At 43.9% G+C, this 72089-nt stretch overlaps 1 protein-coding gene across 1 annotated transcript; it reads right to left on the minus strand.

Annotated features, from left to right (window-relative positions):
- Positions 1–8533: 8533 nt before the first annotated feature.
- On the minus strand, positions 8534–58052 carry NUAK1 (NUAK family kinase 1). Its single transcript, XM_075075464.1, has 7 exons — positions 57640–58052; positions 33571–33691; positions 22602–22753; positions 21233–21298; positions 14128–14247; positions 13693–13825; positions 8534–12628 (listed from the first exon to the last, which is right to left on the minus strand). Exons 1-7 carry the CDS (start codon positions 57949–57951, stop codon positions 11475–11477), a joined length of 2058 nt encoding a protein of 685 aa, XP_074931565.1. The 5' UTR covers positions 57952–58052; the 3' UTR covers positions 8534–11474.
- Positions 58053–72089: the final 14037 nt, after the last annotated feature.

Here is a 72089-nt window from a genome sequence, read left to right on the forward strand (position 1 = left end):
GCCCAGCTAAGAATCGGTCTCTGCTGTTGCCTGTGCAAACCCACAAATCAAATTAGCCAGGAAAAAATGGAGGAAAACACATTGTCCTGGTGCCCTCGCCCTCGATTAGCAATGAGCAGCAGTGGGCCAAGCTGCAAGAAAAGAAAACCAAAACAAACAATAGTGGAAGTGGGATACGAAAACCCCCAAAGGGATCCCTGAAGTCATTCAGCTCAAGGGGTGTGTGGAGCAGAGCATATTCAGGAGGGATGATGCAGCAGAGATCTGGGAGGTTTCCTGGGCGTGATGGCACTTTTGGAGCAAGAAGGTCTGGGCTTGTGGTGGAGGCTGCTGCTGACATGCCTGGCATGTGCCTGTGCTGGGATGTGCTACGTGGCCTATGGGGTGACAAGGAAAGTCAGGATGGAAAGAGCTGAAGAGAGACTCCCTGCAATATCCATTTGCTTTGAGCTCTGCCTTTGTCCCTTTTCTTTCCTTCAAAGACTGTTTACTTTACTTATGCACTTAAAAAGAAATCAAGCAAGTTAAAGGCAAGCTTTATCGTTTCTATTGGGTTTTTTAAGCAGTTTAAACCACAGCCTAAGGAGACTATTTATGCTATCTGGGAAAGAAAAATCTGCATATAAGACCAGTCATTTTACACATAGGTAAGGATGACCTGTCCACTACAGCAGGGAAGATTTTATGGCCTACAAAATTAAAAAATGACAGGGTGCACTAGATGTACTAGATGTACTAGATGTACTGAACAACCTCTTCAGCTTTTCTCTCCATCACTAAGCTTGCTGATTGAATCCTTCTGAATCCATAGTTATATAAAAGAAGATCAGGGCTGTCATTATAATCTTGCCAAAGGGTTCATTCTTTATGCAGTAACTCCTATAATGATCCTACCAGAAATGGGAAAATTTTCTTCTGGGGCAAAGGCATAGGATAGGCTTTTGAGGGGCTATCTGCAGAAAAAGGAAAAAAAAATCACTGGGGTTTTTGCCAGTAACTTGAACAAGAGCAGAGCTAGGCTTATGCTGAATGTTTTGAAAATCTCAGCTTTGATTTGCTAATGACCATTTGTATGATGGACTACTGCAAGCCATTTATCTGCAGAAATAAATACTCAAAATAGAAGAAAACAGGACATAGCCAGGCAAGCTGTGGTTTGTACCAAAGCTTCAGATTTGCTGAAAGACAGATATATAATATTCCTAAGGTTTTTTCTAGAAAACCACTACTGAAGAGTTTTTGCCAGCCTCTTCGCGTTCATGTCAAAAAATAATACTGAAAACTGACCTTTGGGGATTTTCCTGGATAACATTTCACTGTCAGATAGAAAGCCATACCCCTGAGTCAGCAAGGAACAAGCAGGCCTACCTTTAAACATGTGAAAGTTATTTATAGGAGTAGTTCAGTGAATCAGGCCTCATAAGAGAGAGATAAGGGGGAAGATTTAATAAAAAGACTAAACTACAGGAAATCCTGGCAGAGTTATATTGGAAAAGCCACATGTGTCCCCTCCCTGCCTTCCCTTTAAAATGAATGTGTTAGCTGTAGCAAAACTCTTTATAAAAGTGGTGGTGGCTTGCTGGAAGATGGACTTAATGTGGTTGCTGCCAAGCTGGGGGTAGACTTACGTTAAGGTGGAGTATGAAATCCAAGCAAAGTCTCCGAATATCAATACAGAACAGATTACTGGAAGTCTTTCCTGTTCTAAGGGCAAGCTGGACTCACAATTTCCTGAATGCTGGCAAGCACCAGTCAAAGAAGCAACCACCAAGATCTGCCAGGCAGATTGAGTGCCTACATTTGCTGTTTCCTTATAGGAACCACTCATTCTCTACAAAGCAAACCCTGCTAGGGTGTTTCAAGTGGGACACGCAGGAACCATGGTACCTAAAGCTACTAGACATTTTATAAAACCCTAGCCTGAACCTACAATGAACTAGTCCAACACAAGAATAGTTATCTCTAACAAAAACTTGCCTGTTCCACTGAAAGACAATATCTGTAATCACTGGTAAGAAGACCACATTTGGTTAGTTTTTGTAATTCTTCCCCACCCCTCCAAGCAAGCTGAAATGACCTTCCAACAATAGTTTATTTCTTCTTGGCTTGATCTGAACAAAGGCTTTCTATTCACATGCATGTGAAAGAGAGTGGGGGTATTTTTGTGGTGAAAGATCAAATCTCTCTTTTGAACTTTGCAGTGCATAGGCTGATTGTAGCATCCCTGAGGCTTTCACTGTCCGTTCAGAAAACAGCAAACTAAATGTTTATTTGGAGTGTTTACCAGGACTGAGAAGTATATGTAGCAGGGCAGAGGACTAAATTAATCCAGAGTCTTCTGACGCTTCCAACACATTTTCTACCAGTGAGCAGTTAGTCGGTATGGCCTCACAGTATTTCTGGGAATTTGTCACTAGATATGCAATGTTCAAACCAGGCTGTGGGGACAAGCTGTGGCTGGTCATAAGTCACAGAAATTTTGTTTCATTTCTCAGACTGACTTGGGCGTTGTTTTTGTAACTGGAGGACCTTGCTTCAAGGCTTCTTCAGAAGAAATGATGTAAATGAGGCAGACATATAAACTAGATGTGGAAATTCCTGTCTCAGCTGTACCAGCTTTGCCAGAAGAAAAGCCAGGTAACTTTATGGTGGAAAGGCTACAGTTTTAATTAAGGCTTAGTGAGTGTGTCTTCTCAAAAATGGATTTTCTGCTGCATGAAGCAATCAGGTTCTCTCACAACACGTGCAATTTTTTTTAAGTATTTTTAGAGGTTGCCTCTGTGGCAAGGGTGATTTTGCAGGTGTTGGGGGACATGCTTACGTCAGAGGTGAAAATATGCAAATCTTCCTTTCTCTGCATGGCAGAACTTTAACAGAAGCTGTCCCTGATGGCCCCATTCAAGTACATTATAGGCTCTGTCTTTGTACCAGGGATCCCTGGAGGAGCTCTAAGAGCTCTCCCTCTGACTGTTATTAGGCAGGAGTCTATCTTCCATGCAATATTGCACTTCTGCTGCAAACGATGACAAGGTGCAAACTTGAAACTCTTGCAAGCAAACCTAACTGATTGTACTTGCCATGGGAAGAGTATGAGGGAGGCTCCAGTAAATCTACTCCAGTTTTAGAATGGAACACCAGGAGGAAATGGATTTATCCACTTATCTCCAGTGCAAGAAAAGACTATCCCTCTGCTCTTTCACTGAGATGAAATGTAACCCCTACTCTGCCTCATTTTCTGTAAACATAATAGTTTTGTTTCTCCCAGAGTTACCTACCTAATTCTTTGCCAGATCAGGGCCTTAATTTGGAACTCTTAAAAAAATAGTATTTTGGCCCTGGTAAAAAGGAACTCTGATGGCCACTGCAATTATTGCTTCATAGACTAGGTGACTGTTCATGTACTACCTATATGGGCTGTTTGTGCCTTCTCTATTAATGTCAAAGGATGGCAATTTCCATGCTCATCCAGACATGGATTGATCTGCACGCTATTGCCACTGGGCAATATCTGGTGGGATACACTGGGTTAAGACCACTTTAGGAACCTGACCAACAGTACCACTTCACTTCCCTTAGGAGATGGCAGATTTCTCGAACTATAACACAAGCTCTGTGCTGTTCGGAGCTTTGCAAGTGTCTTGTTTGGAAGGGGCTGAGACTCCCTGTCCTGTAAGCAGTACTCCAAGCCACCCAATCCCAAGAAATTAAAAACACTTTGATTTCCTAAAAAAACTCACTACTGATGGTAAATCCTGTTTCAGCTGAAGAATTGTGCATTTTCCCCAAAATCTTCGAAGCAGGCACATACTTACACAACACCCTGGTGTGTCAATGATTTGAAAGACCCCTGCCAGCTAAGGCAATGCTAAAGACTTCAAAGTTACTCGCTTGGAGTATCTCCATTTTGAAATGTCCAGCCTGAGGTCTAGTAAGCCTTATCCTTCTAAGCACCAAGTGACCACGGCTCAGGCTGAGGTCACAGGGAACAGAAGATGGCTATCACTTTCAAAAATTCAGGTGTAGGCAGCTCAAACTGGCGTCTCAGAAACAGATATTTCTGAAACCACTTTCAAAAATTCAGAATTCTTCATAAGGAGAAATCAAATGGTGAGCAAGTGGGACCTGAAGCTATCCCCACTGAATCCAACCAGAATTTCACAGTTATATGAATTTATTTTTTAAGGCTGGATGCTTGTTGGGGTTGGGTCAACATCAGTTTGCACTATTTGGGGATCTAGTACTCAACCATTACCCATTGCCTCGTTCCACTCTGACACAAATTTTTCCTGGGAGCACAAGGGGATTAACTACCTTGGGGTTTCTAAGGGCCAGAGCGGACAGAACATTCCTTGTGGCATTGAGCTGTATGGGAATTTAGCAAACCTCTCTTCTCAGGCAGCAGATCCCTTGTCTCAGGAAATCTTCTGATTAAACTGTCAAGCTCTGGGATGTGCAGCTAAAGAGAACAACAGAGTTTGAAGGAACATTTAAATAAATACTTTTGATAATTCCCAGTGCAGCTGGGATGATGACACACACACTGGTCCTAGCAAGCTCGCCTGACAGGCAGCTAGGGCTTTATGTGTAAATATAAACATATATTTACATATTTCCTAACATCTGTTATGCATTTGTTTTCGCTTCGGTTCTATTTAAAGTATGTCTTGTCCTATTATCTTTGAGGCTGAAATTTGGAGGGGTCTGTTAATAAACTCTCTATTCTGCAGAGCCCAAGACAAACTCTCCTTCTTCCCTAGCTTTTCAGCCTGTTCTTCTACAGCTGTTCCTTGCTTGTATTTCTAAGTGCAATAGTATCTCTCCAGCCTATGAAAGGAGCACAGTTTTCTAAGTGGATTCCTGCTGGGTAGGGTATAATCTCACCACCATCTTCCAGGGATTTATATTCGGTTGGTCTAACCCATTTGTCCTGGCAGCCCAGCCTTTTAATTGTTCCTCAGCATGGTGTCTCTTTCAGAGTACACCCTGCTATTAGCTCAAGGTCCCATCTGCCGTTTCTGCATCCACTGAAGAAAAGTTACCTGACGCAAAGCACCAGAGCTGGAGCCGCTGCTGCAGAACGGGACTGTGCCTTTGGCCGGCGATCCAAACTGCCTCCAAAGCAGAGGCGATGCCAAGGCCAGGGTTAGTGCTGCAAAAGCACCTCATGAGCAAAGTTCAACCCACTGTCCTGACAGGGTATTACGCAGTCTATGAAGCAAAACTGAACAGGACAGCAAATGAGATTTGGACTACACAAGAGAGTGAGGGACATTATTTGTGTTAAATAAATAGGATAAAGTGAAAGGGGAAAGGGCAAAAAGGAAAACGTCAAGGTGGGTCGACGCCAACATTTTCACATGGTCTCTGACAGCAAAGGCTTCAGTGGTGGGTGTGCATTGTGAGACAGCTCAGGCCTGAGTTTTCAGAGATGCTCAGTGTCAAAAAACCCTGAGCTTGCACCAGCAGTAGAGGTGTTTTGCTGAATGAGGAAGTAGGGTGACGTCCTGACCTGCAAGTGCACCCATGGCCACCACCCACAGCTGATTTCCTTATTTTGGTGGCAGTCACCTATCTAACCCCTTCATGGCCCTGGGCTTGGTGCCCTTCTCTGTGTGAGCTCTAAGCCCAGCACGAGTTGGGACGAGGAGCCTTCTGGTGGTGCATAAAACTGTCTTGTAAAATGCTTTTCCAAGTAACAATTAATCATCGGTGCAAATATATGTAATGTCCTTAAAAGTGCAGTGTTCTGTATGGCCAGATGATATGCAAACCAAAGGTTTTTCTGCACTGATGAAATTCCAGGAAATATGGGATGGGGGATAAGGGCTAGAGAGAGACAGCCAGAAACAAAATGCTCAGATCATCTATCCAAAAACGTTGCTTCTCCAGCCAAATTACTCAGTCTTTTATGAGAAAGATGTCTTGGTTTGGCAAGGAGGAAAAGACAGCTCCACCAGACAAGAATGAAAAAAAAAAAAAAAAGCCCTAGTTGAATACTAAATACCATTAATCCAGGGGAAACATGACTTGTTCTCTTCTGTGGTAAAACTTTCAGTTGAAACCCTGAAACCAGTAACCCTGGGACAGGTACTGGGGAGCCTGGGCTGATGCTAGCAAACACTGGAGTTTCTATTGGCTCAATAAAAGCATTCCTGTAGGTTTGCCTCCAGAAGCATCTCATTAAAATGAGATGTGAAACATCAAGATAAATGTTTAACTAAACTGATAAGCTTCTCATGTACACCAAATTTACATGACTATTGGACTTACCCCTTCATTGGACTCGTTATGACTTACCCTGTAGCTATAACTGAGGCTCTGGTGTTGCAAAGTTTATTACACATGCTTATGGATTCCTTAGCAAATTTATCTGTGTATACATTTGTCTGCAATAACTAAAAATGCCATCTATTCACCTCAGTTTAGTGCCTTACTTTCACAGTCCCTGAAGTCTCTAATGGAGACCAGCCTCTTCTGCGAGAAGAGACACAGCTACAAATCAAATGCAAACTTCTACGGCTAGAAACTGTGCTTTGTCACTTTGCTCTGAATTTTGCTTCTTTTGCCAGCACTACGGGATGGCTGTGGGCACCACCGCAGAGGCTGTGACAACACTGGAAGAGAGCTGCTGTGTCGGCACAAGTCCTTTCTCTCTGCACCAGTGATTTGGGGCTGGTGAGCTCTGAGGAGCGGAGTCAGGCTGTCCTGCAAGTTTTTGTGCTGGCTTCCAAGTGCTCTTCTGATACCTGGAAGCATCACTCAGCATCAGGCAGTGCCGCTCATGTGAGCTGGCCCCTGGACAAGCCTACCACTGAAGTGAGAGGGATCCCCAACATTATCATGTGACTCACATCCACAGGCTTCGCAGGATCAGAAACAGAGATTATCGATGAAGTAAAGAAAGGGTTATAATGGACAAGACTATTTGTGGCTGTATAAAAAAAACACTACAGCTTTTGTCTCTCAGTTGTGTAGCTCCCAAGGCTCCTGTCCTGCTTCCTTGCTCCTGTCCTGCCCAATCCATAAAAATTTCAACGAAACCCAAGAAACACTGGAATCCCCATGGAGCAAGCATAAAGAAGATCAGGTCTGGCTATAGACTTACTATGTAACTTCAACTAAGGCATATCACTGTACACTTATCTCCTTTAATAAATAGGAAAAATAGACACCCACCTCCCACCCCACCCCAGAAGTGCATGCTCTCAGAGCTGTACAAACATGTACATAATTACTTCTCAGTGCTTGCCACATACACACACCACATCCAGCCATCCAGAACTTACTTTCTAAAAGTCGTTTTTAAAACAAAACTAATGGTTTGCCCTCAACTTCATTTTCCTAGTGTGTTAGAAAAAATTCATAATTGCTATTACAGAAGAGACTTGCATTACATTTTCCACCACCCAGCACCCACACATTTAGACCTTATTCACCTCAGATACAAGAACAAGTGTGCTGACTTTGAATATATACCTTACAATTTCTGACTCAATTAGCACAGAGCAGCTAACCATTCCCTTTGTTATGTATTAATGGCTGTTTGCCCTTCTGCATTGTTGGCTTTTTCCCTTTTTTCCCACTGGTTGTTAAGTGGTGATATGAATAAATCCAGCACCTACAGCCATGGCTTCTTGCTTTAAAAAGCTCAAGAGAGAAAATGCGTTAGAAAAATGAAAGCATTTTTTGCATGATATCCAAACACTGGATCTTAATCCAAACCGCCTGTAATTTAAAAAGCAGAATATACACCACAGGTATCTTGGCTGGCTGCATCAAGGGTGAAGTTTAATGGTGTCTTGCTCAGAGCCAACGTTAGGACATCGCCAACCATTTTCTTTATTTCAACAAGTCCCCAGCACACACAGCATACCTAACACCCAGTTTCCCTTATGATGCCCACCCGCTTTCCAAGAAAAACAATCTAAAACCTTCTGGTTATCAAGGGGACTCCAAAAAATGAACACTGACTCCCTTTTTCCCCTCTCACCAGCTGATTATACTGACTGCTCAAAGACATCTGACTGAAACTATCCCATATTTGACAGCAGCGGACGGCCACCAGTCTTTTTTGCCCAAACAACCCCTAGATTATACAAACAGGAACATTAAAATTGTTAATAAACTGTCCTTCTCCCTGTCAGAGAAGGGAATGGGCCGTGACCATCTGTGGGCTACAAAGGAGTTGTGCCATGTTTGGTCAGCCAGCCTGCTCCATCTCACCTGCAGCACACCCGGTCCACAAACCTCATTCACCTCCAGTAGGGAAACCCCAGTCAGCTCTTCTTCTCCATCGAACATTTCTGTAGCTAAAAGCTCTGGGTATTTTGCAGTGCCAAACGCTTCGTAGCACAGGAGTCTCTGTGGCCACCCACATTATATTCAAACGCACAAACAAGCCAAGAAGCTTTGCGTAAACAACTTGGTACAATGTGCTGAGACGCTGCTGTATTTCCGCATGACAAGTTCATTACCATTTGGCCTTGGCTTATGCTGATGTACAGTGAAAAAGAAAAGGGAGAGAGAGAGACTCTTCACAGTTACATTAATTTCATTTTATTTAATAAAAAACAGTATCAGATTAAAAATACAAACACTTTGGGTGATTATCCAGCGTTTTCCCCTGTGTGCCTCATAGAGCTCAAACCAACCAAGGATTGGGAGAAAAAAAAAAACAAAAAATAACCCAAAAATAACACCAAACAATTTTGGCTGGAGCTGTAAAATAATGTTGCACCAATTAAATTACACCAAATATATTATTATACCTTTGAAATGGCTTTCAGACCAATAAATAAAAAAAAGACAAATTCAAATAAAAAAAGTCAACTTTGTATTACAAAAAAATTAAATAAAAATCACAACACTAATAATAACAATGTGCAGTCAAGTTTTTTTTTTTTCTTCTCTTCTAGGAATGATAACATGCCAGTAAACATGTAACATGCCAGTAACATGCCAGTAAATCCCTACATAACATTTCCAGTTTGGCAGCAAGCAGTCACTCACTCATTCACATTTGCACACAAGGAGGCAGGCCTGGGCAAAAGCCTCAGGAGACACGAGCGTTCAGGGTGCTCCTCACTTCCCTGCCATGGCCAGCTGAGTTCCCTTCCCTTTGGCCTGAAACCTCTATAAAGCCATTCAAGGTTTAGCACCAGGTCTGCAGGGAAGGTGTCAATCAGTGTAACCCCACTGGCATGATGCTCTGTCATGTCAATGGGACAGCGCTGATTCACACCAGCTGAGGATCTGGCTCATGCTCCCGGGCATGAGTTAAAAGCCGCGGCTGCAAAGCACATCCTTGTTTCTGAAGGGCCATGGAGATTATGTCGAGTTGTTTTAAAATGCGCCACAGCAAACTTTTTAACTAAATACACTGCAAAGTGGGGGTGTTGATTTCAGATGGGCTAAAAGAGCACATGCAGGGCCTGTGAGAAGATGGGACATCTGAATATCATAGAGAGAGGAACATATCTGTCGAGAAATGACCTGCAATTGCCCTTCCTGAGCGAATGGACAGTGAGCCAAATTGCACTTGACCACCTGAGAGCACACCTCTCATAGATTTCATGGTATTGATGCCATTTATTTCAGGGCCAAATTTGGTCCAGTGTTTCACAATAAGTAAAGGTTCTCCATAGAAACAGATTAACTGATTTAGGAAATTCAAGCCATTCATTTTTATGCTAGGCAGCTGATTTTTAGGAGGAACCGGCAGACTCTTAAGTACCATGATACACCGAATAAGGAATCTGCAAGTGAAAAAGCTCCCTGCCCCAGACACCAGCGATTTATGGGGTTATCTCTGATTCCCAGGGCATCCCCAGAGGAACTCTGTTCTGTTTCTTGCACTATCTCTAGGATGTTGGACACAGTGGGCCAAATTCTGCTTTCAGTTCCAGTTACAGGGTAGGAGTGAGAACGGAGCTTGCCCCATGCTCCTCTGCTCTGGATATGAGGGTAGATGTAAGTTTTGCAGCTGTGGATCATTTGACATCATAGGTTGAAACCTGCCACTTACTCGCAACACTGCACCTGCAAGAAAGCCAGGGGTTATGTGCTCACGGAAATGAGACTGAAATGGGCCTTAAGATTCCAGTTTGCCCAGGCCTGACAAACACACAGTGCCTTTCTGACATAGGCTTACATTCAGGTAATCCAGTAGACCCATGTGGTACCTTTACGGGAGTTGAAGCCTTCAGTCTGGGTATTTAGATATGTCTGAGAACACAAACACACACATATCCTTCTTGGTTTTTTCAAATTGGTGTCATTGCACACACAGTACCAGTGACACTATAGAGGCCCACATTTTTATGCTAACTCTGTTATCAAATCTACCATTACAATTTCATCATTCAATTCTTTCTGCTCCATTACTACCTACTTAGAAACATTTTCATTTGGAGAAAGGCAACTTCCCACTAACTTTCTGACCTCTATCCATTTCCTACATGCTACAACCTTTTCCTTACCTAACATTCTGGTCGCAAACTACCTGTTCCCCTCAAATACTACAAGCTAACAGCGAGGTGGCACCATTTGCTGACAGCAACTGAACTCTGGATTGGAGGGTCAGTTAACCTTTGAGACCCTTTGTTAGATCTGTCTTTGTCTGGGCATTCATCTGGCTGGCCATTTTGAAAGAGTCACAAATTGAACACTTGGGTTGAAATGCCTTAAAAGGTCATTTAGCTGTTGATAACGTCTATTGCTTCCAGTTCCCACTACTGTTTCTGTGACTGGCTTTGCTGGTAGGAGTGGTAGTTGGAAATGATTTTAGGGCCTCCTGCTCACCGAAGAACAATGGCTGTGGGAGGGCCAGGTCTGAATGCCTGCTCACTGCTTGTCCACATACGCCTCGTGAGGTTATTCTGGGATGAGCCTCTCAAATTATCTGTCCCAGAACACGTTCAGAACCTCTCAGGTCACCCTGGTGGAAGGGACCATGGTGACCACCTAGCCTGACCTCCTGCATAATGCAAGCCAAAGATTTCCAATGTGCAATGACTGTATCCAGATGAATAACTTCAGGGGGAAATAAAGGCTCTCTTTCTAAAAGACATCCAAATTTGACTTGAAGAATTAAGCTCATCTCTTGATAAAGCTAATCCAATATTAATCACAAACCTCTCAAAATGTGTGACCCTCACTTCCAGTTTTAATTCTGTCTAGCTTTGACTTTGAGCCATCAAATCTTGATGCTTTTGCCTGCTAGATCCTGATGTGCTTTCATCACATATAAAAAGACCAAAGGTTTTTCTCTGGTCAGGTAGGTAATATTTTGAGGACACAAAATTAAAGCAGTGTGAGATTGCTTTGGGGCTACTTCACTAGGAGTTCAGCTAAGTAGGTACCAGTCAGGTCCTTTGAAGCAAAACCTACCATTGTCAGCAAATCAGTGACCTGGCTTACTCCATCATAAAGGTACACAGAAAAACTCCCTTCCCTCCTTTTCCATCTTCCCTCTGCTAGTTGAGCTTGTTGCAGATCTCTAGGGCTTTCTTGTAGACCTGAGTCACATCATCCATGTCTGTGAGAAGGGAAAAACTGCTGTCCCCCAGACGGTTGCGATAACGTTTTAGATACTGTGGCCGTGGGCGGTTCTGAAGTCCTTCGAAGTCTTGGATCTGGAGGAAATTTTCAGCAGAGACACAGCTCCGTATCCTCTGTCTGTTTGGCCTGTTCTCTTGCAAATCCAGCAAATCAAAGGAGTCACTGGACAAAATACTGTCATCACTAATCACGCTGGAAGGACGACTGTAACTTCGAGGTAATGCATCCCCAGGCAGGACCACTTCTTCCATGGCCTCCAGCGTTGGTGTGTCAGGGCTAATCAAAGCAGATTCAGTGCTGCTGGTAGAATACTTGCTGTTATGTTTCAAGATGCCCTTACGCCTGCAGGAATGGCTGTAAGACCCATTTCTGGATGGCTCTGACACCCCTGGAGAAGTGTCACTGTTTACTGTCTCATCATTATTGTCCAATAGTTCAGAAGATTCACTTCGTTCAGGAGAGGAGTAATAGCCGGACTCCCTCTGCTGAGTCTTCTTTAAGATTCCTTTTTTTGGCATTAGTGAAGACTGCTTAGTGCCATATTTGCCTGCTACCTCCCCCTCCACAACACTTTTAATGGCTACACCAGTCCTACACAATTCTTGCTCCAGCTTAAATGCAGAAGGTAACACTGGGCTGACCACGCCTTCAATGAAACCTGCACTGTGAGATCTATGTTCACTGTTGCTCCTTTTCTTCAGGATGCCTTTGGGTCTCTTGGAGGTGGGTTTGGATGCATTTTCAGCTCCTCCTTCCTGGATGGACTGTGCAATGTCATTTTCCTTTTTGGATTTTTTCAGAGACCTTTGTCTCTCTAGTGTGACTTCAGGACCTTTGGGCTTAGAAAGGCACTTCATTTTGGTATCAGTCTCTGGTTGGAGGCCAGTAGAACGGTGATGCCAATCAATGAACCTTGCCAGCAACGGGGACTCAGAGTCCCTCATGGCATCACAGTCACAAACACTACTCTTGTAGCCCCAGTTAACCCACCAGTGGTTGGCAATGTCTTCAATGGTTGCTCGGCGTTCAGGGTTCACCATCAGCATCCATCTGATAAGACCACGAGCATCTATGGACAACAAATGGAATACAAAATACTTAGAATATGGACACGCTTAGGTTTGTCAGTTTAAAATGGAAGTGTGAAGCCAATCAAATGAGCAAAAATAATGCTTCTTACAACAGAGGCGAAAGGGGGAAAGGCTTTGGCCATCAGTCAATGTTGGAAAATGCATTTGAGTACTACTTCTTATCAGAAGAATATGATTCACCCTGGGAAATGTACGCTGGGTTATCAAAGAAATTAATATTTGTACTGCGTAAGTCAGTGATTAGTTCCATATTATTGAAGGAAGTTACCAACCTATCAACTGTAATAATTACAAGACTTAGAGGAAAACAAAGGGGAATTTTGATATTTTAAATTATCTACATGATTTTTTATTTACTTTTTCCATGAACAGTGTAGTCTTCTGTATATTTTAAAGGTATGTTTTCATCAAGAGAGCAAAAAAGGCAGAAAATTGAAAGGGATGGCAAACAAGTGATACAAGATAAACATTCATTTAAATGTATGTTTAAGGCTAGAAGGAGTCATTATAATCAATGACCCGGACTTAGCTGATGCTTTTCTGTCAGGTGACTGCTTAATGTGTTACCCTCTGAGAAGAAGTAAATGTGAACATAGTGGCATTAATTCACATTTTGGCCTGCCTTCTTGGATAAGAGACTGAGTCGCTCTGACCATTCATCTTCTCTCTGCTTGTGATATACCACAGTGTAGCTAGAGGACTGATCTGTACCAGTATCTTGTATCAGTTTACACCTTGTCTGAACAATTCCACTTGCAATAGCTAACAGACCTTCCACTGTCATAGATCTAGTTAAGAGAGCCCATTACAGCTTCCCCAAGGCAATAAAATCTATCTGCTATAAAACTTTAATTTCAAAAGGGCTTTTGGTAAATGCTGTACCCAGATGGGAACCGATAGCCGATATAGTCAGTAGGGGAATGAGATATTTCTTTTCTTCAGCATTCTACTGTGACACCAAAACATGTTGGAAGGGGCTGGGCAAACCCTCCATTATGAAATCCTGTCAGCTCAATACATTGCCCTCACTCCTTTTTTATACCTGAGGTCTGCGTTGGCTCACGATATTCTCCACTGCTGATCTGCCTGATGAGATTTTTGTGATCAAAGCCATCAAAGGGCATCGTTCCATAAACCAGAGTGTAAAGCAATACGCCAAGGGCCCAGCTGTCAACCTGAAATACAGAGATAATGCGTGTGAAGCCCAGGAAAGCTGATCCCCACCCTTCTCCCTGCCATTAGCACCACAAGAGCAGCATCACATCCAGCTGCGCCTACTGATGGGCAAACCAGTATCTAACATCTGATTAACCATAGGCAAAGCCAATGACAGCAAACGAAGCATCCTGAGAACTTTCAGTACAGGAGAGACCAAGCAAACCCACATGTGCAATAACACTAGCATTAAGACTTACCCTTGAGAACATTATCATCAAAGGCATGCCCATACCACCACAAAAAAGCTGACCCTTCTTACCTCTGGGCCCCTGTAAGGTCGTCCATTAACTATTTCAGGGGAAGCATACAGTGGGCTCCCGCAAAAAGTCTGCAGAAACTTGTCTTTGTGATACAGGTTGGAGAGTCCAAAATCAGCAATCTGCAAATAGAATTGCACACGGCATCTGTAGTATTACCAATAACATAATGCAACAAAAAATCCTTTATCAGGAAGGACTTAGCTACACTTGACCCCGCTGTAGGCCAGGGATCTTGACATGGATAATCTCTCAAGTTGCCTGGCCAACCCATTATTCTATGATTTTTTTACTTTTCTCTCTAAAGATCCTCCAGAGAAGGAGATCGGTCCCAAGGTTAAATCCTCCAGATTAAGAACAAGGACGCTTTGGTTCCACTCACAGATAGGTCATCGACTGGCTGCAGAACCATCAGTCAGTAATTCTTTGCAGAATTGCATATGCTTGCAAAGACAATCTCATACTGGGACGCACTGGGCCTGCTGTCCACTGATTGCTCTTCATCTTGTATAATCATTAATACCAAAGGAAAGCAAGCAGAAAGTACTGCACTTCTTATTGCGCACATTCAAGCCAAAAGGCAAGACCTTTAAATCCAACAGGAGGAGTGAGGCAGGAGTGTCACAGGAAAATGAGCATTACAGAAGGAAGTGATTTTTGAAATCCATCTGGAACCTAGCTATGCTTGAAGGAGGGGGAAAGTGAGGCACTCGCTAACTCTTTCAGATTCAGGGACTCCAGCTGAGGTATCTGAGCTGTTGAGCACACGAGACGTCTATCATGAGATAATAAACACAAGTCTGGTTCCTAACTGGAAACAACGGCCCAAATCTGGCTTTCCCAATGCAAACAAAACTTCCCTTGAGACTGTTGGGAATTTTGCCCATGTAGGAATTGCAGGATCAGGTCCAAATATTTTGTTTACTTCAATTCTGTGTTCTTGTTCTTACAAAACAAAAGCTGAGGATAGCAACACTAAATACTCCCACAACCTTTGCATTTCCTTTGTTTCTCTAGCACAAGGCAACACATCTCATTTTTTATCTTGTTTAAAACTGAAAAGCTTCTGTTTCCCAGAGGTACTTTTTATTACTGCCCACTATTGGCATAAGGCATACATAAAAGACATAAAGGACAGGCATAAAAAAAGGTATTATATTTATAAGAGACAGGAGTTTTCTCTGGGTTTTCTTCACCTTATTTGTGTCTTTTCGACCAGAAAGAAATTCAACCCCAGGAATTTTCACTAGAGAAAATTCAAGAAAACAAAAACTGAATGGAAAAGAAAAGGATTTACCAGCAGCATCATTCACTCTTGGATTTCTAATATGCGTATCATCAGTGCCTCTAGTACCTCTTTAATTGCAATGTCTAGTAAACTCTTGGGAGACATAAAGTCTTTGCCTCTACTATCTAAACTCCTACAGCTACACCTAAAAATGTCACAGTCGAGACCAAAATGAACAAAGTTGGTGAATTACAGACAGACGTTCCCAATTTTTTTTTCTTTACCCCAAAATAGAAATATATACACACACTTTATCTAAAACTAGATATAGGTATTGATATATAGATACATTTAGGTTATAAATAAAAACTTTTTTTAAAAATACCATTTTCACAAAATTTTAGAAGTCACAAAGCAAATATGAGATTTCACGCTCCACCCTCTCCTATTTTGACGTTCTGCTTGTGCAGGTGTTCTACTGACAATTTGGACTCATAATATTCTGCTCAAAGAGCAGCTGATTCCTGTTCATTAATGTTAATTCATCTCACCCCGTCCATTCACAGTTTGAATTCACTCAGTCCCCCAAACAGCGTATCATCAACCCACAGCAGAAAATTCAGCCCTTAAATAAACGTGGTTTGTAAAATCTTCATTGTATGGCTGGAATGTCATTGAAAACAGCTGGTGTACAAATGCAGACTGCAAACATATTCTCATGGCTCAGATTGCACTTAATTGCCCTGAATTCCACTTTCTTATCAAGTCACCCTGCCTGGCTTGCAGGAAGTTGGTTTTAAGCCTTATGAAGTGTACCCTGTCAATCAGGGGAAGAATGGGACCATTTCAGTGTTAAAACTTCGTGCTGGTCATTGAGTTTTATTTTAGTTCAGGATGCAGCTAAGACAAGGACAAACACTGCACAGTGTGATTCCTTAAGAAAATACATTCCCTTAACACCATGGAATGTATAAAATGCATGTGGATGTGCATGAATATATATATAGGGATACACATACCATTGTTCACACTAAGAAACTCTCAGGCTTGGGCATTCATGTTTTCATTTTGACCATTCAGGAAAAGAGTATTTATGTTACAGTCCACTCCCATACTCACAGACTGATGTTTATCAGCTTTTCCCATTAAAACTGTCATGCCCCCCCAAAACAAGATTAATAGAAGCCAACATTACTTCATGTTCTTGGCACTTAAATGGAACTAAGGCATCAAGTCAAAAAAACTTCCTAAATTGGGAGGAGTGGGGAAGTGGACTTTTATTCCCCTCACTTCAGGAGGTGTGTTTCATATTTACTGTTAGCTATGATAAACCAGATGTAATCTGTTGTTTAAGTGTGGACTATAAATTCCATGACGTTCGCACTCATAGAGATTGTCAGTTCTGCCCCACTTAAAAATCTACCTCTCTGTACTGTAGACAGAGAAATAATTATGCCTCTTAAAGCAAATGAAACATATGTGCAGTGGGTGAGACTTCCAGCAAGGTAAATCCCAATTACATACACTTACTCTGTATATATGAAACCCTCATGGGTTTTTAGTGGTTAGTCTGATTGGTGTCCCCTTACTGGCCCAAGAGAAAGTGCAGTTAGGATTACGTTACTATTATACTTGCATTTTCTCTCCTTCTATCATTTTGGGATTGATCATACAGTTTACGTCAACCTCTGCTAGACATCTCTTTTAGGTGCAATTCCCAGGCCAGGAGCCGCCACAGCCCTTCTGTGAACAAGAAGGCCCCCTCCATCATACCAGGCTGCATGACACGGGTGTCCCTGGGTGTAAGCTGTGGCACAGGGCAAGGACATGGTATTTGCATAGGCCAGCAAAAGGCACTAATTCCCTGGCTGCCGCACTGGGCAGCAGTTTCTCTCCACCTCCCTGCATGCAGTTTTGGGGATTTCAGCACTGGGAAGAGCTGCAGTGCTTGGGCACATGTGGTCTTCATCAGGCCAAACTGCAGGAGCTATGGGAGAATGGAGGCAGCTACACCCTCACCCTGCTACTAGTTCTTCTAGTAAATTCGTGCTTACAGTGGACCAAAAACTAGCATCCTCGGTTCTTTTAAAACTAATGAAGAGAAGAAGGCACCACCAGAACGCGTTTTTGAAGACCACCACAGGCAGACACCTAAAGCTGTCATGAATCTCTTCCCATAAAGAGCTTTCTAACTCATCAACTCAGGGCAGCTTTCAGTGCCTTGGGGTTGCCTCAGCCCTGCTGCCTGTCTGACCCTGCTCACCTCCAGCTGTGTTAAGATTATGAATGATGATAACGTCTTGATGGGATGAAAATGCCAGCGAGAGGCTGCTCTGCTGCTGCACAGTGGGGGCAGCAGCCGTATCCACCCCTGGGAACCTGGGGCAAGCAGAGGGGGCACCTCCAAGTTACCCAGAGCTGGAGGGTGAAAGGCAGCAAGTGTGGGCAGCTGAAAGGAGAACAGAGTAAATTTTAAGGTCAGCTGTGCTGTTAGCAGCTGGCACGTGAATGTGAGTAAGGAGAGGCTTGTACATTCTGCAGAAACCCTGATTTTATCACTGCATTATTTCTTTAAAGAATATGGCACCATGAACAAGGTAAAAAAGCAAATAACATTTTTCCACCCTGGGAGGCTGCAGCGCCTTTGTGAGGTTTAGCTCTAGGGTTGTGCCCCACTGCTGACCTCCGCAGACAGGCTAGCTCCCACAAGAAACATTCACACTTGGGGTTTCTGCTAGATAGTTGGGTGCATATCTGGGGACCAAGGCAAGGTACTGTTTGATTAATTGGCTGGATGAACTTCTTGTACCCCATAGATCTGCATGCATGTTCAGTATCAACAAGTGTTTAAAACTAATTTTATTCGCTTGTGTTTGTTGCATTTACATGTTTCAAGTAATAGTTTGCAGGAAATACTATTGCATACACCAAGTCCCTGAAAAATATAATTATATACCACAGATCAGATCACTTTCTTCCCCTAATCACCCTCTACCTCTAGCCTGTGGACCTGCAGAACTCTTCAAAACATGTCATTTTTTTGACAGTTTTCAGACACTGGTGTTTCCTAGTTGCTCCAACACAGGACTCTGTTTCCAGAGACTTTTCCTCACTGTTGTAACTCTTAAAAAAAAAAAAAAAAGCCGATTACGGATACATATGCTGCTTCATGACCTTCATTTAATTAGCTAAAATTTAAGAATGGTTTCCAAGTTAGTGTGGTATCATGTAAAACGGCTTGGGGCCCTTTTAGGTCAGATAATTTCTAATGGATTACTTGTCCTCTTTATTTCCTGTTATAAACGTATTGCTTAAGTTGCTATACATGGATCTATTTTTACAATATCTTATTTTTACTTCACATTACTGTGACATGTCTGTGTATATCATAATGTATAGATCACTGGCTTCTTCGGAACCATGTATTTAATTACACGTTGCACCCAAGAACAAAGGATTTCCTTTCATTTTCTCATTCTTCAAATCAAACTGCCAATTTTGTAAGTGGTTTGTAATCCACTGAATGAAATATAAATACTGGGAAAGTACAGATGAGACTATCACTCCATTTCTAGAAAATGCCTTCCACTGCATATTTGAAGCCATCAATCAGTACCAAACCCCAAACTGAATATTTCTCTTTTTCTGCCTGAATAAACCATATATAAATACTCTCAGAATGAGGACCTGATAACTTTACTCCTAATAAATAATTTACAGCTCCATATGTGTTTCCTTGCCAACGGTTACTGTTTAGCAAAACAAAGAAAAAGGGGAAAGTAAAATTCTGTGCAAGTAACATAGAAACCACAGTAACATATTCAAAGCTTCAGCATCAGGGAAATAGTGGCAGTGTGCTTAACATCAAGTATTCAAAGCCAATCTTAGTCACCAGGTGTAAAAAAAAGACAGTGGAGAGAAAAAGGAAAACAATACAAAAAGAAATCTCTTGAAGTAAGTCAAATACAAACACTACTGATAGTGAGATGTAGAAAATTTAAACTGCTTCCCAAGCTCAATCTATATTTTAGCTTCATTTTCACCCCTTGCAGAAATAGTTACCAGGGGACAACAAGGAGCTTGCAGCCACCTACCCACGCTGTGGCAGCCTTGCCCACTCAGAGATGTGCCTTATGGCTTGCAGAGTAGTAACTGAGGAGAGGATGGAAATATGCAAAATACCTACACGGCAGCTTAAACACAGCCCAGTTCAGAAAAGAGCAGCCTTCAAGAAAGACGTCAAAATGATTGGGAGGGATGTGGGGAGTTGCAGCTACCCGAATTTCTCCCACAGCAGTGCCACTCGCTACGGCAGCTGAAATGCCTCTGTGGTTCTGAAGCCCCTGGGTCACCTCCATGGTCTGGTGGTGAACACAACACTACCCGTCCCTGCCCCATCCTCCCGCTCTCCCCACAGGACGGTTAGACTCTCATAAAGAAGAGAGGGGAGGGAGCGCAGCCTTCTGACAAAGCACAGCTCCCCGGAGGCTTGGGGAAGTGATTGGTTTTGCATATGAGGGCCACAGTGCAGAGATCCAGGCCACCGCAGCTAGCAAATTCCCCAAATTCCTCTTTTCTCTCAAGAATTCTCTGATTAGCTGGGAAGATGGTTTGGCATGTAATGCGGAAAGAAAGGTCATCCTGCCTGCGGAAGCCTGTTTCGTATACAATGTCCTAGAAAGGCTACTTTTTGTTTTCAGCGCTGCTGAGAACAGCTTGAGCTGCTGCAGCCAGTGTCCCTGTAGGAACAGGAGTGGTGAGGTTCGCTCTAACACTGTATGTTAACAGCAAAACATCCAAGTATTGCATTGGATGGGCCTTCTGTAAAAGCCTATTTTTAGAAGCCACATATTTATGTGCCTTTGATCCACTAGTTGATCCAAGTTAGCTTCTGTCATCAGCATTACACAGATGGCAGCTACCATATGTTACTTTCCATTTCCATTGCACATCAGCTTAAAATGAAGACAATCTCTCCAGCATGCAGCACCGAAGGCAGTGCGTGCAGCCCTATGGCTTTCAGTGGAGTCAAAATGAAGATCCAGGCTATTTAGATACTTGGCTACACAGGGAGTTCCTCCTTTTGCTTTGCTAATTAAGCAAGGATGCCCACGCATCAGCAGAAACTCTTTGGCATCCCTCCCTCTGTTTGCCCTTAGATGAGGGCACCCAGCCACCCTCACATCCAGCTACCCAGGGAGGAACAAAGCTGAAAGTGAAACAGGTTCAGCCACCTTGAAACTACACTCATCTGTGCATGATTTATCCTTGTGCTACAGCTATTAGGAAAAAAAAAAAGAAGGGCAAAAAGGTCATTCCCATGCTTTCACTGGGGAGAAATGACATGGAAACGACATCACTGACATCACTATCCAAAGTGTACGTTTGTGTCTGGAGTTCCAAGGCCATTTCCTAATGAAGCACATGTGCTTTACTAGGTTTATTTTGAAACTCTGTTTGCTTATTTTCCAGCCATGATCAAAAGGACATTCAGAGTGTTCTGTAGGAGGCACTTGAACCCTTAGACCAGGAGAGCTTTTTCCTAGCCCCAGCAGCAGCCAGCAATAATATCACTTGTACAATAACCCGACTGCATGGAGTGCTCTGCTGTTTCCTAACAGTAAATAGATGTGGCTTTGGGCATCGTGGCCCATGGGTGGCAGGATAGGACCTTCTCCCCCAGATTATGCAAAGCTTCATTTAGCGTGTATGACTAGTCACCAGTGGTGCTCCTTCCCCAACCTCCAAACCCCTGAGCCTCTTGCCAGATGCTGTTGCTTAGTAGCTGTTGCCATAACACTGGCTCTTCTAATACCTTGGACAAAAATGTTACAAAAAAATGCAAATCCATTCTGAGAAGCTGAGAAAAAGAATCTTACCTTAATATTAAAATTGTCATCAAGAAGGATGTTTTCCAATTTTAGGTCCCTGTGGACAACACCATTCTGAAACAAGGAAGAAAAAAAAAAGGGGGAAGAACATGAGAAAATATCAGGAAAATTAAAGGTGAGCTGGCAGGGTGGTCTTTGCATCTACATTTCAGGGCTGACTTCACTGTCATAACACTCACGGCCCAGTGACTAGTGACAGGCGATGCATTAGTCACTTGGTGTGTGGTTAAGGGAAGAATGACTGGAATCCGTCCTCCCACAAAGCTTCTAAAACAGCAGGGGGGGTGGGGGGCTAGGGGGTGTCTTTTTGGAACTTAATTCCAGCCCAGATCCTGCCCCCACTGTGTGAAAGCAATATATTCTTCCCAGGCACCAGAAAACAATATCTGTCAATGACGTTAGTCCTTACAAAAGCCCTCCTTCCTTCAATGTGCAGCCACGTGAATTGGGGGAGTTATAATCCTAAAGGACTGTAAATGTTAGGGATGGAAGCAAACAAGCTGGGTTTAGGTCAGAGCCTTCTTTAAAGAAATTTGGGAAAAATTAACTGCACAGGGAAGGGTGCTGCATCTTTTTAGCACTGTGCAGTGAGAACTTCGAAAATGACCCGTTTATCAGAATTCAAGTGGAGATCAAAGTATTTAAGAATTCAAATAAAAAACTGTGTTAGCTGCACATTGCCTTTAGCCTCATGCAAGTTTTGGCTCTATGTAGTTGGTTCATAAGCAAGGATAAAAGGCCCATGGCAACAGCCAGTCAGCTACCTTGGGTTTAATTGCTTAAATTATCGGTCTAGTGGGTACCATGATGGATGAAGTCATTAGCAAAGGGTATCTTTCTAGTGTTCCTGCTACACCTGGAAACGTTACTTTTGCCTGTCTGGAATGAGTACATGCTAAAGCTCATACACAAACTCTCATACCTTTCCCTGGGCTTTTTTTCTTTCATATATTTTATCTCCTATTCTAAAGTTGTTCACTTGCATATTCTAAATGCAAACTCTAAGTTGTCTGAATGTATTAATATTAATGTTGTAGAAGTCCTATGATATGCCTTTTCTAGTTTATGTTGTTAATTATTTTTTTTAATGTCAGGAGAATTATTTCCAAGGCAAAAATGCAACGTAGGGCTAATGTAAGGGAGTGGCTGGTATCTGCCACAACACAGGAAAACATCCTTAGTCTTTAAAAACAGGCAGTGAACTACTGTAGCACTTTTAATGAAGATCTCCTGTTGTACTGATACGATCATATCCTGTCATACTTAACGAATGCTGTTGCCTCAGACATGCTTTGAAATACATAAGTCACTACTCAGCCTTCAAATTGCATTTTTTAACATCGAATCCTTTGCTCACCTTGTGGCAGTAATGTACAGCAGAGACTATCTGTCGAAAGAAGTGTCTTGTCTCTCTTTCGCTCAGTCGCCGTCTCTCACTGATGTAATCATACAACTCTCCTTTACTTGCATACTCCATGATGATCACAATCTTATCTTTATTTTCAAACACTGCACAGGATTAAAAAAAAAACAAACCACACCACCGTTGATTCAATACATTTGAAAACTGACACTTTAAAGGGTGAAGAAGACTTAGGATGACTGAACACATCCTATGTCATCACTGGAGAGATTTACTACCAACCCCACTGCAAAAAGCAAGCTCCAAAGCTAAATTTTTGCAGGGGAAGATTACAACATTTCAGACCAAGAGAAGGATGTTGAGGCTATCTTCACTTTGATATGGCTATGTAGAAGGAGGTCTTTACCTCTATAATATGGGGTCACAGGCGGCAAAGTCAACTTAATCCTAATGAGTTGAGGTGAGGTGGACACTTGTGTCCACGACATCTGAATACTAACCCCAGCTCCAGCAGGGACTACCTCTTACCAGTAGTCCTCTTGAGGCCAGAGGACAGAAGGAAATAGCAGCTATCACATCATTTGGAAAGAGTTAATAGAAGGCATAATAAACCCTGTCTTCAGTGACTAACTGATACAGAATTGCCATTTGGCTTACAACGATGGTTGGCTTTCACCTACCATCAAAATCCAACAAGTCAATTAATGCATGTGTCCTCTTCCAGCACAACTCTGTGTGTGGTGGGCACAGACACCTGAGCTAGCAGCGGCAGCAACATCTCTGGAGCTGTACAGCTCTTGTCAGTAGGGCTCTGCACCCCGTCTCACGCACCCAACCCATCCTTGAGCTTACTTATCTCCTGCCTCTGCCGCATGTCCCATTGCATGCTGTAGATACGTTCTTTGCCACTTGCACAGAGCTGGCAGCAATGCGCAACTCCCACGTAAGCAGTGCAAGGAACATTCATCTAATACACGTCACAACTTAACTGTTCTTTGGGGCTGAGGGTACTCTGTGCCACATGCTGTCAAGGACTTCACTGAGAGTTGCAGATAACTAAACACTTAGTCTAGTAAAGCAGGCTGTGAGTAGTCTCAAATTGCCATAATGCCCTGGCTGCTAAATAGTTTTTCCCTTCTGACACCAAAAATCCACTGCAACCCACTGGAAACTGACTGCACCTGCTGTAAATAACCACTGCTCATATTAAAACATGGTGATTTTCCTTCTCTTTTTATCTGTGGCAGTAGCCTGATGAGGCCAGGTCATGCTGGCAGCAAAGCATCTGCAAATTAATGAAGCTATAGGGGTTATTACAAATGGGTGCTAGTTTTGACCAGCCCTACTGGAATGATACCTTCCTACATCTCTTTAGTAAAGCTCAGGAGTAGCCCTTACAGTTTTTCTAAAAAAAAACAGCTTCAGCTTTTGCAGTGAAATGTGAAGCTGACTCTCTCAACATGCAGATATTTGCTGCTCTTAGGCTTTGTCTCATGTCCTCTCACACCTTGTCACTCAAGTCTACAAGCCAAAGCCTCTGCAGTTCACTCTAACACCCCTGAACTCCAGCCAAACAACTCTGATAAAAGGGAGAGTGAACAGCCAGATAAAATTGGCAGCTTCCTTGTCTGCTGGCCTCACTGTACCCCGAAGCAGAGGCTCCTGCCAGTGATTACATCCTATGTGCATCCTCATTAGCAATAAACTTCGGAAACTGGAAGGGCCGTCTCTGGATGGATTGTACTTACAGTATCCTCTCCAAGAATGACAGACTGATATTGTCTGGGAAAAACTGAATATGCCCTGTGTCATATAGGGAAGTGCCGTGATGTGCTACCAATAAAGCAGTAACGCACACGTGCACTTCTCTGAGCTTGGAAAGGGTTGTTAGATACAGGGTTGTTTGGGGAGGCAAAAAGAAACAGTTTCAGCAAGCTGAGATAAGCCACTAAAAATGCTCTTATTTAAGAGATTTGATTTAAAATAAAAAAAAAGAAAAACAAGCCAACCCCAAAAACAGTCATCCTCCACACAAAAAAACCCCAGCTGATTCAATGAGTTACGGGTTACTATATCAGGCACATATAGAGGAAGTCACCACATGGCACCCCTGATCTCAGTGGACTCTCACAGGAGCGCACACTCCAAGCAGTACCAGCCAAGGACCACCCTGAGCTCAGGGGCATGTTTGCCTCACCAGAGGGGCACAGATGGGGGTGAAGGGGCCCTCGGCTCCCCTAACTGCTGATGCCCTACCAGGTATTCAGTGCTAACAATGACAATAAGAGCAGTAACAGCCCTGCTATGACGGGGCGTTCTTCCAGACAGTGTTTTTATTAAAGTTTTGCCTTCATTGCTCAGTCATGAGAGCTTTCCTAAATCCTCCTTGATGTTCTGAAGTTTTAAATTCCCAAATCTGACTTTTCTGGACTAAAATTTGCCATATTAACACAAGTCCTGATCCAGACATATTTTCCTGCATTTCTACAGAAATTAAGTGGAAAGCACTTGGTTTGGAGTAATGTGCATTTAAAAGTACTTTCCATTTAAAATTTTCTCTTATGCCCTCTAGGAAACTGAGTCAATACCTTAAAATTTAATTTAGGAAAGCATAAATCACTGTTCCAAACTTTGAATTTTTGTCACAAAACCACACTAGAATCAATGAGAGTAGAAGCACCCCAGTAACTCAGTTTCAGTTTACCAGTACACTCATGACAAATTGGCACATCTTTTTCTTCCCAAGGGAGTATTATGAGAAGGACACTACCCTTGGCATTACAGAGGCCTCCTCAGCATCATCACAGCTGAACGATTACAGAAATGAACAGCAATTGATCTCTTCATCAAGGAGCAGAGATGAATGGAGAATCTTTTTTTTTTCCAGGGAGATGGGAGGTATTTTTTACAACTGTATCATTTCAGTTTAGAGCACCTCCATCACATCAGCTGAATCTCATGAGAGTACATGCAGCTACTTTCCTGCAGAGAGGGAGCTGAACAGTAGACATAAACATCTTAAATGGGAGCTGCCACTGAAGGAGCAGGGAGTGGAAAGGCAGTAGGATTTATGTCTATACACACACACACACAATCTTAAAGAGGAATTTATTGGTCAAAACAATCAGGCACGTGACAAGGTGGTATTCTGGCAAGTCTCAGACTATCAGCCATGTACACCACTAATTTTCACAGCAGCAGTTAGGATGCCAGGCAGGCTTCACACAGACACTTCTGAATTTCCCTTCTGAGCACAGTATGTAGTTTTATAAACATATGCTCCAAGAAAGCATTGTGGCCAGCGGCTGGGGGAAGAGAGAAGGGCATTAATTAAAGGTTGGATTGACTTACTGCAAATAATAATGAGGTAATAAATATACTGCCCTGTTAACACCTGGGCCGTAACCTGCAGGCTGATGACGGACGGATTGCCTCCATATAGCTTCTGGCCCTGCTTGGTTCACTCTTTGTTTTCATTGTGGATGATTTATTACCTGCCATCCTACTGCATATTCATTCTGAAACTCACCCCCGCCTACAAGTGTGCCTGAAGCCTGGCTGCAGCTACCGCCGATGGAGAAGCACGGCTTCGTCAGGATACTGCACCCCAGGAATGCCCCGCAGCTCATTGTTGATGGGACAGCCATGTTTTACAAGCCTGCTCCTCAACCCTGACCAAGGCCAAGGGAAGGAGGGAGGTTATGTATAAGAGGGGTGGGGCTGCTCTTGCTTCTTTCAAACCATCAATACTCTGCAAACAGCTGGCCAAATAAGATAAGTGGAGAACTGTCAGTACCAACACCTAGAACATGGTAGCAAGAGAGATAGACTGTCAATCACAAATCAAGAGTCAGGCATTGCTTAGATACGAGGCATGAGCTCCACATATTAGAGAAGTGTTTGCTACAAGCTGTGTCATTTATTTCTGAGCTACTGTGTTTATTTCCACCACTCTGCAAGCTGAGTTACACTGAGAGAGCTGCAAGAAGAGCTCAGTGTGGTGGGAGGGCTGCCGCACTATCTCAGCCATAGCGCTCAAGCAGTGCAGGGCAGTGGTTGCAAAACGATAGCGCTCCTTTGCAGACAGAGCCTGCAGGATGAAGGACTGACTTCTGAGACAGCTATGCTTCCACCTGGCCAGAGGGGAGGAGTGAGGGACAGCACTGTGAGAGCACATCAGGAACCAGGGAGCAGGAACGGGATGTACCACAAGGTGCAAGGAACGATGTGATTGTATCCCCAGGAGATAGGCAAGAGTACTGTGTTAATGTACTAAGAGATGGGTCACAGCAACATGGAGAAACAGCATTTTCTAGGGGGCTACAAGCTTGCTTGGACTTGGTCTGTTTACCACAAGAGCCTTAGCAGAGGCTAAGAGCAGCACTCTACCCAAGCAGCAAGGGATGCTTAAGATGCAGCGGTCAAAGAAAGATTTCTTACAGCTTTTCTTTAAACTCCCCCCTTAAAGCTAACGTGTTTGTTTGTTTGTTTGTTTGTTTGTTTGTTTGTTTGTTTGTTTGTTTAAAAAATGACAGAAAGAAAGTTCTATACTTCTAGGCTGATAATTGAAACCAAACCTGCTGGCTTCAAAGCTCATTGAAGAATATAAACGTGAAACTTCACTTCTCACTACCAAAGACATATCTGAGACAAAGTACATTCTGTAACATCAACAACCTCTCTTTCACAGGCTGTTCTACTATAGCAATAGTTCTTGGATATAATCTCTCCACTTATTTATATTTAGAGACCGTTAAATGATGAACTCAGCTTCTACCTACAGCTTTCCATTTTCCAAATAGCACTGGCTGTGGAGGGACCTCTTGCTGATCAGCACTCTTCTTTTCTTTTCAACCTTGCTGCTAAATTCTTCCCTTTAGCGACACCTAAGTCATCTCCGCTGAAACTCCACGGGACAAGATTGACACTGATGAACATACTCAGTATCCCTCTTAAATGCTAAGATGGACTTCCCCCTAAAAGTGTTGAAAGCCCACACAGGCATGGTTTTGCAAACATCAGTCAGAAAGATTTAACAATACATTGTACACCTCTCTATTAGGACAGTTTTCTTTTGACTTCTTTACTACCAAATTCAAAAAGCAAAACAAAGCAGAAGGCTTTTGCACTTCCTCCAAGCTTGCAGGATGCTAAACTCAGAGTGGGTGCCGAAGGGGGTGGATTCCCCCCCCCTTAATGGACTACCTCCTTGTGGGCTGATTCCATTTGGTTTACATGTAACCCTGGGGTAAGGATTTTAGTTTGTTAGTTTAAGAGGGGCGGCCAATCTCTTCGCACTGGAACCATCTGAATTCTCCTCATGCCTTTGCTCTCTATCAGAGCAATCTCCTAAATTAGTTCCAGTATGTTGACATTCCTTCCATCTGGTGTCTTTCCATTCAGCGGTATTTTTATTACTCTCCTAACAGCCGCAGACAGAAGTACCTTTCCACTGCTACAAAATGCTCTTTTATTAAAGGTCAGCCAAATCAAAAGAACAAGCAAGTTTGTTTTTAATTTTGGAGATGCAGACTAGAATAACCTTTTCATTCAGAAAAGTCATGTATGACCCAATTACCTCACTTGTGTAATAAGGTTCGAATTATTCTTCAGAAAGATATGTGAGTACTGAAGAGTGTTTTTTACCTTAGAAATTCAGCCTGATGTGCCTTCTCTGCTCTTGACTGCTTTGAAAGCTTTATAGCCCCTTGGTGTATTTTTTTTATTTTGGTGGTTGTTGTTATTATTATTATTTTATGACTTTTTTTTAATAGAGCATACAGCAGACATGAAAATATCCAAGGTCCAATGTAGAAAACCACTTGTATGCATATGCATACATTTATGCATACGATTAATTATAATTGAAGATAGCGAGATATAAAGTATGTGTTTTAAAATTAAGCTTGTGTTAAATTATCTTCCTGAATTATAGCCTTATTCAGCGGAACTGCATCCCTTCCTAAATGAAAGGAATGTAGTTAAGATCCTACAATAGTCATTTTAAATCAGACAGCATGCTAGAATTTACTCCCCAGTGAGGAGATTAAATCAGAACGAGAACCATTATCCTTGCCAAGGTTGTATCGCAGAGAATGAGACTGAGGATATGCATATTTTGATGGTCTACTCTTTAAAAATGAAGGAAAAATGAGAGTTGCTAATCGGCCACAATAACAGATTACACTAATTGTCTTTTGTTTCAGCAAAGAATACAAGACCTAATTCCCCCCCCTTTTTTTTTTAATTATTACAAACTGCTGAGGAACTTCAGACAAGCAAACATTTATATTGCAGTGGGAGGACTGTGTAAATAGAAAGACAGAAATAAATTTCATCATTGCTTGCAATCATTTTGACATCTGAATTGGACCTGCCAGTGATCTCACCCATTTGAGTTCATGGCATGTCCGACAAAGTGTTGTTTAGACTATCACCCTGAAGGACAGGAAATTCATAAAGGTGGGGTATGGTAACTAAAGAGTTAAGTTTGTTTATACTTGTTTCATTACTATTGCCAGACTCTTGAAATATTACTTTATGTTCTTGGACATTATCAACTGAGAACAATGGGAGTAAAGTACTCGAAGGTCAAAAGCCTACAGAATTAGAGGAAATCAATTAGAAATGTGGTTAAACAGGCTGAAGTACTTTCTCTTGGCTAAATAAAAAAAAAAGAATCATTCCAGCTTTCCAACTTTCATCATTCTCATTTAAAGACCAGTTGTTCACGTGATGTTTTAAGGGACTTTTGACTTTTTCAGGTGTTTTGCACAGAAGGGATGAAGTCACTAGGCACCAAAGTTTGTTTCAATTACAGAGGCTGGAATTGCCTCCACAGCACTGCCAGCCTGGGACACATAACTCTGTTCTGTCCACGCACAAACCTGCCAACGGTGCAAGCTGCCACCTCAGCTCCCGGCTGCCTGCCACATCCAGGGGTGCTCATCGCAGCTGACAGTGGGGGACACTTGCCCGAGCTGGCGCTGCTGGGGGGGACACAGCTTGTCGGCAATGGCTCCTGTCCCCGCACCTTGCTGGCTGCCACCCAGGCAGCTGTTTGGCAACGCGGCTGCTTTCGCTGTTGACGTGGTGACTTGACTGACACAACTGAAGGAGCCCTGTGTTGGAGACAGGCCTATGTGTGTCTGAATCACCAAGTGTGTATTTGTTTTTTATTGCATGAAGTCTGGCTCAAAGCGTGAGACTGAACATGTATTTGGCATCATGAAATACTATGCCACCACCTTTACACACAGTCAGATTTTCTTCCATTGCCTTTGGGATTTGAAAGTACAGAAGACCTGAACCAGTTTCCTGATTAACTGAAGCATGCAACCTAGCTCAAATAACTGTGGACTGGTAGATACATGATGGAGAATCTCTGTGCTGTTTCTTAAGAGTACCAAAAATGCAACCTAAGAAAAAAGTAAGAAGCCCCTCTTACATGGGAAATCCATCTTTTGTGCCTTGTTGCTGTGAAGGGTCCACCACTGTTCTAAGCATCCTGCCCCCCATCCAGCAAAGCTCTTCAGCACATGCTTTCCTTCATTTACTCGTACACACTCATGCCATTGTGTTCCATGGGCACCAAATTGTGATCCTAATATTTATTAATTCTTCAGGGAATATCTTCATTAAACTACTTCTACATGCATGCTAGCTAATAATCTGTTAATTTTTAAGTGCATTTTGCAAATGGGTGGACTTTTCTGTATGACCAAGGACAAATCTATGCTCACGTAGGCACTGTATTTCACACTATAACCACTCAACAGCTCACTCCTGAATGTACCAAGTGTAACTTCACTCTCATGGTTGGTCCAACACATGTTTAAACGTTTGCATAACCAGGTCTGATGCTCTTTCCCTGGTTTAACTTTTATAAAGTATTGCCAGATGAGATAGATTTTGCACTCAGGCTACCCCTGGAAAAATATGTTAGCTCTCAAAGGCTTTATTATCAAATCCTGGAGTTTTCAAAGCAAAAATGAAACAGGGCAAGAAAAGGGGGGGGGGGCAGGGAGGGAGACAGACAGATGAATGGGCAGAGGCATTATTCTATAAATTAAAATTTATGTGCTGAAATCAGAACACTGCTAGCACAGCCAGCGTCATTTATCCAGTCCCTTTCAAGGATTTTAGAGTCACTTGAAAGAGCACTTCCCTCACAGCCGCGCTCGACAGATTGCCAATTACAGCCCTGCTGAGAGGATGGAATTCCTTTGGAGTCACAACTGTACATCTGCCCTTGCAGTAACGGGCAAGGTACGTGCCTTTTGATTAGGTTACAAAAAAATATCTCTAAACTGGAAAGCTTTGTTTCCACACATCTGAATTTGTTCAGTATCCAAAAAAAAAAAAAGATAAGCCTGTGTTTACATCAAGTTGACAAATTCAGAGGTTAATTGCTCTTAAGCAGGCAGGTCAAAAGGATACCTAAACAAGGATCCTACTTAAAGAAAACACATGTTTGTAAATGCAGCACAAAGAGCTTTCGAAGATATCACAGGGACATACAGCGTTGTCCATGCTGGGTAGAACTGTGCAACCTGGCACCTGCAAAGAGTGCTGTCAGACATGCAGAGACAGTCTAAAAAACATACAGTAGAAATTAGTGAAAGAGAAGAAAAATACCTGTGGGGTGGCTTCAGTTTAAAAGTCAAGCATCTGATCTAAGTTAGTCAGCTAGACTCCATCTGTAGCCTACAAGAGCCTCCAGTATGTCATTTATCCCACCTACCTGAAAAAATATCTCCCAGGAGGGAGTCAACCACCCTGTGTAGATGCTGATCTCTCTTGACTAGAGAGGGAAGCTAGACTTCTAGCATACGCCAACTGCCTAAATGTTGGATGGCTTAAATTTGGTGACATTAAGTCCGTCTCTGAGGACTGAATAACTTCAACATTTTGTGTCAGAGGATAGCAATATTATTACTTTTTATGCATCACTCAAGAGGAATAGCCATGCATTTAAAATCTGACTTCAAGAGGATACAAATACTTCAGTCTTAGATGTAGTCCCTTGACTTCACCACAAGTACTCTTCAGCTTAAAGTGAAGCACATGCCTAAGGATCCCTCAGCTCACATCCTTATCTCTGGGCAGTACGTAACTGCTCCTCTGGATTCAGCTGCGCAACCACACGTCTTCCCAGTGCTACAGTATCTAAGTTACAGCATTGGCTGCTAAAGGCCAAATACCAACTTTGCTTGGAAAGGCTGGATGAGCTGTATAGCTGCTATAGCTCTCGTCTGCAGTCCAACCAAGAAGCTGACTTCCACTGCCCACCCCTTCAGGCCAGGAATTAAACATAAGAAGCCATGAAAGGCTGCTCTGCTTTCTAGGAAACAAAAAGGAAACAAACCAGTAACAAAATGGAAAACTTCCCAGAAATGAGAGGAAAAAACTGCCTTCAGGTTTTTCGCCACAAAGCGCTGCTGCTGGCTGACAAACCATAAGAGGACCGCAACATCACCTACCGTAGGCGCTCGCCCTCCTGCAGACAGGATCAACCCTCCATCGCAGAGCCTGACTGGCTCTGCTGCAGAAGCATTGCTCCTCCCTCTGTGGGGCCAGGCGGAAAAGTTGCTCTCGCGGGACATCATTGTCTGCTTCTTAAAAATGCTGTAATCTTTTTAACTTTTACAAATGTCTTAACTCAGTAAAAACTATTTAAACTAAGGACAAGAAGGGCAATTGGTCAAAGGACCGCAGCATGCTTTATCTTTTTTCTTTCTGAGTTCCCGTGCACATTTGAAATAACTTTTGTTCCATTTGCAACCCACATGCTGACACAGCATCCCTCCCCTTTTCTGTTCCCAGATCCTGTTATGAGTTTATTCAATAAAAAGACAGATATTCATCTCTTTTCAAGTATAAGAACATGCTTTTGAATAACTCAATATGTGATACTGTAACAGTACTCCAAGCCAGCTCGTTTTAATCAGTCGTATCAACTCTCAGAGCGGAGCTGCCATATACGTATCATCACCTTGTGTGTTTACCTCATGGATATGTAAATACGAAGGGCTAAATTCAGGCTGCCTGTTCTGCACACAGGGAAAGAGTTGATCCCCGAGGACAAGGCTGCCAAACCCAGGTCCCTCCGAACCTCTAGAGCCCACCCCCTGGGTCCACCATACAGCCACCCTCCTTGCAGCAGCAGACCTCTTGGACGGTATCTTTTAGCACGTACCCGGCTCAAACACCCCTGCTAGAGCTAGGACATTACTTGAGGAAGGAAGGAAGGAGGAGGAGATTTTACCACAGAGTGACACTATAAATACATAAACAAACAAACAGGCAAATCAGGGAGGAATGCCCCTGGCTTCCTGCTCCTTGCTGTAGGACCAGGGAGCAGCTCCTGGAGGCAGGAATTAGCAGGCTTCCTGGCTGTGTCCCAGGAAGAAAGGAGTTAGAGGGGGAAGACAGGATGAGGAAACAGGAATGGTAAGCCAGTGACCAGACTGACAGGAAATCATGCAGCGGTGGATAGGAAGTGGGTGCTGGGATTCAGGGGAAAAAAGCAGCGACGACAGAAGCAGCAAGGCTAACCAGCAGGAAAGGGAGGACCAAAGGCCTAGGGCAGATGAGACTGGACTTGTGCAGTCCAGGGAAAATAAAGTATACAAGGACTGGTTTAAAGGCTGGTGAGTGAGGGTGAAATTAAACTGAACTGTCCAGTGGGAGCAAGGAGATGAGGTGATACATGCAACGATTTCCCACCTGCCATGGACACAGTGATCAAGTCATGCATGAAGAGGCTCCTCCAGGCAAAGGGTTATGCATCTGTGAAACACTGGCGGTTCAGCGGGAAGGCAGTGCTCAAAACAGTCTCTTTGGTAAAGGATAGGTTACGCTAGGAGTAGGGGTTTGTTTGGTGTATGGTCTCAAGAAACATGAATATCAGGTCTGCCAGAATGTAACAGAGCAATCAAGGAAGAGAATCGCATTCACTAACCTTCATATATGGTGATGATATGAGGGTGGCTGAGGGATGACATGATCTCAATCTCCCGTCTGATGTGAACCATATCTTGTTCATCCTTAATTTTGTCCTTACGAATAGATTTTATTGCAACCTATAAATTCAGGAAATCAAGCATTATTCTTGGAACTGAGGAGATGCATATAAGCTATTAAGGACAGTTCAAAAAATAAATACAGATGTTAGATGTTGGCAAAACATGGAATGACCAAAACAAAGCTTTAAAATACAAACTCCCATGCCCCAGCTCCTTCATTTTATAGCAGTAAATATGCTCTCATTACAGTAATGGGTGACATGAAGTTTTAGGGTCTTCAGGCCTTTGGACTTCACTGAGGGGGAGCACAGCATCTTCTGGAAGGATCTCTGTGTTAGCCTAAGTACTCTCCATCTGAGGCAAATGGCAAAACTCCCAAAAGATTTTGATGGGAACTACATTTGCTTAGACATGATCGCATCTGACAATTTCGAACAGAAGCTTTGGAGACAATTCCTCTGAAATAAGGTTGGGCACTCTGAAGGAACGGAGGCAGAGAATCCAGGGTGCCAATTACAAATTTATATTCGTCCATGTTAATATGTAAAGGATCACGTTGACACAGGTTTCTCCATGGTCCTCTAAAGCAGGCAAACTGCTCAAGCGTTATGACTTGTTTAAAAAATCACAACAAATACATCTTTGAGATTCACATCTAAACTCGTCCTCGTATAAACCCAAGGCTTTCAAGTCCTACACAACACTTATGCAATCACTGCAAAACCATATCCTTCCTGCATCCTTCCTCAATCAGCAACCTTTTTTCAAGCACATCGTGTGACTGGGTATCTTTCCAAAAGGCAGGGTGGGAACAGAGGAAGTGACAGCTGAACTTGCAAATTATAACAGCCCTTGTGAGTGCGCATTTGTGTGTTGCCTGTGAAAAAAGGGCTTATCTGAACAACGCCATAAATAATCACAGAGGTCAGCTCATGCCCTATGAGAAATGCAGAAGCCAACAATGGCGAGAAGCTGGTGGGAGAGAGAAGGTGAGGGCATTGTGCATGGTGAATGGCAGCGCGGCCTTTATTAATACTCAATATTTACCCTGCTTTATATTTGTAAGCCAGAGTTCAAGGAATAAATTACCAGCTACTTTAAAATCAACAATAAGTCTTTGAAAAATATCACTGACCTGCTGAGATGACCACCCTTTTATGGGTAAACAACACTTTTGTCATTCTATACAGTCAACTACTGCAGACCTCTCCTGGGAAAACATTTGTAAATCTGTGATTTATGTGATTTCCTTACATCCTTCAGAAAAAACATAATTTCACTGCCTACTTCAGTAATTGCGAGTGGCATGACTGGTATTGTTTTCATTATATGATGGAGCATCGAGGATATTGAAGAAAGAAGAGAAAAACTTACAATATTATAAAATTGAAATATACATAAACAGGAGCTAGTTTAAAGGATCAGGTTTCCTACAAATCCTTCAACTCTGAAAAGCAACATTGTTCAAAAAAGCATTAAGCACATGCCCCATCCCCTTGAATTCTGAAAGATTTCTGCACATGCTTAAAATTAAGTACATGCTCAAGTGCTACCCCACTTCGGGACAGCAGAAGAAAAACCAGAACTCAAGGGAAAAAATGGTTTGCATGTCAAAACCCAAACAATTATTTTCTTGCACTTGACCCAAACATTTGGTATAGAGATTTTAAAAGTAACAACGTAACTGTGTTGTTACTTTTGTATAACTCTTATTTACATGGCACATATTTCTAGAAAAGGTAGTAAAACAGATTTTAATTGAATGACTGATCAAGATAATCTCCAAGTAATTCTAGAGATGGAGAAGGCAAGTAACTCTAAAGATGAGGTTGGATTTTTCCCCCTTCCCCTGTTTGCACTGGGACAGGCTGCAAATGCAAATACACAGTGTATACAAGAAGGATGTGGGTGGCTCTTGGAGCAGCATGTGCATTCCTGCAAGAAATAAATATAGACATGGGTAAAAACACATTTTTTATTAAAAGACAGTCTTGTACTTGGCTCTGAGGAAGAATTTAAGAAGGGTTTCATTGTCAAATATACAACGGGGAGCAAATTCTTCACCATTCATGGCTGGTAAAGTAATAACGGCACCCCAGAGGGCATGCCAATCTCCTACTAACTTGACTCTGTGCTTCACAGACAGGACTTTTGTAAGTCTACACATAATTACTGCAAATGGCTTCCGTGGAATAACTGCACATGTGAAAACATGCATTTTTAGATATAAAAATGCAAATGTGATTGAAAAGCGTGGTGGCACTCTGTAAATATATCTTTGCATTAATCTTCAAACGCAAACAGATGTTTTGCCTGGGAACATATTTTTAACAGGACCAGAGAGTTTTCAGTCTCACATCCCACGTTCAAAAGTGGTTAAGGCACCTAGTAGCCTTAATTTATAAAGACTATTCCTAAAAGTTTAACTGAATTTTGAAGATGATACTTAAGTTCTCCTGAAAGCATCACTTCCCAGTCGCAGGGGTAGAATTCATCCCAACATAAGGACAGAACGCATGCCAAACATATCTCTCGCCTTTTAGTATTCAAGACTTTCTCTTCCCTCCCTCAGCTGCTTTAGATCACAGCGACTGGCATTTAGAAACAGGGAAAGACACTTGGCAGGTGTGAACTACCTTAACTCCAGTGGTGTCAATGGATCCTGCTAAGCATCCACCTGCCCATGCTCAGACCATACCCTGCAAACCTGACAAACAGCAAGAGTGCTGTGGAGGAGGCAACGCCCCTTAGCCAGGGCACAGTACGTTACCAGTATGAGCACTCCGTACTGGAGCAAGGCTTCAGTCACTTGCATGTACTAATGAAATACTATCACTGTCTATTTGCATAGCAAATGAGCATGCTCAAAGCACAGTGCAGCCACTTATTAATTAAACCTTCGGAGGCAAGTAGTGAAACAGCACTATTCATCCGCTTTTAGGAGATGAGAAAATCGCAAACGGAAAGCTGACGCGACTCTTAAAGGAAACGAGGACAGCAGCATCTCAGAAATTGCTCCCTGCCTCTCCTCCCAGACTGTGCGACCCATCACAGGAGTGCCTTGCTCAACAAACCATCCCATTACTAAAGGCTGACTTCTGGTAACTTTCCCCATGTTCAATTCCTACTTTTCCCCTCCAAAAGAGCCTCAGGGAAGTGAAAGGTTTGAACACATCTCCATAGATACTTTTTACCCCGGGCCATCTGCCTGGTGGCCTGCACGATCCCCAAGTGGACAGACTCCACATCTCAGAGGCTATCAACAGCGTACAGCCTTGCCGGTGACCTGGTCCAAAAGACCGAACAGCGAGCGATCGCGGAGTCACTGTCAGAGGCAGCGTCCCAAAGTGGGATTAGCAGAGCAGCAGGACAGCATTCGCTCCAGCTTCTCCCCTCTAAGTAAGGAGTTTTGGCCAGCCAAGCGTCTTGCACCTGCATCAGTCTGTTCAGACCATGTCAGCAAGGGTACCTGGGCTTAAGTCTACTGATGTGAAAAAACTAACACAAACAAGAATGCAGTCCAGTTGGGGTTTTTTTTAAGTATTTCATGGAAACGTTATGAGTCATGATCACATTTTAGGTATTTATCATATATTTCATGGTTTTAATTTCTCTAAGCAAAATAAAATCCCTAGCTGTATGTTACGGTATCAGGCTGTAAAGCAAGTCTCTCTTCCAGGTATTCTAAAATATCAATAATGGAATTTCTTTCATGAAATGTATTTTACTCAGAAATATATTCCAGAAAATACATTTTCAAAGTGCACTTATGCTTTTAACACCAGAGAGAACTGGCTCCATTTTTCAAAACCCCACTTACAGGACTGCTGCCAGATACGGTACATGATGAACCTGAACAACTTGAGCCTAATAAGAAATAATCTCAATTGAGAAATACCTTATGAAAGAACTTGTTTGTTCATTCTTTAGGTCCTTTTCTTTCTTGCTTGCCTGCTTACTTTCATTGCTTTCTCTGAAAGCAACAGCTCCACTGTGTGCAACATCAAAATTTATTAAGGGTCACAGCCTATGAATCAAGAGTAGGGCAAACGCAAAATGCTTTTTTATATCAGCCGTATTAACTACTCCAAATACTCCAGCTCAAGATCTGCAAAGAAAGTGCTGTTAGTCCCTTCGGTACCCTCAGAACACTGTACTTATACCTCTACCACACTTTCTCAATATATTTTACCGGTTTTAAGACTTAGAAAATTTAATTATAGTATTTTTAGTAACCTTACTAGTGGAGGAATTTGCATTTTTCCTAGCTTCTTGCCTTAATGAGAATTTCAGATAACTTCAAGACCCTGCACTCAGACAGAGTAACATATCAGATTCTTAATAATGAAATCTAAAGCCTCTCACCCCAACAAAACAGGTTCAAGTTCACCCAAAGCCCCTATAGACACAGTATCCAATCTGGCAAAACACTTTAGCACATGCTTCGCACATGTGAGCAGTCCATTGGCTTTCACGGGTTAGCTCACACATGTAAAGTTAAATATATGCATAGGCACCAAGGTCACGGCTCAAAACTAGGCCATGCGACAGTCCATCGGGGGATTGCTACTCGCTGTACGCACCAGTAACATCCTCAGTATCTCCTCTGCAGCTCTGATGGCAATATGGTCCCACACATGGGGCTAGAGGGGGAGAAAGGAGCACCAGAGATGGAGTGAAACGACCTCCACCTGCGCTGCCAGTTCTGGTACCAGCCTCTGCTCAGAAGCAGGTAGAGGGAACACCCTCTCCAAAACGTATGGCACAGGGGAGAGAAAGCAGGGGGCTGTGAACCTCTAATATTGCCAGGCATTTCCAAACAGCTCTGCACGAGCACAGCTGCTGCACCAGTGCTGCTCTGCCTTCCAGAAGCAGATAGGAAAGAGGGAGCACAGCTTTTGGCTTCCCATCCCTCCATGAGTCAGCTTGCAGAGTTTGCTGGGCAGGAAGTGTGGAGAAATAAGCTGCTCTCTTCAAGGGTGCAATAAATTACCTGTCTCCATTTGCTGGAAAGAGGATTTATACTCACTCTATGAACTGGTGTAGAGAGATCATTAAGTATTTTCCAACACACTTCATGCTTCTTTGCTTTTGTTTGGTACAAATAATTTGAATTGAACTATAAATACTTCAAAAAGATGACGGTTGCAAAGGTTTCTGTACATTCAGTCCTATCTGAAAGAGAAACATCTCTCCTTTATGAGCTTCTCAGCTGCTGGGCAGAGCAAAACAGGTGAAATTTTCTTTTTACAGAGGCAGATCAAGATCATCGCGTACAGAAAAATATCTCAGAGTCTAAGCATCTGGCAAAGGGCATGGCAGGCAGTAGATGCCTATTTCCATACCAAATCTCTGTGTCTGCCGAGTCACTGCTGGCATCATCATTTATGGGATAAGCAACAAAGCTATATTTTCATCCAAGCGTAAAGCTGTTTCTCTTGATTTCAGGAAGTTGGTTTGTGTGTTTGTTTTAAGGTAATAAACCTATGTTTGCCTCATTTTCAGCCGAGATGTGCGAATATAAACAAAGGTAGAATTAGCCACAGTGCAGAAAGTCACAGATTTTTTAAGTCAGTCAGTGCTGCAATCGAGGCTGACCACCTGAACGACACAAACCACTGAATCTTCCCCAGCAGTTTCTGCATGCAGTACATTCAGTCCCACTGAAAACAATCTTCCACTCTTTATTATCTATCAAGGCTATTTTTAGGACCGTGTCAAGATATGAACAAACTGCTTTTTTTCCACCGTGGGGGCTGTGACTTTTAAGTTGGTTCCAGCGCTTGTGCATACCACCCGTGCTCAAGCAAATTCCAATGGGTTCTTGCAATACTGTTGTGGCCAGTTGGGAAAATGACATCAGGACAGAGAGTGCAGGTCCCTGAGGAAGGGAAACCAGCTTGCTGCCACTGGGAGATATGTCAGAAATGCAGCTTAAAGAAAATTATTTAAAACTCTTTTATTTGGGTGAAGAGGGAGGGGAGAGTTAAATACACATACACCTCTCCTTTCCAAAAGCTGTGAACTGAGGCCATCCCCACCCAGCAATGGGAAGTGGGTGAGCCCGGCGAGTTTCACAGCTCTGCTTCCTTTCTTTGAGACTCCGAGGTGGGAAGTGCAATGCACCAAGTGCCAACAGGGACAGGGAGGTAAAGAATAGGTGGATCAACCGGTGGGGAAGAGAAAGGGAGAGCAGAGGATGGGGGGGGGGGGGGGGAGAAAACGCACATTGTTCTTTCTCCAACTCTACAGAGCTGAGCAAGAAAGAATAAAGTCTGGCACCATATTATGTTTTTTCCAAGGGAGTCTCTGCCTATGGCTTTTGGCCCAGACATCACCAACACAAGAGGAAGAGAAACAAAGCTATGAAACTGGGTGGTCCCTGAGGTTGCTGCCATCAAATGATAAGGAGGGGGATGCTGATAATGCAGCTGCATTGAAATGGCATTTCCAGAGCTTGCACAAAGGAGACAAAGGAAAGGCAGGGGATGGGCTGAATAATAACTGTCTACCTGGCCTCTGGACCTTCCAAGTAGAAAGAAGGAGCCATGGACAGATATCCCTACAGGGGAGCCAGACACCCAGAGGGTTCTACAAAAGGTATTCTTGTAAGCTTCCTCCCACATGATTATTTCTTTGCTGGGTCCATTTGCTAGAAAAATGTTATCTTGAGACTCCAATTCCAGGCTAAATGGAGTAATAAACAGCATCATGCAGGATATGCAATTCTAAGAGCAAGCCTCTGCACAGTCATAGAAAACACTTCATGCACTCACCGAAAAGTTGGACAAAAGGCCATGGTGACTTGAAGCAAAATTAGTGCCTGGCACTGTGCATTTTGCTAATGCATCTCTTGAGAGCTTTCTCTTTTTGAGAAAGAGTAAGGTCAACACAATGCCATTGTTTTGGAGACTGTTAACTCTTCAGATCCTAAAAGCCAGATCATCTCCATGGTGATACTGATTGGCAGACAAGCATGCAACAAAATCCTTATTAATTATTTATCAACACCCAACTGTATTGTTTGATATGTTGGCAAACTATGCCGTAATCAGGGGAGTTGCTCAAAGCTGTAACCGGTGCCATCTGTACCCAGTGAGACTCTGCTCATTTAAATCTCAGGGCTTCTGCCTGCTTCTCTGTTCCGTTGCACGTTTGTTTGTGTCATGGATGTTACCAAAGACAAAACACTGTTGTTGTTGTTGCGAGCCAGCAGCTGCACACATAAAGGGCAAGGATGCACGTGCTACGACGCACCTTTCAAGTTCATTTGCTTTTAAGAGGCAAGGGTATTTTTTGCAGCTGCCTCACTCTGTATGGTAAAGGCATATAGCAAACGCCTGAGCCTCTCTGCTTCATTCCCCTCTCCCCGATGTATCACATTAAAAAGGTTATATTTCTAAAAGCCAAAGCTCATTTACTGCCACTCTATTGCTCACTACCTGTAGAGAAACTCACTCTTGCACCAAGGCACTAGAAGTCCCAAGTCAGTGTGATAAATGTTAAATCAAGATTTTATTTGCATAAGGTGAGGGACAACACGTCAGTGCCTCTTGCAGAACCAGCATATGATTAACCCGGGTTTAATTTTCATTTTCTTGTTCTGCTGGACATAGTTGCTGTTATTAAGTCATAAACGATGATTCATCACGTGAAGAGGAATTAACTAATCACAAATACTAGGCAATGGGGTTATATCTTTTTTCTAGTTCCCTCTTTATTCACAGAGAAGAATGCCTGTGAAACCAAGTTTTAATGAGCAGTAGAAGGCACCAGATGAGCACATTTATGCTGTACATATACAAACTGGGTGCCAGGAGGAACACATACAACACCCTTCCTCCACTTCTTTCCTCACCCCCACATACGGTGCTTGTTAATAGGCTTTGTGAGCGCATTTCCTGAGTAACTACTGCCTTACTGGAAAATTTACATCCCTTCATTGTTTGGTACCCACTATCCTCAGCTATGTATATGAAGCCTGGCATATTTACACCATGCATCCTCTGACAAATTTACCTGGCAGACCTTTCTTCATTTAACACTGAGAAGCCTGGCCTCAAGTCATCCTTACTACCAGACGGATTGTACAGCTTTGTATTAATCATTTCAAGACTGATTTACCACTAGGAATAAAAAAGAAGCATTCATCTGGTTTAGCATAGATCTGATTTCCAATAGCATTTACAAGCACAAGTTAACAACCTGGTTATTGATTCATCATTTTAAGGCAGTGAATCTTGAAAACGGAGAAGAAGGGAGGGCTGCAGAATTCAGAAAAGGACAGTCCACTGATTTAAGTCAGAAATCTACCAAAAACCTTCTCCCTTCTCAAAACAAAAGTTTTTCGTACAGGATTACTTAAGCCTCAAGTCATAGGATTGTTCAGTTTTAGAAGAAAGGCCCTACAAGTAATCACCATCCCTAGCAATACGAAAGTGTCTTGCCACAGTGCTGCCTCAAGTTGCCCCTTCTCACCCCTCCTCACTGTCCCAACAGCATGCTACTGCAAATCTGCATCCATTTCAATCCTCCCTGATCCACAGTGAAACAAGTTTGTCCTAGTAGAAGCAGAGGTTGCAAAGGATTTGCTGAAAAGCAGAGATCTGAGAAGGCAATGTTATTAAAGATGCTTGCAGTTGTGGCCTGCCAGGACTGGAGCCCAAGGCTGGCATCCTGGGAGAGTACCTGTCACGTGCAGACTTCACTTTCCTGGAGAAAAGAGTGAGACTGCTTACGTTTTTCTTAATTCACTTCTAAATATAACTCCATATCCTTCTGAATATCCAAAGATGCAATATCTAATACTTTAAGATGTTCATAACTCAGCCTGCAAAAGAAGAGGCTTGTGTTCTGAAGGACTAAAGAAAAGAGAAGAAAAATGGCCAAGTTGACATTTTGGGGCTGTCATGCACAGATCGGTGGAAGACCACTCTTTTCCAAAGTCTAATAACTCACAAATATCCCATCCAACTACCTTCAAGCTTTCAAGGGAAGTTCACGTTCTGGCACATAAGAAATTATATCTGGAAAGAAACTGGGGTAAGGGTTTTCCCCAAGGCAGTTGAGGTTCACAACTGTAATTAAAAGAAAAAAAAATGCTTTACAACCTCAACTATGGATTGTTCCTCCTTAATAGATGTTAACCAGCACTGAATGCCACATTCACTAAAAAGATGAAAACTGCATTTACAGTTAACTTCTGGTGAAGTTGCCAAGCACATGTTTATTTTTGGCTTCCACATTTACTAAAGCCAAATGCTACACTGAATTGGGATTTCACAAAGTCTAACTGCTTTTCTTCCAGGTTACAATTTTGTTGGAACCAAAAAGGGGAAAAAAAAAAGAAGCGGGGAGGGGGGAAGGCAGGAAAAAAAAGAGCTGACTTCACTTTTAAGTAGGATAAAACCTGGTAGCATCTGTTTCTATCATGTCTGTTTATATCATAGTTTAAATAAGGTTAGAATTGTCCAATCATTATTGATCAACTTCCAAACACAGCACAGCTCTGCCCAGCACATGTGCAAAAGAGGAAAAGTCATTGGAAGTGAATCCCATGTCAGTTCATCTTTTAGCTTCTGCAAGTCTGTGTGCAGACCGTTTAGCACTAATTAAATTACTGGCAAGTCAGGTTAAAGAGGAGTGAAAGAATTCACAAGCCCCAAGTATACTGTTCTCAGTGTTACATTGGTATTACAGATTCCTCCTCCAAAAACTGGAAGATAGATTTCACATTGATTTTTGAGGCTTGATCTCACAGCTACGACAGCTGCTGATGTAATGCAAAATGCTAACCTGGGGCAGCAGAGAGGGACTTTAATTCAATGTTGTTTTTCATTGTGAATAAGCAGTGAACCACACTGAAGTAATCCTCCAAAGTAGGGGTGCACACCATTCAAGGCATTGATTTAGGGACGAAACGCAAAACCAGAATCCTGGCTACTTAGTTAGAAAAAACTCTCTACGACATTCTTGAGAAGAGAGGCATAAAGCCCTGGTGCCTGGATCTAGTTCCAGTTGGAAAATTACACTGTCTCCTGTAATTCCTCCCAGTAATTTAAATTGGAAATGGGGTTATTCACACCCTCTAAGCAACTGCTGCAAACTATTGCAATGTGCTGCTAAATAATTGCTAAATAACAGTAACCTCAGCAGTTACCAGAGTCTCTAAAGTGATTGTGCACATGTTTAGGTGAAAGGTGCTATATCAGTGCAAAGCTGTAATTCACATTAAACGAGGAAGGGTGCTGGACATTGTTCAAATCCTTTCTTAGAACTAGCTTTTTTTCAAGAAGCCACCTGACAGCATATTTTCATTCATTGGTATGTTCTGCTTGAGGAAGTTGTGGGTAAATAAATGTAACTTGATTCATTCTCTCTCTTTCAGTAAAGTTTCTGGGAGTTCAGAGAAGTCTCAGAACCACTGAGAGCTTTGCACATCCTTACAATGCCTCTTCTGCCACAAAAGCAAAGTCACCTGGTGTTGTGTGGGTCTTTTGATTTTGCTATCGTGGTCCTACAGACCTTCAAAGCAAAAAGGAAGTGCTATTTCACCAAGAGAATTACAATAGTACAAGGAAAACTTGGGAAAAGTCTTTCTTCTTTTGAAGAAATGTCCATACCTTGAGGCACCACAACGCTCATTAAAACCCAACACCATACTGCTTGACCATCTCAAATTCCCAGTTAACCCATTTTTGAAGTGTGGAGAGATTTTAAAGTTGAGTTTATAGAGTTTAGGCTTTTGGATTATCATTGATGAGCAGGGATTCATTGTGCTAGGGTAGTGGGCCACCGAGACGATATCACAGAAAGTATGCAGGTGTGTGTAAACAGCACAGTTGGAAGGGTTAATGACACAGAACTATGAGAAGCACCTATATCTAGTGTATTTTTCTAAACTGATCTAAATTGGATCAAAATAGAAACACCACTTCCTGGTGGGAATCTAGTGAACCATAAACCCACATCCTATCTGGAAAACTACTCTTGGAAAACAAAAAGATTGGCAGTCATGTGTATCAAAGCCTCACCCAGGTTATTTTGCTCCAGGGCTTGCAGATCACTTTGCAATATTACATTTGTTTTTGTAAAGGCACTGCTTCAATATTACATTGTTCTGCCAGGACGTTACCTATTTAATGGTCGCTTTTTGGAAGGGACTGTCCTAGAATTTATGACAGAACGTGGTGGAATTGCTACAGAGGGAGGAAAGGAGTTTGCTAACATTTCTTCCCCATCCGTCTCTGATTTCTGAGGAATATTTATACTCCTGAAGGTAGAGGAACCTCCTGTTGTTCCCTTCTATTTATTGAAAGTAAATTACCACGGCCACCCTAATGGCTCAGTGGAGGGAGTAACACAGGAACAGGAACAGTCTTGCTCCCCGTGGCCAGTTGGGCTTGGAATAGACGTCAGAGGGTGAGGAATGAGTTACGCTTTCCTACAATTCAGTGGCTGGCGATCAAGCAATTTTGCAGCCTTAAATGTATAATTCTAGCTTTCCCTGCTAGGAGTCCACAGTTGCAGGCAGTTGTTATAAGCAGTTATGGGGAGGGTTAACTTTGGAGGGGAGAAACAGCAAAGCAATTTTTTTTTCTAGATGGAAAGGATTTGGCAAAGAACTCCCCCAGACCCTGTGATCTCCAGGACTGTTGCCCCCTTCTTCAACACACACAAACACCTTTTTTGGCACGTGCTTTGGCCAGGGTCAGTTGAATAAGGGAGAGTTAGCACTCAGATTTCTGGGATCCCCTTGCCAAAAGCTAAGCTGTTAGGTAGTGCAACAGCAGCAGCGCAGGCTTCCCACTTCACCCTGCCAGTGACCTTCACACAGACTTGGACATACCACCTTCCTCAGAGTGAGGAGCAATTCCCTCTCATGCTGCTTAGTCCAGAAATTCGTCTCAGCAAATACCACAATTCATGTCAGACCGAGCAGTACTATTAAAGCAGTACTGCGCAATGTCAATTGCTGTCCACAAGCGACTGGAGCAAGAGGCTGCCTAATCCACTTTGTTTAACTTTTTTACTTAAACAATCCTGAAAGGGGAAGCTGCGTTGCCACTCTGGAAATTACAGCTTTAATCTAATTTGAACCATGCATTCCTCAACTAAACTGCAGAAATAATTTAAGAACTGACTCCTAAATAAGATGTTTTTCAACATTTCCTACATTTCCTGGAAATATATTACCTCTGATGCTGTGAAGTAAAAGCAGGCTTATTAATTTAACCAGGTTAAAGTTCTTCCGGTAGCTCTGATAAACTCTAACGTCAGGCTAATTACATGCATTTCGCCAGTTTTGCATTTTCACATTCCTCAAAGCAACACCACGTAACACCACTGGAACATCAATCACTTCCAACGATCATTTCCAACCCAACCCCACAAACCATTTGCCCATATTGCATTCATCGCTCACTCGCACTGCACTGCCCTTGGCAGGAATCAATAGTGTTTCGCTGGAAATAGAGCAAGCTTCGTTTCCCCTTAACGGTAACAGCTTCCTCAAGCTAGCTTTAATGCGCATGCCGCAGCTCAGAGGTGCCAACATTTACTGGGTTGTTTAAACATCGTTTAGAGTTTTGCTGGGCAGATAAGAAGAATAACTTGGGTGTACAGTAAAACAAAGATATAGCTGTTTGTGCCAAACATTCAGTTTATGGCAATACTTCACAGGAATTATTCCCCATAACAACTGAACTGTCATATCCTACAACTACATCCCAGGCAACCTCCCAGCTGAGCTCACTACGGCTGCCGTCTGATGTGCTCTACATACAAACACCCAGAACTACCCAGATGTTCTCTATGTAAAACATTTGGTTTGAAACATGCAGCGCTTCTTTCCAAAAAGCCATTACATTTGTTTAATGGACTCACACAGTTCAACTAAAATATCCTGGAGCAGACATTTGACTGCAACTCTACTCTACAAGCCCCATCTGCAAAAAGAAAAAAGAAAGAAAAAGTAAATGAGAATGCTTTACATGATTTATGCTGTCTTTATGATCAGCCAGTTCATAAAATACAAGCTCTGCTCTACAGACAATAACACAAATTGCTTTCAAGTGTATTGTTTAGTCCTTGCCTGTGTTAAACAAATATTTCAATTGAAACAAAGGGCCGAATTCTACTCTTCGGTTTACAACAGTGTTAATGTAACTGAGAGCAGCATTTTACCCACGGACATCACAAGGGATGCAATTTTTTTGTTTTACGCTCAGAGTAAGTGAGTAATGACATCCAATAATGATAACCAGTTACATTCACGGCTGCAGAGCTTTCCTTTCATCCAAGAAAAGCTGGAAGGAGGTTAAAGTACAGTATGAAATCCTTCTCCCTGATGAATTCCTCACGAGCAACGCACAACCCACAATGAGGCACTTCACAGGCCCCATTAGACCACACCTTTTCATCATGAAACGCCAGACAGGATCAGAGAATACATTTGTTCTACCGAAATTGAGAGGCAGGTAGAAAACTCTCAAACTGTACACAGAAAAAAAACTCCTGTTGTTGAAAAAGATGGCTAGTCCCTGGCCTGGATGTAAATGCACTGCACAGTCTAGCTCAAGGCCCTCGTTCCTCCCAGGTTGTGAGGACAGAACGGTGACCAAGTGTACCAATTGGTGATCGATCAACAGTGGTACGCAGTAGTGACCAGCCTCCAAGACACAACAGCTGGAGGGCTTTTGAAAAATTGGTGCCATCCCTTCAAAGTGTGACTACAGCCATGAAAGAGGACATTCACTTTATGAGAGACCTTCCCGAGATGGTTACACTCATACAAGGAACGTCTCAGCTCAGTGCAGCGCTGGAGCTGTGGTCGACCTCAGCTCTCCCTGCAGCTCTGCCACAGACTTTCTGGATGAACCTCAGGGAAACCACTCATGTCCTGGGTGTCTGAAGCACAGCTGTGACAACCAGCTCCTACAGGAGATGGAGCTTAAACCCACAGATCTCCCTCTCATTATTTCACCTCCTTATGGCACCCCAAAGAGAATAAACATGACAAGGAAAGGAGTGTGAAGGATGCTCTGCCTTATGTATGGGCCTGGTTAAAAATGTGTCTTCTTGAGAAGGCAGTGTGGACACCTCTTAGTTGTATCCCTACAGAGGTCAGCTAAACGTATATTGCCTCCAGCAGGTATCTTACAGGAATGTTCATCTTGCACTGGAGCACAGCTATCTCATGCTCCAGGCCACATGGCTTTAGAGCGTGCACCCGCCAGGAAGGTTGCAGTCTCCCATCTTCTCCTCCTAAACGTTTTTCTTTCCCCCATGCCAAAACAACGGCCCACAGCATGGCCCTGCCGGAACCACTGCCGAGTACGGCGCTGCACCGGCTGTCCCCAGGCGTCCCCAACCACCTGAGGGACTGGCTGGCCTTCACTCCTCCTTTCTGAACTGAACTCTGCTGGGGAAGCTACGAGATCTTATTTGTGCGGAGCACGATACACAAATGAACGACAACTCCAAACATGTGCCTCAGGAGCTATTTTTTTAACATGCTTCGCCATCTTCTTCTGTCAAACTTGTGTGCCTAAGACTTAATCTTTTTGCATCAACGAGAAAAACCACAAGACACCATTTAACAAAAAGGAGCATTTATTTAGTTACCACATAGCTCAAACAGGTATTTTTATTCAACCCTCACTGCTACCTTTTGTAATTAAAAAAATATCCACAATCACTTTTAGAACAACACTTGTACCTCACATAAAGGGAGATATCATTCACCATCAGGCGTTTCATGGAGATTAGAAATTGTAGCAGAGATTAAATACCTTTTTGTGTATGGGAAACATGATATGGAGGCTTTGAGATCTCCATCAACAGCAGGACCCGAATCTTTCTGATCTACCCATGAATGGCTAAATTTAGTCTCCAAAATTGGCATGGTAACTTTTCACAGGAAAAAATAATTTCTGGGGTTTTTTTTCTTTTTTAAGCCTAATATCCCTTAACTAGTGTCTTTATTCCAAGGCAGTAGTGCTCAAGCCTAAATACGCTGACTCAGCTCCTCAGCACAGCGAGACATTAGGATAATTGCAAGTCCCTCAAGCCGCCAGACCTCAGAACAAAGACACTCAGCTCCTCCAGCCTCTCAGCTTAAGTTGTCCCACATGCCGGCCAGCTGCCGGGCCAGGGTAGCTGAGGGGCTCTGGGTTTACCACAGGTTGATGTCTCCTGGGAAGGCAAGGCAACGGGGACAGAGCAGCCCGCCAAGCACCAGTGCTTCATCACGGAGGCAGCCAGCCCCATGTAAGGCACAGGAGACCCTCCACTTCACCAGGATGGCATCCCAGGGGACCCAATGGCAGAGGGCCTCAGATGCCATGCCGGAGATGTGGCTTAGGAGAGGTGGGAAATGCTGGCAGGGAGAGAGGAAGGCCAAGGAGGCACCCAGAAATTAAGTTATGTTGGTTGCACGTTAACCCACACGACCTCAGCTGTCTTCTTAATACTTATAAACCACAAGACCTGCATTCAGTTTGTGATTTTGCATTCACCTACAACTGGCCAGGATGGCTTTGAACATGCCAGCCATGCCAACCCCTTTTCCCACAGCCGCTGCATGGCTGGATTTTTTTTTTTTTAAATGAAAGGAACTACCCATTTAAGTATTTTATTATTTTCCTCCATTGGTAGGAACAGAGCCTGAAAAAGTTCACGCTTGAGCAAGACCCACGACTTACATCCTGTCATGGGCCAGTGGCAGCTTTAAGGACTGATGTCTCATAAACCACCAGAGCTAGAAGCAAATCCCATCTGTCTTCAGAGAGGGAACACTAAGCATTTATACCATGCAATAGTTTAACAGACTGAATTGAGGGTTGGTCCATGGTCTTTAGTTCAAAATATAAAAAACACTGAGCTCAAACGAGAGTACTAAAAGAGCACAAGGGCGAGGGACGAGTACAACCTCGCCCCCTCCACCCTCCCCCTTTTGCAACATGCAGCAAAGGTTACGGGAGGGCCTCCACATCTATTGAACATCTGGCATTTTTGGTGTGGGTCCAGGACGTTTGATGGGTATGGCCAGACACCGTACGCTCACGCAGTATCGCACCCAGCCCCCTAGTGTTCAAAGGTCTAGGATCTCCTAATTTATATAACGTACTATGTTGCCTGTGAAGACATGGTGATAAATATATTCTGTTTAAAAGCAGATACTTCTCAAATCATAACTTGCAGATGCTCAAAGCCTTTCATGTGGGGAAGACAAATGAGAGCCATAGAGACTGATTTTGTAGCCAGGGAGTACAGGAAGCAACAGCAGGAGAACACTATTGAAAGCCTGGATACACTTATGGCTTTAATGAATTGGTCATCAAATATAACAACACACATATGCAGTTTTTACCTTGCTTTGTAGTTCGCTCCCTGCACCCCCTCAGCTATTCCACATATATCTGGCAAAGTGGAAATTATTTTGAATTTAGTTTATTAAATGGACACACATGGTACTCACATCTGCTGGAAGATCTTTGAGGGAAACGCTGACAAATATCATTTGCATATTTAGTTGGAGACCTTTTCATCTGAGACATTTCCTCTGACATACCAACTATCCCAAGTACATTGACCCATCAGGGCTAATGAAAAGGGTTTTTTCTATAAAGCGTCCAGTGCACGCCTGGGTGATTTAGGGACAAATCCTGACTTACGCAGCAGGCAAGAAGAGACAAGATCAATAGTCTCTGTAGGTCAGAGATTCCCTCACCAACACGCCCATCACTGGTGGCAGGCAAACCATCAAAACTGCATGCCAAAGCTGAGCGCTGGCAGCAGCCTCCACCCCTGCCCAGGTGAGGAGCTGTTGAGGCTCTGACCACTCCGCACAGAGGAGTTGGCAGTTGCCACCGCTGCTTCTTGCCATCCATTCTGGGAGGTCCTATCCCACCCCAAGCCCAGAGGCAAACCTGCACTTCTGGCTTCGGAGCGTCGTCCAGGGCTCCAGCAGAAAACATATGGTTCGGTCCCACTTGACACAGGAAAAGTGTACAAGACAACTATGAGGAGAACAAAGGTGTCCTGCTGAGAGGAGCATGGTTGTACAATAAGAAGAGATGCTTTGGCCCCAGCATCCTGGTTCATGTAGATAGAGGGTACATAAGCGTGGTACGGGAGGCGGAGACCCAAGCCACGGACACGCCCACATCAAAGCAAAGGTCAGCAGACAATTTCTGAAGCTGTGGTATGTGGGCTTTGGAAACATGTCCCATATGCTCTGCATTTGGATTACCATGGCTGTACACACATTGACCTGCTGGTGTTCAAGGCTGACATACCTGGAACTGGTTTTCTGCCCACATTTGGCATTCTTCTTTGGCACCGTCGTGACCACCACGTGCCTCCTCCCAGTTCCTCACTCCAGCAAAGACTCACTAGTTATTTATTTACCAGACAAAACACAGACTAACTAGGATTACAGTTCTGCAAAGAATAAACAATTGCTCACAAGAACTGCACATTCCACACGGTTTTATTCAACATGTATGACCCAAACTACAATATATACAATAATTGTCTCCACATGGCAAATCCACATTGCGGTTCTTAAAAAATAATAATAATTTTTAGAACACATGCCACCAGAAAACACAGTATATTTTAGCCATATCTAATGAAAGACTTTGTACAAGCAATTTCCATTCCGTTGGGTTCTCTAGCATATGGTACTGTGAAAGCATTTGTAATAACGCTTAGGCATTTTATAGTGTTTTTAGCTGAAGGCTGCATTATAAACATTGGCTCAAATTCTGTTGTGAATTTCACGTTTAGAGGGATTGCACTAGGTGTGTATCAGGCCAAAACATGCCCTGTTAATTAGTCTAACCTTCCTATATTAAGTAGTGTCCCTTCAGAAAAGGACACTACTTCCACTGAGACACAGGGAAGTTAATTGACCTGCCCAAAATTTTTCAATCCAATAGTGGGGAAGTAACTGCAAGAGAGTCCAACATCATTGAAGGAACACCACTTGATGTCCACTCAAAGCTCAGAAAGAACATGCTGTCCTTTAATTTGGTAAAAGATTTGACAAGCTGACGTATTCAGATGACCAATTACTGGGGAGTCATTAATTCAGACTTTCATACCACTGAGCCACACTCCCCTGAACAAATCTGCTCCTCCAACAAGAATTCTCAGTGGAGAAAACAAGTATTTTGTACTAGTGCCTTTCCCCTAATGACCTGCATGCTGTAGTCAGTTACTTCTGTCTGCAGCCTTTGATGTTCAGGTCTTCTTCGGCATTTCAGCTATACAAGTGTTTATGTGAAGACTGTAGTAAATTTATACAACCAGGTAGTAATTTCTATTGTAAGAGGTCCACAATATTTACTGTGAATTACATTTTATTAAATCCAGTGGGGTTTTTTGTTTTCCTTTTTCTTTTTTTTAAACCAGAGTCTCAGAACACATCTAACAATTAAGGGTGGAACAAATAAATTAACAGCAAAACTATTTTCAAGTCCATATACTCTCTCCAACTTCTATTCATTCCAGATCTAGCATTTCCATGCATGCTTTAGTACAATTTTTACACAGGATGACCCGAGTTTCACTAACATGCCTTCAGCACCATGAAAACATTGTCTAGATTTAGTCACGTTATGAAGCCCCTAAAAGAACTCAGGTTGCACATCTTAATAAGTAAATAAATAAGGTTTTGGCAATACATTTTGCAAGAATCCCTCTTCCACTGAGGAACCTCTGGCCTCACGTAAGCACTGCATGGCAGGAGAGGTGTGTGCAGCATGGATTCTGCTGGCAGCTACCAGCTCAGAAGCAGGGAGCAAGGCAGCACACCCTGCGCGGGTCACAGCTCTGGCACGCAGAACAAAGCGAGAGGCAGCAGCGTGAGTGGAGTACAAAAGGGCCAGGACTGGAGACCGAAGCTGAACGTCACACAGGGACAAAAGCCCAGGGTAAAGAGAGAGCCCAGGAGGCAGGAGAGACTGAGCTCTGCAGGAGGAGGCTCTCATCCATAGGACCCTGAAGTTACATTCTCTACATGTCTAGAAAAATCAGGTGTTAGGTTGTGCACTCAAAACTAGCTGATACTTCTGATTATTTTGGCTTTCATTGGCAAGTTTTTCTTTCCCATGTATAAAACGGGGTAGTGATACAAGCTATTGTTACTATTATTCAAGTGTATTATCATAGCTGTGGAAGCCACATTCACGAATCAGGATCTTGCTGTGCAAAGTACTGTACAAGCACTTCACATCACAGCAGTGTTGTGTAGATACTTCCACTGGTGTCTGCAATAAAGGAAGATATCTTAATAAGAACAACAAAGAACCTCATAAAAATGAACAGATCTGCATCAGATTTGGACATTATCCTACAGAAGATGCGCACTGAGCGTTCAAGATAAAAATCAATATGAGGTAGTGACCCAGGTGCTAACTGAAGCGAAGTTCTCAGGCAAAAAAATAGAAATACATATGGAAATGTCATAAAAGATAAGAGAATTCACATGCATAAGAGGGAAGAGAGGAATACCAACATTTTCTATGGTATCAGCAAAGCAGACGAAAGAACTGGGACAAACATCCCACCTGGCTTTCTCTGTCCTCAGTGACCCACCAGCACACTTTTATCTTTTTAACTGGAACCCTTAAAAACCACACAGCAAACAAAAAAATGGTTGTGTGGCCGACAAGGCCTTAATTACTGACATGACAGAGCTGTCATTGTGGTATTCACGTTTTGGTTTTGTCCTGATACGGAGAAATGCAATCAGCAATGCAAAGATCCCCCTTTCATGTAATCTGTTGCTGTTTCAGGGTTTCAAAAACCCCGCGGCACTCTCCAAAAGCATCATGAAGCGAAGCTGTTTCGAAGCACAGATTTTCACTGGAGCTGCAACTAAAAATAGTTCTGTTGCTCTAAAGTTTGGGGTTTTTTTTACAAGGTTTTAATTCCGAAACCAATTTCATTTGGCAACATCCTTCTACTTGCACTTCTGTGCAAAAGAGATAGATAACATGCACCACCACACAAAATGAGCCTGCACAAATATGCACTGCATGCCTGTTTTTCATGTTGGGCTGCAGCTTGTCATCAATTCCCAAAATAATTAACTTTCTGGAAGAATGGCTAGAGGAGAATAGTGCTTCCTCCACCTGCTGGTGAGGAGCAAGAAAAGATGTCCTGGCTCTCAGGCAGAGAGGGAGGTGAAGGCGGAAGGGGGGAGCCCTGCAGCTACTCCCCATTGCCTCCAAAGTGCAGCCTAAGGAGAGAAAGGGAAAAAGCTCCCGGCTTTTGCAAAGGGCAAAATCTGTCCTGAAGGCAAATGCTAACCGAAAGGAAGTGCAGATAATACAGGATGCTGCGTAAGAGGTTGTAACAAACAACCAGCACCATCAGAAAGCCCCAGGTCCAGCAGTGGCAGCAGGGCACCTCACAGAGCACCCACAGGGAGCTGTAAACCAGCCAGGGTATCAAACCCCTGCGTTAAACTCTGCTGGGAGTGCTCCCAGAAGCCTAACAGGGTTTACCTCATGTCTTCCATGATCCTTTACTAACATTAATTTAATTAACACTTTTTTTTATCCAGGCATTGCTTTCTGTATAATGTCAGGAAAAGACAGATAACAAGACTGAAAATGCCTATCTATAATTTAAGTTTGCATTTTAAGGTGTATTTACTCCAGTGGAATCATTTACTCAAAGAAGAACCCAGCAGCATCTACCACCTTCATGCGTCATGCATGGGATCGGCCAGAGGTGGTCAATATACAGCTTATCTAAGGCTGACATAAGTGTAACTGTGGATTTCTTGGCTAACAAGCATTGAATACATAACATGAACAAAAGCTCAGTTCTTCGGTTTAACATGTGCAAGATGACAAGTGGAGAAAACACCCACAGAAATGTCAACATGAGTGTTACTTCACAGGCTTGCGATATCACCTCTTCATCCTTACACTTACTAACAGGTGCCTTAATTTAAAATATCATAAGTTACACAGTGTATACTGAGCCAGTACTAATGAAGGAAATCTTGCTGGTGAAATTAGGCACCCCATACGTCATGTAGTGGGCAATATTTTAACTGCTTCATGCAGCACGTAATACTGTCTGTAGTCACTGTGGTAACTAATACACAAATTCACATAAGTCGTTTCCAATAACAAACTAAATGTATCATACAATCTACCCCAGAGCTTTATGGCAGGAAGCTTTAGGATCACGTTCCACTGAGTTAAGAGGAAAGACAAAGAAACTATAACAACATGAAGAAACCTGCAACCTGTTAATAAGTGCCAAATACTACTTTCATTCAAGTCAACAGAAATCCTGTTATTGATTTCCACTAAAGCACACCTGTAGCTTGGATCGAACCATCTTCTCACCTTGGTTTTACTTCGTTAACTCAAATCTGCCAATTTCTATTTCAGTCCTGAGCTCTCTATACAGATGACGACAAATCCAAAGTTCATGCTTCATGTTAAAGACCTGCCTAATCATGCAACTATCTTTATGAAGTGCCGTACAGCTAAAGAGATTGTTAACGGACAAGAGAAACGGAAAGGCCAAATAGGAGAATCGCTTGGACAAGGCTGATGACTGGGAACACAATGCCACTGCCAAGGTCCAGCTTAGCAATCTGTTCCCGTACAGCTTCAAATACCTGCTTACCACTGAGAAAATAAAAACCAGTATTCTGCTAAACCAGTAGCAGATTAAGAAGCAAACAGGCTGGACTGCAGCGACCTTGGGACTCTCACTATGTAGCTGCCGGTTGTGAGATGATTTGCGTTGGCAGTGGTGCAAGAGACGGCACCAGCCACCACATCGCTTGCTCTGTGCCTCCCCTGCTGGACACACGGCAGCATCCAGTCCAACCTGCTCAGGAACGCTGCAAACGCCGCCCACTAATACGAACTGAGGAAAGGGAAGAGAAAGTTGGGGAGGTGGTGGGGGGTGGTGCAGCAAAACTCTGCCCCTCTCTCCTGTCGGTGCTCTCCTCTCACCCAGGGAAAGCAATCGGTGTTCACTGCAACAGCCAGACAAAGGAACTGTCAGGAAACAAGAAGCGTTTTCCATTCACTTAGATCTGGCTGGATTCCTGACAACTAGCTTTTATTCTGTAAGCAGACAAAACGTGGATATTTTACATACACTCACAGATGTTGAAGTTCAAACAGACACATTACACCAGAACTCGCCTGCAGACTAGTTAATAATTATGAAGTGCCACACGCCAAGGCTTGTATTACTACAGTATAAAACTCACACCCCGGTAAGGATTTGTTTAGCTTCTGCATACCAGCTGATAGAGCGAGTATAACATTTTTATTGCATCTAAGATTGCATGGGTATTCTGACTTTCACCCTCTCCATTTCAAGATGGCATTAGCTGTATAAATTCAGTCCAGACCGTATCACCTAAGTATTCTTAGCTGTGTAGCTTAAGTGCTTGACAGTTAGCAAAATACAGAAAGACCAGGTGTGTTGTTAACTTAGAGGAGATGCACATCTATGCTACATCCTGTGCTCTGAGAGGGCCCTTCCCAAAGCCAAATCTCATTTACAATATGGTCACATTTTTATACAATTTATCAAGTCCTTTTAAAAAAAGGTATTTTCAATGTATTTGCTTATTTACTACATTTCACAACTCAACTCAAAAATAATCTGCTTACAAAATAATAGTTAGTATATAACATAGCCTTGGAACTTTTGTTAGCCTGAAACTGTAGAACAGCCAAGAGAGCAAACTTTAAAAATCATGGACTGGGAGTGAGCATGTGCAGAGATGTCCATCTCTGGTTTCTCTTTAGCCTGCCTCCAAATGAGCTAATAAACTGAAAGCATACATGATATGACTCTACAACTTGGCTGAAACTCTCATTTTCACTGTCGACACAAAAGATATTTAGTTGCAAAGTAAGTGTCCCTTATTAAAGCCATGGCATCTGCAATTTCATTTTCTATTTTACAGTTGCTTCTGCCTCTGGGTGCGCGTCCAGCTTCCAGGCAACCAGAAGGAAAGATAAATGAGGCAAAACCTGTAATGTCACTAGGGAAATGTCTTGCTTTTAGATGAAGTCTAGCGAAAACTCAATTACTCTACTTCACAAGAAAAGCAGTGTTAAGACCTCTTTAGAAAGTATCTATTTCTCTGGGCAGTCTTTAACGCAACGCCTGCCTCTCATTCGCTGGCCCTCTGTGAATACTTACATATTTCTGGGAAGAAAAAAATGACAATAACTCTGACTAATGTGTACATTTCTTCAATTGCATTTCTGCGCCCTGCTGGAGCGCTGTACCAATGAGGAAACGCTGAAGCTGAGTTATTGCTGGACAACCTCCGGGCTGCTTGAAGTCTCGAGCCAGCCGGCACCGCTGAGCGCTGAAACGGATCATAAAACCCAACGGGGCTGGGCTGCAGTCCCCGCAATTTTTTTTAGGTGTCAGCACTAAGTTCAGGTCACAAACATATGACTGAATCACAGCATTTTTAACCGGAGAACCAACATTTGCCATTCTGACAGCGCTTTGTGAGCGGCTTTGGTCAGCCGGGGGATGTGACAGGTTTCCCTAGACTGAATTTCCAGTGGGGAGAGAATAACTGTTCACAGTGGACTCGCAGGTAAAAACAGAACAAAAACAAGAAGCCACCCGATTTTTTCCAGTAATAGCACATCCTTTTAAACTGTACCGATGCGTTACTACAACACCACCCTCCCCCCAAAAAAGAAGTTTCTGTACAGGAATTGCACTCCAAACAAAGCCCTGGACCCGGGAGACCGCAGGCGCGGGTGGGATGCTGACCCGCTGCTCCCGGGCGCGGACCCCCGTGGGCTACCGGCCACGCCAGGCCCCCGCCTCACCCACACACACGAAGGGGTCTCCTCACGGCTCCCCGAGGGGGTGCACCCGAGCGGGCCTGCTCCGATGTCGGCGCGGGAAAGAAAAATGATATATACATATAAATAAAAGAAAAAGGCAAAGAGAAGCCCCTCCGCCCGCCTTACCACTCTGCCGGAAAACCTCTCGATGGCCCGCTTGACTTTGCCATAGGTGCCTTTGCCCAAGGTCTCCTGCAGCTCGTAGCGGTGCTTCAGGTTGTGCTTGTGGTGATGCCGCTTCACCCCCTGCTGCTTCCTCGCCGCCGTTACCTCCGGGGACGGAGCCTCCCCGAGCGGCTCCTCCATGGCCGCCGCTGCCGCTGCCGCTGCCTCGCCGCCGCCGCCGCCGGCCGGCGCGGAGCCGCAGGAGGAGCAGCAGGGCTGCATGGGGCTGCTGGGGCTGCTGCTGCCGCGGGCGGCCGCCTCGGCGCCCTCCATGCCCGGCGGCGGCGGGCGCGGGGTGTGAGTGCCCCGCCGGCCTCGCAGCCTCTGCCTCGGCCCCGCGCCCGCGCCGGCACCACGGGGCGCGGCGGGACGGGGCGGGACCGGGCGGGGCGGGGGGCGGTGGCGCCCCCCGCTCCCCTCCCCTTCCCCACCGCCCTCACAGGCGTGGGCCGGCCCCTCCGCCCCGCCTCGACCGGGCCGGGCCGCCCCCAGCGCCACGGGCAGGGCGGGGGCGCCGGGGGCCGCTGCACCGCGGCCGCGCCGCGCCAGGCCCTCCTTTGTGCGCGGAGCAGGCGGCTCTGCGCGGCCGCCCTCCCCCGGCCCCCTGCAAGGCGCCTCAGGGGGGCCGGCCCCCGGCGCGGCGCGGCGGGGAGAGCAGCCGGTACCCTGGCTTCGGCCCGTGGCTGAGCCCCCCCCCCCCCGCCGCCGGTGTCTGAGGCGATGCCGAGGGCAGGCCCCGGCCCCACACGTCTGGCGTGGGCACCTGCGGGGCCCGGCGTGGGCGGTGGGCAGGGCCCGCCTGAACCTTCATCGCCTTTGGATCTGGAAAGTTTTTCCAGAAAACGCTTGATTTTCCCCATTCACCAGGCGGGCGAGGGCTTCCTGTGGGGTTTCCACATAACTGGAACTGGCAGAAAAACGGGCGCGCCCAGCCCCTGCCTGCCCCTGGCATGGGCAGTCCTGCGTGCCCGCTCCAGGAGGTTTTCGCCTGTAAGGAACCTTCTTGGACCCAAGTTCTGCTGTGGTTGACACTCGTGCAAATCGGTGCCAAGATTTGGAGCTGGCGGCGCCCTCACCTCTGCTTTCAGGAACTTTGAAATACAAGTGAATGCGTCAGTTTTACTCTTGATTTTGAAGCAAGGTGGTCATTTCTTCCACAAAGATGACTTGAAAACTTAAATCAATGAAGACTTGAACCAATGCAGACATATAAATGCTTGCCATGGTTAAGGTGAATCAGATGTTTCTTTTCAAAAAAGAAGTCATCCCCAAGCCCATGGCCAGAGAGAGCAATGGTCTCTGTTGCAGCAGAAATGGGAAATTTGTGTGGGATGAAACCACTTTGGCATGGCCCACTATGGCCAATTTGCTGAACAGACCCAAAGGCCTTCATGGGAGAGTCCTGGCTCAGTGTCTCGCCCCCACTGGCTGTCCTTAAGGTGTGGGTTACAGCCAGGACTGTCTGCTCTGCAAGGATAACACATAGACTTTTTGCAATCCAGGGTTCAGCTTCACGGTCACAGCCATGTCAAGGCACAGAAATTAGGGAGTCAGTAACCCGGTCCCGCAGTCTTGCTGGGGGAGTGTTAAGGCAGACGTTGGTCCATGTGCTCAGCCGATTTGAATGTCTCCTGTGAAAGCTCAGGTTTGTCGGAGGCAGCTCACTCGGGAGTGTCAAGGTGTTGGGGTGGTGTCCAGGCACCGGCTCCGGAGAGGTTTCTCGTTCAGTCAGTTCTGCCTTGCTGGGATGGTGTGTAAGGCTGGAGTTCCTTGAGGTTCCTTCCTGAGATAGTGAACAGGATGTTCTTGAGGTTGCAGCTTTAGCCCCACTGACATGATAAACTTAAAAAAAAAAAAAAAAAAAGAAGTTTCTCTGTAATTACCATCTCTGCGCCTTCATTTTGGGATCAGCAGAAGTGCCTGACTGGCTCAAGACAACTCTGTCTAGTGCAGTACCCTGTTCCTGGCAGGAGCCAGGCGAAGAATCCCGCAGTGGCCAGAGATCCGTTACACCTCCCACATTAGGCGCTTGATCCTTGGGAGCCAAATACTGGCTTAAAATTTAACATCTCTTTCACAGAGTGCACCACAAACTGGCTATTGCAAAGCAGAAAGGGTAAAGGAAGCCCCACTTTGTTACCATACAAAAAAATAATGCCATGTCCTCCTGTAGCCCCTTTATTTTAATTGTTGAAAGGATGAAAATGCTGTGGCCTTCTCTTTGTAAGAAATAAGGCTATATCAGTAGCTTTTATGGGGCTTTTTGTTTTATTTTAATTCTCTGAAGCACTATTGGCATTCCTGCCAGCTGATACAGAATGGAGCAGCGCCCAGGCTACCTGAATGCATGGGAGAGGGAGATCTGCTAATGTATTGGCTGCCTTCTGTGCCCCCAGTAGTTTGAAACGCACTCATCTAGCTCTTCTCAAACTTGGGGGATGCCCCAAGAAACATCCATGTGAAGCGGAGACCTGCTGCAAGTAGGGATTTGCTTGGGAATGGGATGGGGATGCAGCAGCACCGAGGGGCAAAAGGGAGCTAGGGCAGGGGCTGGCAACACAGAGAACAGGAGAGGTGCCCTTGACTGCTGGGAGAAGTCAAGAAAAATTGTCCTGGCATGCGTTCACCTCAGTGCAACTTCACTTAAATAGATTAAATCAGTCTCAATCTTGCTGAGTGCCAAGGGTAACAACTGCCTGGTGGTTTTGCATGTCCGGTGCAAGCCTGAGTCCCACCAAAGATGAGAGCAGCCTGGGTCCTGCTCTGATCTGTGGCAGCTGACTGCACAGGCTGCAGTCAGTCCTGCTCTGGCCCTGCTCCGCACTGTGCCAGACTGCACGAGCAGATCAGAAATTACTCAGTCCCCGCAGAGGCCGCAAGGAAGAGTGCCCAGCTATGGCTGGCTGGCTGGGAGCTCCCTTCAGGCTGGAACTCAATAGAGCCTATATCCAGATCCTTTATACCTCTTGAATAGCCAAAAAGCATGAACGCCAGTCATGAAAATAGGTTTCCTTATGTTATGCTCATGAGCACTGTTAATATTCCCAAGTGTATTCTATTCTAGCTGCTTGGAAGCATACATCTCCAGTTCCATGAGGAAATATATTATGAATCATTGCTATATATTGTGATTGGGGAGATATAAGGCATGATAAAATACCAGAAGCTTCAAAATAAAAAATGCCAATTTTGTAATGGAATAAGCACAGGTACTAAGTGGCATTAGAAATACCACTTTTCCTTTTAAATTTCCATGCTCTTAAATGTGAAGCCAGAGGGCATTAAGCAAATTATGTATGTAAACTAAAACTGGGCACAAGAAGCTTTCTGTGATCATATGTAACGGCAATGGGAACTGAAAATAATGATAAATATAGAAGTACACATATGATTGAGTGTATCACTGACATATAGAGATATTTCCTTTGAGTTGTTAGCATTTTGCCATCTTTGCAATCAGTATTATACTTTTCACTACAGGGATAAAAATCACTAGAGCAAACAGTAAACCAGTGTCCTTCACAACAGGTGTAAGAATACCAAGAAGTAAAAATCACAGAAGGAAGGCAAGGCAATGTTAAAATGGACGTAGAAAATCTTAAATAATGACTTTTGTAGGCAATTTGTATCGTTCTAGCTGTTCATGTCAGTGTGAAACACGCAGTGTTTCATTGTTCCTGAACTAAACATTTGGTGAGAATTTCAGCTCTCTGAGTTTATAGACACCACTAGGGAATTCTTCATTTCTGACAGTATTATTTTATGTAAATGCTTTCCCTTATTCACAAAAAGGAATTATCCTCCCATTGAAACCAGCAGACTTCTGCTAGCCAGCTTCAAAGGAAATAAGATTAGGCTCTAATTTGCAAAACAGTATTGGAGGATATGTTATACCAAATCTAAACTATACAGATAATCACAATAACAACAATAAAGCCACTGGTTCAGTAGGCTTACCTCCCTGAAGTCAGTGTGAGTTGGAAAACAATATTTAAAGACTGCAACATGGTAGCAATATAAATGTATCATAAAACTCAGTACGTTTTTAGGATTATTTTTTGCCATGAACTTTCAAAATGGCATAACTTATTTGTTATCCAGCATAGAGACACCCAGGATAAAAAAACACTGGCTTAATAGCTCTCAGTCAAATGTTTAAGTCTCCCCAGAAAGTCTACGACACCTGTAATGAAACGTAAGATTCACAGAGCTGTTGTTAATTCATTCCATGTATTTAGCTAAATAAAAAAATAAACACTGCATTTCAAAGAGACTTGCTATAAATAATTATTTTACAAACTGAGGCCAGGTACTTTCTGTGCATCAATTATGCATATTGCAGCTTCAGCTGGGGAGGCGGTATCGTTTGTACACAGACCTTTTACTGATAAGCCCTCTTCAGTGTTTGCAAAGTGTTCAACAGTGTTGTTACCACCCGTACAAAGGCGGGCATCCATGGGGCTGTTGGAGACCTGGAATACCTTCAACTGTTCCCTGCAGTGTAAGGTAGAGGAAAGAGGAGAAAGGAGTACTAAAGGAATTCCTGGATGCAACAGACCTGTTTTCTCTAATACTAACATGCTGCTCTCTCAGGTTTCAGTCCTCTCTGCTGAGGACTTGTCTGTATGTGGAGAAACACATAACCATAGTCCTAAAGTCCACCGAGTTGCTTTGACTGCTCATGCTTGATGATCAATCTAGGTGTAGGCATACGCATTTGCTGGACCAAGCTGAAGTGCTCAGCATTGTCCAGTCTGCAAATCTAAAGATGATACAACTGCAAATATTTTGCAGATGCTGGCAGGCGAAACTGGAGGACATTCTCTCAACTAAACTTTGTCTTCTGTGTAAGCACCTGGTGAGAGACAGCTTTTTGGTGTGGTGAAGTGAAAGCATGTTAATGTGTTCCACTCAATGACAGGGATTATCCTTTAGAACAAGTCGGCTGGCAGAGACAGCTAGCATCCATCTGTTTCCTGCAGCAGGTATCTGCATATTATCTGCCCTGGCAGATCACATCCAATCCTTGAAATTGCGTGCTTTATGAGAACTACAGGAGTCACGCAAGTTCAGGATTAAGACTCTAACACTGATTTTCTCTGTAGTGAGCTGTATGAAGAACTTTACCGTGACAAGCAGTGGTCTTTTGAGGTGTGTCCTGTCTGCATCCCACAGATGTCAGTTCACTATTAAAACAACATGTCAGTCAAGTAGTGAATAGCCACACCCTGGATCTGGATCCAGGGCCCAGGTTCAGAGGTTATAACTTCCATCTAAAATCATGTATCTCCTCTTGTTATTTGATTGACTCTGGGCCTCGTGGGATGCCCATGCAGTAGGAAATACAGAGACTTAGGTGGAGTTAAGCCCTCTGAACCTGCATCCTGGACCCATTACAGAGCTTTATGGGCAATGAAGAAACTGAGGAATACTTGTAATGTCTGTTAGGAGAGGACTCTGGAATGTAGACTGGGGTTCTTTTGACTGTAAGACTTTCAATAGGAGAGGAGCCATATGTCCGTAAAGCATCTTTTAAAATTCCATTTCCAAGCCTCAAGCCTTTGCTTCAGTGGCTTTCACTGAGAATTTAGACAATGAATGTGTTGTCGTTTTTTCCTGTAATACTGGTTATTTCTTCTACTGTTTGGTATGTTTTGTTGAAATACCAATCACCTGCTGAATTTACATCTCCAGATCTGAAAATTCATTCATATATTTACATATGCGTGTGGGTGCCTGTATGCTTATGTCACGTGATTTTATCCATGTAAAATCTGCTTTTCTACACTCAGCAATTCTGCATGATACCTGAACTCCTCACGACTATTGCTAAACTGGGGCACTCAACCACTGAGAAGTCAGGAGAAGCAACCCAAACAACACGGGAGGGAAATCTGAAACATAGGGGCTGAGGCTGAGGGTCTTTTCTGTTGCAGGGTTTTCAGAAGGATGGAGCACACACAATTCCTTCTTCTTCTGTTCCTTTCCTATTTCTCGTTCAGCTTAGATACTCTTTCAGTAAAACTCTGTGATGGTGTGTTTATTTTGTTATTTATGTATTATTTTTATCAAATAAATGAGCCATACAATCCGATCTACCAGCCACCTTCCCTCCCCCTGGACATTAATCCTTTTGGGATTTAAGTCCACATACATCAGCAGGCTGTAGTACTGAGAGCCAACACTGCAGCTTTCATCATCCCGAGCAGGGAGTTGTGGCAGGCTACGGTCGCTGGATTGCGCACCTCACCAATGCAAATTGCAAAAAGGAAGTGGAAAAAGTAACTAAGTCACTCCACAACACACTCCCCTCCTCTCACCGCTTTCCTTCTTGGCCTTCGGTTGCCTCCCTTCCGCCACCTCTGTTTTTTTGCCCTTATTTTGAGAGGCTGACTGGCTGCATCACTTTCAGCCCTCAGCACATTAGGCCACGTGTAGGCAGCTGGACTTCTGCCCAGCCCATTTTGCCCACTGTCGACTCCCACATGCGGAATAATTGCTCTCAATGTGGCTTATACACACATGGCTTCTTGGAAGCATCACCGAGAGTCGTCACCCCCAGCCACCATTTCACAAAGCCTCTGGCCCTGACTCCCCGGCACAGGAGTGCGTGCAGTAGGGCAAGCAACCTGTCTTAACCTTGGGTTTCAGTGCTGCAACCCCATGCCCTTAGCTGGCAAACATGGGCGGGCTTCGGCAGTGCCTGCGGGTTGTGGCGGAAAAGGGTGGAGCTGTGCGGCCACCGGTTGGGTTGGGGCCGGGAGGCAGCCAGTGCAGAGAAGGGGGAAGCAAAATGCAGCTGAGGTGCTGCCGGGTGCGGGGGCATCCTGCCAGGGGCTGCTGGCCTGTGCCGGGGAGCTGCATGCTGCAGGGGCCTTCGCTCAGAGATGTTTATATGGGAACATAATGGGGAAGCATGAACTTTTGCCATTTTGAACCCTTCATCCTGGATGACTCACGGGTGAGATGGGGCAGATGCATCCCTCCAGGACTCTGGGATTTCCTGCCCAGTGCGATTGCATGAAGATATCACAGTCACTGGGTAGATCCTACAAGGAGCGGCATTTTAGCCTTGGTTGTGGGTTTTGTGTGGCGTTCGTTGCACTGATGCCTGTGATGAAGAAAACCAAAAGTATGTTTTGCACAAGATGTTTGTTTTGATGTTGAGGTCTGTGGATCTGTGTCTGGACTGTATTGCTCTTTTCACGCAGCGATTGGATGCATAACCAGTTTTCTTGGAAATAGTAAGGCTACTCCAATAATACAGGGAGTGAAAAAGACATATAAGTGTATGCTTTTTCTTAAATGCATATAGTTTTTAGAGTGAAGAAGGTTAAGCACAAGATGTTATGCTGAAACTCATGCTGCACGTGGCACCAATGAGTTACTGGATGTTCATGCCTTTGAACGCACTCATCTAAACAAGGGTTTCCCCAAGACTATCTCTGGCCAGCAGGCATCTGGGGTAATGACAGCAAATCCTGCCTGGTTATTGAAAATGGACCCCATGACACTCAGAACATAACATCTACCATGTTATGATGGATATACAGTGTACCTCTTCAGAAAGAACAGCATTCATTATATTGGACTGATAGCATGCATGACTTCCCTGGGTACGGCCCTGGCTCAGCAGTGTGGGTATGCAGTTCAAGCGTAGAGGAGAAAAGGGCATTGTGTGCCACTTTACTCCTGTTAGAAGACAAATTCGTGGGGAACAGATGGCAACATGGCTCTCTATTCCCTCTTCCCGTGTGTTGCAGACCGCCCAGCAACCTCCTTCCCTCCACAGACAAAGGGGAGCAAGGGCTGAATCGTGCCTTCCCAAAATGCAGCCCTTTCCCCTCGTGGGGGTGTTTTGGTGAACAGTGGAGAACTCCACCCCTTGCCGCAGGCTCCACGCTAGGGGTGTAATCTGGCCCTGGGAAATCATCTCCCGCTCCCACCTCTCTATAAATTCTCACTGAAATACTGGAATTCAGCATAGTGTGCATCATGGCTTCATAGCTGTATGACTGGCTGCATTTTTCCTTCATTGATCATTAGTTTGTCAAAGCCAAAACAATACTAAATTAGAAAATAGATTCAGTGCGGGGGCTGCAGCTTCATTTAACTTTATTTTGTTTACTTTTCATTTGTCTGCAGCCACTTCCTGGCTTAAGAAAATAGTGTTGTCTGTGACCTGTAGATAAAATTAGATCAAATAATAAAAACTGTAATGGCAATATAATCATTTTGTGGCAAATTATTAGAAAGATGTAAACAATATTACAGCTTTAGGATGTGTACCAACTCTACAGTATGACTTCTACAGGAAAAGGACGTTCCCAGAAATCTGGGGCAGCAAACTACAAAGAGCAGTTAAATGGAAGATGAATCTGCATATAGATGCCCAAGAATCAAATATAATTTTCCATTAGATCGTCTTAAAATCCCATCCTTTATGCCTGTTTGCTAGCAGAGAGAACTCTCTAAATCAATAGCAAATTGGCTAAGCAACAAACTTGATCAAAGCCTCATTATGCATTAAAATTTCATTTTGCTGGCTAGGGAATTGTGAGGGGGGGAGGTTTCATGGCTTTCTGTGTTTCCTTTGTGTTTCTCATGCAGTATAAAGGGAATTGCAAATTTCCAAAACCCCCATAGCGGGCATAGGGGAGCAGAGGACGCCACCCCTTCATACGCTGGTGACCAGGAGGACAGTGACAGCCCCTCTGACTCCAACGTTGTCCTCATCGCCAGGCCTACAGCAGGGTGAGTGTCAGGGCTGTGGTGGGGGGTTTAGGGGTGGGGAAGAGATGTTCTTGCTATGCTAAGATGTCAGGTTGTTTTCTTTAGAGCCGATGCTAGCTGGTCCACAGAACAGCCACCCCTAGGCTTCTCCAGCCTGCACTGAGGCCACAGACAGCCAGAGTTCAACAACCCCAAAAAGGCAACACAGATCTTAAGAGAAGGTGCAGCCACAATCCTGCAGGAGAAGCCAGGCAACACATTGATACTGCCAGCTTCCCTGTATCAATGCAAAGCGCACAATGCTTTGGATAATGCTAACTGTAGGAAAGAACTACCTTCCCCAGCACATCTACAGAGGCTTGAAGAGATGCCTCCCTCTCCTCCGTGAGCTATGGCGAATCAGAAAATCTGGCCCAGAGCCTAAAAACACTTTAAAACTTGTGTCTCCTTATCTCTCCTCCAGAACTAGAATACTCTTTCCTGCCTCCCAAGAATTATACAAAAATAAATCTTCTTGGGTCTGCAGAATGCTTTGCTGACACTAATTGTGTTGTAAGAAAGAAACAGATTTATTTTTAATGGAACAGGACACTCATTTCTAAAGAACATTTTTGAAGGTCTGTTACCAAGATGAAAAAAGTATTCAGATTTAATAAGGGGACCAACGTGACCTCTGCATACTTCCCATTGCTTTACTAAGGACAAATCCTTCTCACTTTACCTCAGCTTGTGCTAATCTCTGTGAGGGCTCCATGCACAGGAGCCTTTGCTGGCACCAAAGCCTAGAAAGACAACACCAGTTAGGCTGCTTATGATCAACCAGATGCTGCTGCAAAACTGCTGGAAATTACTGATCTTCTCCATCTCCATTCATCCCCCCTTGCCATGATAGTGGCTGAAGTCTTCTGTCTCATCCCTCCTTGCTTCTGTTCCCTTTCCTTGTTCTCCAACCCACTCTCACTTGCTGGGGCAGATCCAGCAGGCTTGTGGGCATTTCCCCCTTAAGACTTACACACGAAGCTCAAGAACTTTGCTCCATCGGGGCTTTCATCACCTTTCTGCCCTGGCTTGATAAAAAGGAGGGGTTTCCCCTTTCATCCCTGTGTGCCAGCTGACACCCACAGAGTGTGCCTGGGGTTTTCCAAGGAGCCAAAGGGGTGTCAGTGCCCAGATCTCACTGGCTTTGCATCAGCTGACACACATTCTCTGCTTTGCGTCACTGCAGTGGGAACTCTTGAATGTGCGATCTGAAGGTTTGCTGTCTGCGAGGGACAGTGTCAGAGAAAAAAGAAAAGTTAGCACTGGATTGTCAGGGAAAGCAAGATAAAGGTGGCGTGAGGCACATTCATTTTTAAATGGGTGAATTCTCCTGGGACACCCCCTCTCCTGCAATTTTCAGCTCCCTTGGAAATGTGTAGATTATATATTCAATAGAAGGAAATGAATTAGCCGAGGTTGTAACTTTACACACACATTCGGTGGGGAAATACGATAGCTAGATTTCTGAGATTTCAACCCGACCGTTGCAAAGGCAATACTCTTTTGAGAAAAGAGGGAGGAAGAAAGGTGCTGCTTGCCACAGCTTTATCTAATGTGATCTCTGGATACCATTCATGAAAGAGAAGAAACCTGCTTTGCTCCAGAGAGTGAAACAGACCCTTTCTGTAGCACCACCAAGTGGTTGAGCATCTGTAGAAAAAAAAAAACCTGTCTGCAAAACAAACGTGCAGCAGTGCTGCACAGCAACATTTTTCAACTACTTCATAGAATCATAGAATCATTAAGGTTGGAAAAGACCCTTAAGATCATTGAGTCCAACCGCTAACCTATCAACTTCACAGTATTTTAAGCGGTAAATACTATTTTCGGCATGCAAACCTGGATGTAAATTGGGATTTACGTCGCTGAAGCCGGCCAGAGTGTGGGTGAAGACAGTGTTAGATGTGTTGCTCTCAAAGGTGTAAGAAAACTGGCGAAACCTTAATGCTTATCTGTTGTTGTGGGTGAGCAGATGTCTTTAGCTGTGAATCAGGACCTGGCTGCATTAGGAGTGCTGCAGACAGAGAGTGATAGACAGGTCTTTGTTTGACAAATTCTATAGTGGGGAATGGTATTGAGAATCAGCAGTAGGCAAGATCTTTTAATGCTTTTTGAGCAGATTTTAGTTTTCTTCTCCTGAAAAAAAAAATCTGTGTGAATTTTTAAATCAAATTTGAACAGCTGTGAAAGAGGATGCGATCAGAAATGAAGGCAGGATCTGGTTTCTTGTTCCATGAAAGGGTCCTGGTATAAAACTGTCCTGTGCCAGTGATAAATGATCAGTGCAACTTCTTCATATGACATTATACACTATCGCTGCCCTACCTTCAGGGTTGCTACTCAAGGAGGATTCCTTTGCCTTGAGTCTTCTTATCATGGAGAGGGGCCTGTAACAGCTCGGCTGACTTGTAGGCAAAGGGGTTGCCTGGGATGTCCTCTGTGAAGCCCGGCTCCTAACATGGTCCTCAGGAGCACACAAGCATCTAGCTTAAGAAGGCATCCACATTGCTCAGGCCACTGGTATTGTCCTCATCACGGCTCATTTGAACCCACAAATCTAACCCGTGGGAAGACTGAAAGTACTGCTCCTGGGACCAGACCATCAGGCTACATCTGTTTAAAATGGATTTAAGCAGGTTCCAATGCGGGAGCAAAGCTGTTGCATCTGAGGTAATTAGCCTTTAGAAAGGTACACTGTGTAGTATGCCTCTCAGCTATCACATCCCTCTTTAATCGCCACATTCATCAGTTGTAGGTATCATTAAGTCTCAGCCAATGACTCCTGCTTGCTTCCTGGCCAAAAAGGAGGACACTGAGGCTTGTGTTCATCACTGACCTTTTGCAGTGCCACGGCAACGTCAGCTCCCTTCTGCATCCAGGAACAGTGGGGAGCAAAGGTGTCTATACCCTTCACGGGGACTGCTCAGATGAAAAGAGCCCCAGGAGGAATAAAAGGCCACTTTCTTCTGTACCAGACAACACTCCTGTAACTAATAAAGCACGTGCTTGGTGGCCATTCTGTTTGCCTGCCTGCAAATTTGCAACACAGCCAGAGGTGCCTGTGGTGCCACTATTTGGAAGAGCAGAAGACCCAGCATTCCTAATGACAGAGATATGCTTACGAAAATACATTTCTTAGCACAATAGGCAAAGCTCAAAGGGGCCTGAGGTGAAGTCTGAGGTGAAGCTTTGCAGAGCCCCATTTCAAGAACAGCAGCTGCCAGTGGTATGGTTGTCAACCTCATCCTCCAGGAAGATACTGCAGACATATAATGGGAATATTTTTATTTGAAAATAAGAGGTGCACCAGCAGATCATAAGCAAGCCTGTGAGAGTAAAGGCTGGATTGACCCTGAGGGAAAGTAGACAAATTGAGTCAAAACACATGGCAGTGTCTGATTTCCAAGGGACTACTTTAATCAATAATAACTCTCTGCATTTGTGAGTGTGTCTGTGGTATAACGAACAGCAGCATATATATATGAATATATATATATATAAACAATAATGTCTACATGTATTGTATGCATGTACATATTGCTCATGTTGCTTAAATAGCTATACTAGGAATCCTGTCAATATTAGCCATCAATATTAAACAACCTTTTATGTTAATGTTGATGCTTGAGGATCTGAAAGCCCAAGATGACATGGAGTTGAAATATTGTTGGCTGATAGCTCTAAAAATATAACCACAGTGGAGCACATCACTATGTTCGAGCTGAAGTCAAGCTACATGTTCTAATACAAAGCTGGGCACCCCATTGTAGCTCTGGCCATCTGCATGCATGCTATATTTAAAATGGAAAAAGGCCTCCAGGGAAAATTAACCAAATTCACCATGGGTACAAGCAGGCGTGGCTCCTTTGAGGTCTGTGGAATATATTTGCTTACACCAGTGATGGATTTAATCCAGAGACCATTGTTCTTTATGAGACCTCATTTTCCTTTGTGTGTATGCCAGTGTAACTCCACTTACTCTGGTAGGAATAATACTAATTTATACCAGTGTAAGTCACAGGAATTTTTATTTTTGCTTTTCAGCACAGATGCTAGATAATAACTTTTCATAGCCTGTTTCCTTTCCTACTTTACTCAATTTTTTCTGCAGGTGCATTCTCTCTGATTTTTCTACATTAACTTCAGATTTCCTTAGTCTCAGTGAAAAGGCAGCCATGTCTTCAGTGCCCACATCCAGTATCTGCGCCATAGAGTGGATGTTTTTCCCTGGCGCATGTCCTATTCCTAGTGCTGGGATTGCCCTGTTGCCTTAACCGGCATTTCCCTCCTGCCACCGTCACAGCCACCACCATTCCAGCCAGGAAGGGCTGTGCCCTCCAGAAGTTCATTAATGCTACTTGTTCATTGTCCAAAGACTGGAGACAGAGGGGTCCTGCTCCATGTGCATAAGGCATCCCTCCTCTTCCTTGTGGGTTGGCTGGACAACCTAATTTTCCCTGGAGACATAGCTTGTTCTTAACAACGCAGGCCATGTCAATAAAATTAGGTAGAAAATAATAGTGTGCAAGTAACAGGCAGCATTGTGGAGCATCAGAGATGATCAAAAGGGCTTAATATGTAGCAGTCAGGAGAGCAGACCAGAATGAAAATAACCTTAACTCTCCATATGAAGCAGTTAGCAAAAAGCACACATCTATCTCTGCATCTTTTACTGTCAGACTTTGTCTCACTGGACTTAACCTTGCCCTAAATGCCACCAAAAGCAATTCCCTCTTTCCTTAAATTTTGCGTTCCTGAAAATCAGTGGCAGAATAGGTGAACGGGTTTGGGCTATTGAAAAAAAGAGACCAAGGCAGAAAAGGCTACCTAAGCATCACACTGAGGGTGTGGTAGGAGAGGTTAAAGTACAAACTGCCTTTCTTAAATGCCTGTGCTCTCACCGACTGATGTCATTTCCCCCGATTGCTCGAGCATTAGCCCTCTCGTCTGTTGAAAAATGAGTCCCCGAGGAGCCTAAATTAAAGACGCCCGTACAAAAGTGCAGGGCCTGACCTCTCACAGCTGCACCAGGGCTAATACTGATTCATTGTGCTGCTCTGGGTTACAGTCCAAGGGCAGTACAAGGGGGCAGGGGAGGGATATGGAGGCATTTCAGGCTCCTCGTTAGCTCATTCATAGACACCTGGTGTCCCGCCTCCTCCTCACGCTTCGGTGCATCCCACCCCTATTGTATAGAAAATCCACTTCTTTAGGGATCTGAGCTGCTTGGGCTGGACAAAGACCAAAATTAAATCCGCAGCTGCCCAGGAAGAGGCTCTCTCCATCGGGGGTTATTATCGAGGACCTCTGATGAGAGAGCAGAGCAGGGAACTCCCTTCACCTCTGTCACTTCCAGTTACAGGTTTGGACGGATGCATCCGCACATACTTTTCTTCCTTCACATAAATAACTGGGGCCAGTCTTTAGCTGATGTGGACTGTCATGCCTCTGCTGACCCAGTTTAGCTCCAGAGCTTTATGAGAGGTATGTGACCTGCTGCGCTCACCACATTTGGCTGGACAACACTCCAACTGTTTGCAGCCTGCAAGAAACACTTAGTGTCACGGAGCAGTGAGGCCAAAATACCCTCATGGCAGCTCCTTCACCGTCAGTGAAGTTGCATCAAGAGTAAATTTGAA

This window comes from Phalacrocorax aristotelis, chromosome 1 (genome assembly GCF_949628215.1).
Source record: "Phalacrocorax aristotelis chromosome 1, bGulAri2.1, whole genome shotgun sequence".
NCBI lineage: Eukaryota > Metazoa > Chordata > Aves > Suliformes > Phalacrocoracidae > Phalacrocorax > Phalacrocorax aristotelis.

Bases quoted from the DNA above. Each gene is read 5' to 3' on its own strand.
- NUAK1 (XM_075075464.1), bottom strand. From the start codon at position 57,951: ATGGAGGGCGCCGAGGCGGCCGCCCGCGGCAGCAGCAGCCCCAGCAGC. The intron at 33,692-57,639 runs GTAAGGCGGGCG...CTGAATTTATAG, and splicing joins AGAGGTTTTCCGGCAGAGTG to GTTGCAATAAAATCTATTCG. The intron at 13,826-14,127 runs GTAAGAAGGGTC...TCTGTATTTCAG, and splicing joins GACCTTACAGGGGCCCAGAG to GTTGACAGCTGGGCCCTTGG.